The sequence below is a fragment of the Sebastes fasciatus genome, chromosome 1 (genome assembly GCF_043250625.1).
Source record: "Sebastes fasciatus isolate fSebFas1 chromosome 1, fSebFas1.pri, whole genome shotgun sequence".
Taxonomy (NCBI): Eukaryota; Metazoa; Chordata; class Actinopteri; order Perciformes; family Sebastidae; genus Sebastes; species Sebastes fasciatus.
The window spans coordinates 40059936-40122882 of record NC_133795.1 but is presented as its reverse complement, the minus strand read 5'-3'; the positions used below and the strand labels follow the sequence as shown (position 1 = coordinate 40122882).

Here is a 62947-nt window from a genome sequence, read left to right as displayed (position 1 = left end):
TTCACTTTTGTGCCCCTGATTCAGATCTGAGTCATTAAATATTGAGTATGTGCCAATACCGAGTCCCGATCGAATACCTGTATTTTCCTAGATAATACAGTTGCACAGTGGACACTTGAATGACATTAAAGTTATTAAAATCTATCCAATGTATATGCTTGACAATTGAATAGCTCTGCATTGCTTTAAGAAATAAATGCCTGAATCCAAGTTGTTCCTCAAAGTTTTTTTACTTTCTTTTTTATAAAATAACAAAGTAATTCTAAAACTATTTTATATGGCTCTGATCAAAATTCCACTACATTTCATTTGCTTTTACAAAAAGTAAACAAACAAAAATATGTATTTAAATATCTCTTATCAATCCCACTTAGTGGAATATTGTAATAAAACACTCAAAATTTGTATTATAATCACAATTGACCCTTTGCTAAGTCCCTCCCCTCGGACGCAGACTGGCCAATCATAGTGGCCAGCTCCGACTAGGGTCCGACAACTATCCGGCTCTGACCCGGTTGCACCGATGCTGAAGCTTTTAGAATAACTAACTACTACTCATATCAGCATGACAGCACACCTAGCCGCTGCCGTACTTGACACTAAATTTCCAGGGAAACATTGGACCAAAAGCCTACAATATTAAATTAAAACTAAATTAATTTTGTCATACATTTTAACTGTAACATCAATGTTATACATTATCTACTATGTTAATAACACTTCTGTTGTGCTTACAATTGAAAAGATATTTCTGATAAGTGTATAATAATAAGATAGTATTATCTTACCTGAATATGTGAATCAGACTTTGCGGCCTATTTTAGTGACTTCTGTGGTTATAAACAAGCACCTGAAATGAAAACATAAACATAATTGTCCTTGTTGCCGTGGTAACAACTTTAATCTACTAATTAACGATTAATTTTAGAAGCTCTAACTTTAATTGCTTGTGCAGTGTGAGTAATTGTGAGTAATCCCATGTGTTGTTGATTCTTTGAGCACAAGTTGGACATCAAAGTTTCAAAGTTAAATATAAATGCATTATTATTTATAAAAATAAATTACAACAAATTAGACTATTAGACCAATTGACGAACCTCAGTTCCAGCAAGAGAAATGCGGATTCCTTCCTGGCCATGGACAAGCTCTTCATCCTTGCAAGGCTGTTGGGGGGTCATGAGAGTTTGCCAATCCAGTCTACATGTGTTTTGTGGGATTTGAGAAGGCTCATAACCATGTGGCCTGGGGGGTCCTGTGGGTGGTACTGGTATGGGGTACCCTGGCCGTTGCTACGAGCCATCTGGTCCTTATATAACTTATATAAGTGAGAATTGTGTCCGTATTCTCGGTACAAAGTAAAACACGTTTTCGGTTGATGTTAGGCTCTTTGCAGATGATGTTGTTCTGTGTGCTTCATCACACCATGACATCCAGCACACACTGGGGAGGTTTACAGCTGAGTGTGAAGCGATCGGGATGAAAGCTGGTACATTCAAGTCTGAGGCCATGGTTCTCTGCTGGAAAACGGTGGATTGTACCCTCTGGGTTTGGAGTAAATTACTGCCCCAAGTGAAGGGCAAGAATCTCAAGAATCTGTTAAACTCCCTGTTGAGTCAGCCAGCCAACTTGAGCTAATGCTTTCTACAGATTGTGGGATTTCACAAACTGACTAAATAACAAATATAAACACAAAACTGCCTTGCTAGCTCACTCTTGTGAGCTAATGGCGGATGCCAGAGCGCCTTATAACATCAAAGCTGAACAGAGTTAAGCCATAGGTCTATTTGAATATATGGTATAATAATATACATTAGCCTATTATACATTATATATATATAATATATATATATATATGTTGTTGAAACGTATACTTATTTATATTGGCCAGTCTCCGTTCGAGGGGAGGGACTTAGCAAAGGGTCAATTGTCATTATATAACTCATCAATCATGTGCCGCTCCGTCCTCCGCTGCTCCTAATGGCATCTTCAAGATTTCACAGACCGGAGGAAAACAAGCAGTACAAGCTGATCTGAGGTCTGCTATCCATCTGCTGTCTATGAATGAGACAGTTTTATTGACGCCGCTGCCATTGTTAAATCTGGTGAAGGAACGCCAAGTTCCGGTCACATGACCGGAGCACAGCCAATAGATATGCTCTCTCAATATAATGACCTGTGATTGGTCAAAGTCTCTCGTCACAGGCTAGATTTTTTTAAAGCCTGAAAACAGAGCCATGACGAGGTGCAGACATCTAGTTATCTCTCAGAAAACTTGAATTACAATATGCTGAAAAGTTATTATGGATTTTTTGCCCAATGATGCCAAAAATATACTGGCTACTGTTACTTCAAAGCAAGACTGGTATCATATGAAACTAGTAAACCTAAGGAGTCCATTGGTACCAACCATGTCACACTAGCTTGTTGAGAAGGAGGCTAAATAATGCTCCAAACTTGCGCTAAATTTTGGCGAGGAAAAACTGTTATGGCAATGTTCAAAGGGGTCCCTTGACCCCCAACCTCAAGATATGTGAATGAACACTCCCATGTTGATAAGAGTAATAAATACTTGACAAATCTCCCTTTAAAGGGACTATTTGTAACTTTCAGAAATGCTCGTTAACAGCGACACCTGTGGCCGTTAAGTCAACGAAAGTCAGCGTCGAGCTTGCGCTTGCTCGCTCTAAATAGACATGAACGAGCATCGCTCAAAATAGTGAGGCGACACACGTCAGCTAAAACCACAATATCACTCTATACTGTATATCACCTGTTTAGCAGTAATGCTAGCTGACCAGACGGAGGTCTCTCCATGAATCAATGCTGATACTGTGTTGGCTTCTCCTGCTTCAGCCTCCAAGAAGTAGCGGGGTTCCGCAGCGAGTAACGTTATCGCCTCCCGACTGCAGCCGGAGGAAACAGGGGAGACACCGGCACCCGGTCGGAGACGGTAACATTTCTCGCTGCGGAGCCCCGTCAGTTCACAAGACACGGGAAACCTCTGTTGGTCTGGAGGAGCTGCAGCATTTATTTCTGCACAAACGTCCACTGAACATTCACTAGATATTCTCAGAGCTAAACTAACTCTTCTGCAGTGTGTAGTGAGCGTGCGTTCACGTCTAGAGGTGGAGCGAGACAGCAAGAATGCGCACGCTGTGTCAGTGAAGGCAAGCAGGCAGTGGAGGAGAGGCTTGACCCTGACACGGTACATTTATACGCTTAAAAAGTTACAAACAGTCCCTTTAAGGTACATTTTGAAAAGATAAAAAATGTGCGATTAATCATGATTAACTATTTTCATCGATTGATATCCCTAGTTATAAATAAGTATAAGTTTCAACAACGTATAATATATATATATATAAACTGGGGAAAAAAAGTTTGGAAACTTGTGTTTGGTGGATTATTTCTCTGTTCTTACAATGCTAATTGGCATTGCATTTTACATGGTTGGAAAGCCTGTTTATTTACCTTCACAATGATGTCCAACTTGTAAGGATCATGCATTTGTGGGATGAGCAGCACAGCTGATTATGTGGGTAGCGCCCAAGACAAATTTGCCAAAATGCTCTCCCAATGGTAAACAGTGTATTTTCATAAGGCTACCAGGAAGCCTGCAATGACTGCCCTTCACCGTCAGGCCCGTTTGCGCTGGTGTCGACAACACAGATAATGGAACCTGAACATGTGGGGGAATGTCATGTTCAGTGATGAGTCTAGGTTCTGTCTGCGAAAGTTGGATGGCAGGGTCAAAGTATGGAGACGAGGCAGAGAACACTATGCTGATTGTTGCACCGATGGAGAAACAGCTTTTGGTGGGGGCAGTGTCATGGTGTGGGGCGGCATCTCCCTCACTGGCAAAACAAGGCTTGTCATCATCGAAGGCCATCTCAATGCAGTGAGATATCGGGATAAGATTCTGCAGCCAGTGGTGATCCCATATCTCCACAATCTGGGACCTAACGTCATCCTCTAAGATGACAACGCTCGCCCCCAAAGAGCCAGGCTTATCACAGACTACCTCCACAATGTGGGAGTAGAGAGAATGGAACGGCCAGCCAAGAGTCCAGACCTCAACCCAATTCAACACTTGTGGGATCAGCTTGGGCGTGCTATATGTGTTAGAGTGACCAACACAACCACGCTGGCTGACCTGCAACGAATCCTGGTTGAGGAATGGAAAGCCATCCCACAGCAACGTGTGACCAGGTTGGTGACCAGCATGAGGAGGAGGTGCCAGGCTGTTGTGGCTGCGTATGGGTCTTCCACCGCTACTGAGGCTCCTGACGGTGTATTAAATGAATAAAGTGTAAAATAGCCAATATGTCTTGTTTGTTCCTTGTTACTGAAAGAGAGATCAATCATCCAATCCACCAAACAACTCAAAACAAAAGTCAATTCCAACAGGAGAATACACTGTTGGATATTGGCAGAGAATTTTGGCAAATTTTTCTTGGGCGCTACCCACATAATCAGCTGTGCTGCTCATCCCACAAATGCATGATCCTTACAAGTTGGACATCATTGTGAAGGTAAATAAACAGGCTTTCCAACGATTTAAAATACAATGGCAATTAGCATTGTAACGACAGAGAAATAATCAACCAAACACAAGTTTCCCAACTTTTTTTTCCCAGTATATAATATATAATAGTAGGCTAATATGCTAATATATATATTATCATACCATATATTCAAATAGGCCTATAGCTTAACTCTGTTCAGCTTTAATATTATTAGGCACTCTGGCATCCTCCATCAGCTGCGTCGGTGAGTCGATGACATGGTGCCACTTGCTTAAAAATAAATGTAAAATCTGTTGATGGAAAAATTATTTTTTCAGCAGATATATGTTAATTACAACAAGAGTGTGCTTGCAAGGCAGTTTTGTTTTTATATTTGTTATTTAGTCAGTTTGTGAAATCTGTAGAAAGCATTAGCTCAAGTTGGCTGGCTGAATCAACAGGGAGTTTAACAGATTCTTGAGATTCTTGCCCTTCACTTGGGGCAGTAATTTATTCCAAACCCAGAGGGTACAATCCACCGTTTTCCAGCAGAGAACCATGGCCTCAGACTTGAAGGTACCAGCTTTCATCCCGATCGCTTCACACTCTGCTGTAAACCTCCCCAGTGTGTGCTGGATGTCATGGTGTGATGAAGCATACAGAACAACATCATCTGCAAAGAGCCGAACATCAACCGAAAACGTGTTTTACTTTGTGCCGAGAATACGGACACAATTCTCACTTATATAAGTTATATAAGGACCAGATGGCTCGTAGCAACAGCCCGGGTACTCCATACCAGTACCACCCACAGGACCCCCCAGGCTACATGGTTATGAGCCTTCTCAAATCCCACAAAACACATGTAGACTGGATTGGCAAACTCTCATGACCCCCTACCAGCCTTGCAGGGGTGAAGAGCTTGTCCATGGCCAGGAAGGAATCCGCATTTCTCTTGCTGTTCTGCTGGAACTGAGGTTCGTCAATTGGTCTAATAATCTAATTTGTTGTAATTTATTTTTATACATAATAATGCATTTATATTTAACTTTGAAACTTTGATGTCCAACTTGTGCTCAAAGAATCAACAACACACGGGATTACTCACAATTACTCACACTGCACAAGCAATTAAAGTTAGAGCTTCTAAAATTAATCGTTAATTAGTAGATTAAAGTTGTTACCATGGCAACAAGGACAATTATGTTTATGTTTTCTTTTCAGGTGCTTGTTTATAACCACAGAAGTCACTAAAATAGGTCGCAAAGTCTGATTCACATATTCAGGTAAGATAATAATAATTTATTTATTAACCATGTGCAGGTATTTCTACTTTTAAAAAGACAAATCTGAGGAAGTGATCTATTGTTGTCTGCAGTTGTAGAGCTTTTTATGTTTTAACTTTGTATTTTGTGCTGTCAAATTGAGCTTGTGCACCGATGAAGTCACATACAGAGTATTCTTCACTTTGACAGTAAACTTGTCTACATCCACCCATCTATTCATCTGTCTGTCCGTCCGTCTGTCTGTCTGCTGAGGAGAGATGGAGCTTTTGCCGTTTGATATTTCACCTGAAAGCCCCAGAGGTCTGTGAGTGTTTCTCTGCTTATTATTATGTGTTGCTGGTTGAGTGGTATACTGTTCTGATGATGTTCAGTAATATCAAATTCCACACTGTCATATATTATACACTTATCAGAGATATCTTTTCAATTGTAAGCACAACAGAAATGTTATTAACATAGTAGATAATGTATAACATTGATGTTACAATTAAAATGTATGACAAAATTAATTTAGTTTTAATTCATCCCTTGAAAACTCTAATTTTTTGTCAGTGATTGAAGGCATTTAAACATTATTTTCACAACTTTATTAGAGAAAGCCTGCATTTATATCGGTGCTGAATTGTTTTTCACTTATTATATTTGCATACAGACTTAACGATAACTGCTCTTATCGTACAATGTTTTAGCTGTTAACCACATTTGTGTGGTTTGTTTGTATATCGAATACGGTAAATAAGTAATTCTTAAGTGGAAGCAGCATGTCTGAGGTGTTAGAGCTTGAAATATACTTGACTTGAGAGTGAAAGAAGCATCTACACCTTAATTTTGGGGCATTCACACAGATCTCCGACAGACCGTGAGCTTTGTCAAATACAGATCATTAATCCGTTGTGTTGACATTGATTTTACTTTTTAATTGGTTTTACACATACTGCTAAATGTGTCAAATAATAATTATTGCAAAATTAACCAATATTTGATGATATTTCTTAATTTTTTGTGACCATGTGTGTAAGTAATACAGTGCTAAACAGTGCTTTGATGAAGATAACAAAATACAGAAATCACCAAAAAGTGTTGTTATTGCACAAAGTAAGAAAATATAAAAAAAATGTATGATATATAGTATATGTGTGAATATAGGTAACACTTTATAGTAACCATCTTTTGTAAATGCTAAATTTGTAGTTAATTATACTCAATGACAATGAAATTAAACGATAATTAATGTCTACTAATTATAAGTAATGTTTTAATTTACGTATAATATGAAATAATTGGGTTATATAGGGTATCATAGTGGATAGGAGACAATAAAAATTACATTCTGATTACATAAGTAAAGTATTTAATAACAGTTTATTGTTGTACACATTATAACATTTTATATACCATATTAAGTATTTGTTAATGATTACCAAATGATTTGTAAACTTTTAAGAAACATCTTAAAACATTACATAGATAGATGGACCAGACACCAATTATTAACCATTGACAAAGCATTAACTATTTATCTAAATAATGTTCAAAGATGCTTTACAAAGTATTTATTAACCATTTAACAAGGTATTATAATAATCAGTTGCAACTTGATAGCCATCCAAATGATATTTATAAACGTTTACAAACCAGTTATTAACCTTTAACAAAGTGTTACGAATATCTATCTACGTGATGTTTATAGATGTTTTACAAACAATTTCTTAATGGTTTGCAAATAATATCTTATAAATAAATTATAGCATTACTAATAATTAGTTAACATTATTATAATTTTGTAAGATAACTTAACTAAATTTTAACAATCAATTTACCATTTATAAATGGCGGTTATGATATAGTGAATATATTTTCCTTCTTTATGAAAAAAGCCTCCCACAGATGTACTATATTTGTGGTCATTTAGACTATTAGAAGAGATTAATTTCATGTGTGCTTGTATACTGAGAGTTAGACCTCTTCTATGAACAAATTGTAAAAAAATAATGCGTCATTTTCTGTGTTTATAATCAATTCTCATAAAATCAGGAAATGTCATTAAGTAACAAGTTGATAAAACAATGTTAAATATGTTTTTTGAGCTGTTAAATAGGACCTGGACTATATTTGTTGCAACGCAATATATTTCTCTACATCTGTATGAATAATGGGGAAGAAAATATGAAAACACTGATGTAAAATGTATGAGTCTTCTGATGTTCTGTCTGTGAATAAGGGCCCAATCCCAATGCAAGGGCTTGAAATGGTATAAATACAAAATGGGACAGCATTTTACGGCGACATTTCACGTTATTTTGAAAACACCAAAAACATGTTATCTACAATTGTCGGTTTTTGTTTACGAACGTTTTTTACTGCCTGATTTAAAAGTCTTCCAGGCCAAATAATCAATTTACTTGTTTTTGTCTAAACAGCTTCATTAAGCAAAATGAAAATGGTTGATTAATAAACCAGGTGTGTGATATAGCCTATATATGCCTATGCTTTTTATGTACCATCTTAAATCCTTAATGTTGATGTAGTGTTAGTGTGTAAATTTAATATAACAGGCTGAGCACCATGTGCCATCCTCTTTGTTTACCTTTTTTACCCTTTCAGACTTCCCCTCATAACCCTGTGTTTAACATCACGACGCTATGAATTGTGGGTAATTCCCTCAGGCAAAATCTGCAGAAATGCAGACTTACAGAAAGTGTGCAAAAAGGGCTCAAAATGTCTCCCTCAAGGACGCCCCAAAGTCTGTGGCTGCATCCCAAAGCTCTTAATTGCATCCCTGTTTCCCTTACTTGCGTCTTTTCCTTGCGTCTTAGTCCCTCCCACCAGGGAAGCATGGAGAGACGCAAGGAAACCATGCGAGGAGAGAGGAAACGAGGAAATACGATTTAAGAGACATGAGACGGTCGTTTCCTCTGAAGCGTCACGTGAAGCGACGTCCGTTTCTGATGACAGCAGCAGCTGATCACAGCTGGATCAGCTGTCAGTCAACTTTAACAGCTGTTTGTGTCTGAACTGTACTAATACTAATAAAGACAAGTGCTCTTTATATTATTTATTAATTATTAGCGTCTGTAGTTATTGATATTCTGATTGTGAGCTCATTATTTCATAACCCAGAATATGACTACGGTGTTTTTTTTAACACTGGACATTATTTATTAGGCTAAAGGGAAAATGTAAATGATATAACTCATATCAAACCGACGTTCAGGAATGATCAGCCTCATGTGACTGAATGGAAATGAGGATAAATGATGTAAAAGGTGTTTGTTGCTGACAGACAGACTCTCCTTCTCTCTCTGACTTTAATAGTATCATTGATAAAAGTTAACGGGGGAAATAACAGATCATGAAAAGACAAATAATTCTAATAAATAAATAAAGTTATTTTAAGTCAGTTTGTCAGGTTTTATAAACCCCTCTCAGTGTCGAGCTCCTTCACTGGCGGTGTGTGAAGCAGAGCTACTGCAGGTCCTTCTGCTGCTGCTCAGAGCTTCAGTTAACACAGATTATAACTAGATGGTGAATCAGAAGACAACTGAAATATAAAACGTTAATATGTGATCTGTTTTCACTCACACTATAAAACTCAAGTGATGTTGAGAGGTAACGTTATCAGATCAGTCCGATCGGCAGCAGCGTCCAATCAGTGACTGATATCCAATAAGGGGGCGTGTCGGTCGGTAAAAGACTTCCGTGGAGGATATACTGGTGTATCCTCGCTCATAGCTCCTCCGGCAAGCCTCCTTCATCCTCGATCCTCGCTCCTCTTTGGGACGGTCTTCAAAATGGCGCACCAGAACAACTTCCGGTTCAAGCGAGGATCGAGGAGCGAGGAAACGAAAATTAAGAGCTTTGGGACGTACCCTCAGTGTGGACATTGGGATTGGGCCTAAACACTGACGCCTCTCTTACCTCACTCCTTCTCCAGACTCATACCTTTCCTTGTCGACCAATCACAGATCCAGCTCTCTTAACGGCACCTGGGGGCCTGAAGGCGTCACTTTCTTCATCATTCAGGGCCTCGCCAACCTTGGCCAGAAAAAGATGATTGTTTTTTTCATCCTGCTTCTTGGTTACATCATCATCCTGGGAGGAAACAGCATGATCATCTATGTGGTACAAAACAGAGCCGTCTATGTAGTTATGATTTAATTTCATTGCAGGGTAAACACAGGTTTAATTATTAACATTAATTATGGCCCTGTTCCATTTAGGTGGGTCAGGGCCCTGGTGTTGTGCATGCTGGCTCACTGGACCAGAATTTATTTTATCAATTACACCTGACATGTCAAAATGGCTGCTGTGAAAAGGGCATATTGCCTCGGTCTTACTGAAATGTAATTGCTGCCATTTTTTTTTCAGGCATTGACTGATTCGAAGCTCAACTCTCCCATGTATTTCTTTCTCTACAACCTCTCCTTCGTGGACATCCTCTTCACCACCACCGCCATCCCGAAAATGCTATCTGGCCTCCTGACAGATGTGAATACCATTTCCATCCCAGGCTGCTTCGTCCAGATGCATTTCTTCATTCAGCTAGGTGTTACTAACTATGCCATCCTGACTGTCATGGCGTATGACCGCTACGTGGCCATCTGCAATCCTCTGCACTACACTGCCGTCATGACCCGACAGTTCCGGCTGCTGCTCATCGCAGGAGCCTGGAGCTTCAGTATTTTCTGCACGCTGCCTGCCACCTCCATGACCTGGCAGCGGTCTTACTGCGGCCCAAATGTGGTGAGGAATGACTGGTGCGACCTGTCAGCTGTAAGGCGGCCGGTGTGCGGCAACACCAGATTAGATAACATTGTGTCCATTTCCTTCGCCATACTGGCACTTCTGACCACAGGAGTCCTCATCCTAACCTCCTACGTCCTTATTGGCGTTTCCATATCGAGGATGGGTGTTGCTCAGAGGCTGAAGGCCTTCGGGACGTGTGCCGCCCACCTGACTGTGGTCTCCATCTCATAGTTCAGCCTCGTGTGTTTACATCTCCTACCGGGTGGGAAACTTTTCACCAGAGGTACGAGACAAATCCACCAGCTTTAATATATACCTTTTTTTTAGTTTATGTCTCACAATGTCCACCAAAAATGACAATTAAAGTCCTGTATTCAGCACCAGTATTTTAAACAAGACTTATTGAAGGTTCATTCTTGACCTTGGGAGCAGCAGCTTGATCAAAACTCTTAACATTAGGCTTTATGTTTCCAAAACATTCAACCACATCCTGTGGCCTTGCTCAGCAGATGAAGTTGTTGAGTTGTCATGGAGATATTTAAGTTTATCTCATGTGGCCTAAGTTTTTAATTTCTGTTACATTCAACAACAGACAGTTTGTTGGATTGAAGGACTCTGAACCCACAGACCAAACCCACCACACAGATACCAGATGGCAAATTGCTAAAACGAGTGTAGGATTTGAAAACTCGCCACGCTAGCAGCGTGGCTCTATAGATGGAAATGTTGGACTTTCGGTCTGTCCGCCACTTTGGCCTGGACTAAAATATGTCAACAACTATTGAATGGATTGCCGGACATTCATGTCTTGTTCATGTCTTGTGTGTTCAATGAAATTTGTTCAATCTATATTTGTTTTTGTTCTAGGTTCGTATCATTGTGTCTGTGCTTTTCTCCGCTCTGACTCCTTTCCTAAACCCGATGATTTACAGTCTGAGGAACAAGGAGCTGCGAGAGTCCATCAGGAGGACTCTGAGCAGGTTCAGACCTGCTGCTGTTTTACCCACGAAAGACCTCAACCCAGTGTCCTGACTGGGACAGAAAACCTGCCAATCTACTACAGTAACTGGACGCCCACAAAATTGAGAGAGAAAAGGCAACTGAACATCCAGGTGTCTTGACGTCCATTTTAAATGAAAAACACTGTCTTACCCAAAAACTCATTTAGAAATTGTATGACTTTTCATGTTGCTTCAAATGTTGTGGTGTTTACCATGTTCACGAGAAGAGTCCATATGAACGCCCCCCTCATGTCATATTCACGACATCGTAAGTGAAAAGATTCTGAAAGCTCAGAGTTCACGAGTTGTGACGTGTTTGTTGATGTTGGCAGAAATGAGGCCATGGAAGTTATTTTTTCGGTGCAAAATAAGGTAATATATTGTCATTTTAGTCATGTATTGTTTTTCTTTATAATTTTATAATAAGTCTGAGGAAAATGTTGATATTCCCAACGACCTCATCTTTTTCCTCTGTCATTACGCTTTGCATTTACTACATTATTTTACCCACTTGCTCCCTTGCTAAATTGTTATTCTCTGTGGCTTCTAAATGCCAACAGTAACATTAATGTTGTTGTTGGTTAGCACCGGTGTTTTTTACGACTTAACCACTTGAACGCCAAGCATATCGTGTACACGTCTTGCCATGTTGTAAACACGAGTTCACGAGTTTCATTTGAAGGCACCAATAGCCTATATGGCAAACACTTAGTTAGCAATTCTGCTAACTGCGACCTGCTAAAGGCTAACCAACGCACTGTATAGATTTAACGTGATGAAGTCAACAGTCTTGGGACTAAAATCGACCTATGTGCTGATGTGCTGGAATGATTCATAATCGTCATGGATGTGAATATTAATGTATATGTTGTCTGAATTTGATGAATAAAACATCCTTTCAGTATCGTGCTATCTCAGATTTTTTTTTAAGGAATTAATTGTAAAGATAATAATGAAGTAATGAGGGATCTTCAATAACTATTTAGGATTATGTCTCACTTTACTTGGGTTTGACACAAAAAGGGTACGTAATCATACATCACCAAGAGAGTAGTAAAAATGTTATCGGTCTGTGTGCTCCAACATTACTATAAGATGGCAAAAACACAGTATGTTAATAATGAATTTCCACATAACAACCTTGTTGACAGCTTTAATTAATTCCATGAAGATTACATAATGATTTCTTAGGTAATGATCAAGGTTTTCCCAGAGGAAATTATTGCTTTTTTAACCCTGAGGACTGTTGTGCTGGACAGAAAGGTTCTTATTGTTGGTTTTCTGACTCAGCTGATTTCTTCATGCAACTCAGTACAGCTGGTAACAGTAGGAATGTTACCTGTGACATTTCGTAGAAATAGAAGCTGTTTATTGAAAGAATGAAATGTAAAAAGAAGACACTACATGTGCACTTTGTTGTGTCACTTTGTGATGGATGTGAGATTTCCCTTCTACTGTCCTCTAGTTTTTTGTTTATGTGATTAAATGAAAGAAAAGAGAAAAGACCTTATGTTGTTTTACTGTTGAGTTTGATCTTTATTCCATAATGAGGGATGTCCTGATCGTGTCATTTAATATTGAGTATGTGCCAATACCGGGTCCCAATCCAATACATGTATTTTCCTAGATAATCCTAGACACTTGAATTACATTAAAGTTATTAAAATCAATCCAATTTATATGTTTGACAATTGAATAGCTCTGCATTGCATTAAGAAATAAATGCCTGAATCCAAGTTGTTCCTCAATGTTTTTTTTATTTTCTTTTTTTATAAAATAACAAAGTAAACAAACTAAAACACACACTGGCCACTCATAGTGTAGTATCATAGTAGCCAGCTCCGACCAGGGTCCAACAACTATTTACTAACTTTTACTGTCTTTCAGAGGCTCTAGCAGGTTCAGTTTTAGGGCTTGAGTGAAGACACAGATATCATAAGAAACGATATATTCTAAAAATGGTGTATTTGAATATTTCTGCATACTGGGGTCTCTAAACAGTTAAATCTTCCTCACAGACTTGTCCCATGTAATGCTGAGAAAACTCTCCACGTCCGCATTTTTGTTTTCTATTAAAAAGCAGGGATTTCTGTCTGTACGATGTATCTGGGAACTAGCCTAGAAAAAGTGTAGTATTATTATTATATAATATGTGACCTTTAATGTTGTCAGACACTTATATTAACAATCTGAGCCTGTCAAACACTGTGACAAACACAAGATCATGAAATACAGTACTGAAGTCTATGTTCAAGTTTTATATTATTTGTGTTGATACGTTTACAAATAAACATTGGAATTTGTCTTTATTACGATGGCAAAACTTTCTTGGGTTCAGACAACTTAGACAAGAATTTTCGTATCTCTTTGTACTGCACACCATAAACAATGGGATTGAGGCAGCCGGGGACGATATGAAATAAAATTCTACTGAGTTTTCTGTAGTCTGTGAACTGAGGGAAGCGATGCAGGGTTACGTTTGAAATTGCACTAATCACCATGATCAGATACACAACCAGATGAGTGCTGCAGGTCTTCAAGGCTTTACTGTTCAAAGACTTGTTATTACTGGTCAGACAGACTACTGCAAAGTTAGTATAAATGAGAATCATGCTGCCTATAGAACCTGTGAACAGGACTACTGTGAAAGTGAGGCCATAGACATTATTAATAAACACACTGTCACAGGAGAGTTTAAACAACCCGGCATTGTCACAATAAGGGTTTGTGATCAGAGTCCTGCATCGGTTCAGTCGTATAGTCAGTGGAATTTCACAAACTGACTAAATAACACATATAACCACAAAACTGCCTTGCTAGCTCACTCTTGTTGTAATTAATATATCTGCTAAACAAATATTTTTTCCATCAACAGATTTTACATGTATTTTTAAGCTAGTGGCACCATATCATCAACTCACCGGCGCAGCTGATGGAGGATGCCAGAGCGCCTTATAACATCAAAGCTGAGCAGAGTTAAGCCTTAGGCCTATTTGAATATATGGTATAATAATATATATTAGCCTATTATATGTTATATATATTATTTGTTGTTGAAACTTATACTTATTTATAACTAGGGCTGTGAATTGATGAAAATAGTTAATCATGATTAATCGCAAATGAATCGCACATTTTTTATCTTTTCAAAATGTACCTTAAAGGGAGATTTGTCAAGCATTTATTATTCTTATCAACATGGGACTGTTCATTCACATATCTTGAAGTCAGAGGTCAAGGGACTCCTTTGAACATGGCCATGACAGTTTTTCCTCGCCAAAATTTAGCGCAAGTTTGGAGCGTTATTTAGCCTCCTTCTCGACAAGCTAGTGTGACATGGTTGATACCAATAGATTCCTTAGGTTTACTAGTTTCATATGTTATCAGTCTTGCTTTAAAGCCCGCTACAACCTCCAAAAGATCGATTGCGTTAATGTGTTAGAGAAATTAGTGGCGTTAAAACAAATTTGGGTTAACGCCTTATCGCGTTAAATTTGAAAGCTCTACTTATAACTTATAATGTACTTATTAAAAGTAAAAGACCACCACAGCATTTTAGGAACTTTTTACTGGCAGTTATTAAAGGAACCATTATACTGTACCTGGCACCGAGTCCGTCGTGCTTGACAGAGAGAGAGAAATTAGTTTTCCGCTTGGTGTTTTCAGATTGTTCTGTAAACATTTGCCCAAGAAGTTGACCAGGACATACTGACTTAATTCCTTACTTCCTCTTCCAACCATTCATTAAAACCAAGTCCACAAAACAAAATAATCCACTTTGCATCAATATTGTAGGGTTTTGCTCCAATGTTTTCCTGGAAATTTAGTGTCAAGTACGGCAGCGGCTAGGTGTGCTGTCATGCTGATATGTTTAGTAGTTAGTTTTTCTTAATGCTTCAGCATCAGTGCAACCGGGTCAGAGCCGGATAGTTGTCGGACCCTGGTCGGAGCTGGCCACTATGATTGGCCAGTCTGCGTTTGAGGGGAGGGACTTAGCAAAGGGTCAATTGTGATTATAATACTCATTTTGAGTGTTTTATTACAATATTCCACTAAGTGGGATTGATAAGAGATATTTAAATACATATTTTTGTTTGTTTACTTTTTGTAAAAACAAATAAAATGTAGTGGAATTGTGATCAGAGCCATATAAAATAGTTTTAGAATTACTTTGTTATTTTATAAAAAAGAAAGTAAAAAAACTTTGAGGAACAACTTGGATTCAGGCATTTATTTCTTAATGCAATGCAGAGCTATTCAATTGTCAAGCATATACATTGGATAGATTTTAATAACTTTAATGTCATTCAAGTGTCCACTGTGCAACTGTATTATCTAGGAAAATACAGGTATCGGATCGGGACTCGGTATTGGCACATACTCAATATTTAATGACTCAGATTTGAATCGGGGGCACAAAAACTTGATCAGGACATCCCTAGTTATGTTACTCTGGAATAAAGATCAAACTCAAAAGTAAAACAACATAAGGTCTTCCATTTAATCACATAAACACAAAACTAGAGACACTAGAAGTATGTGAAATCTCACATCCATCGCCAAGTGACACAACAAAGTGCACATGTAGTGTCTTCTTTTTAAAATTTAATTCTTTCAATAAAAAACTTCTATTTCTACCAAATGTCACAGGTAACATTCCTACTTTTTCCTACAATTTTAATGGTTGATGTTCAGGTGTGATGAGCCAAACAGAACCACATCATCTGCGAAGAGCCGAACATCAACCAAAAAATGTGTTTGACTTTGTGCTGAGAATACGGACACAACTCTCACTTTTATTAGTTATATAAGGACCAGATGGCTCATAGCTCGGCCTGGGTACCCCATACTCTCGCAGTATCCCCAACAGGATTTCCAAGGGCACACGGTTATGTGCCTTCTCAAAGTCCACGAATCACATGTAGAATGGATTGGCAAACTCTCATGATACCCCCCACCCCACCACCCCCCTCCATGGCAAGGAAGGAATCCGCATTGCTCCTGCTTGATCTGAGGTTCATCAATTGGTCTAATTTGTTGTCATTTATTTTTGTACGTATAAATGCAATTATATTTAACTGTGAAACTTTGATGAATCTCAAAGTTCAGACTAACTGATACTGTCCAACTTGTGCTCAAAGAATCAACAACACATACGACTACACACAATTACACACACTGCACAAGCAATTAAAGTTAGAACTTCTATAATTAATCGTTAATTAGTAGATTCAAGTTGTTACCATGGCAACAAGGACAATTATGTTTATGTTTTCTTTTCAGGTGCTTGTTTATAACCACAGAAGTCACTAAAATAGGTCCCTTTGGTATTCTTTTGCCATCCTGTGTACAATTTATGTTTTTAATGAATGGGATCTGATGTCATTTTGTGTAATTAACGTTGTTTGGTCTCACCATAATCTCCATTATAACCAGAAAAAAGGTCAGTTGCTCTTGAAAAGGCAAAATGTGGACGTGGATAAAGTTCTGCTTACATCTGACTAAACCTGAGCAGCGCAAAGTCTGATTCACATATTCAGGTAAGATAATACTATCTTATTTATTAACTATTTCCAGTTATTTGCACTTTTAAAAAGATAAATCTGAAGAAGTGTTTTGTTGTCTGCAGTTGTAGAGCTTTTTATGTTTTAACTTTGTATTTTGTGCTGTCAAATTGAGCTTGTGCACCGATGAAGTCACATACAGACTTTTTCATTTTTGCTGTGTAATTATTCTTCACTTGTTGTCTATTGACAGTAACCTTGTCTACATCCACGCATCTATTCAACTGTCTGTCCGTCCGTCTGTCTGTCTGCTGAGGAGAGATGGAGCTTTTGCCGTTTAATATTTCACCTGAAAGCTCCAGAGGTCTGTGTGTTTTTCTCTGCTTATTATTATGTGTTGCTGGTTGAGTGGCATACTGTTCTGATGATGTTCAGTAATATCAAATTTCACACTGTCATATAATGTACACCTATCAGAAATATCTTTTCAATTGTAAGCACAACAGAAATGTTATTAACATAGTAGATAATGTATAACATTGATGTTACAGTTAAAATGTATGACAACATTCATATGGTCTTAATTCATCCCTTGAAAACTGTATTTTTTCAGTGCTTCATTGTAGTTTTTGTCAATGATTGAAGGCATTTACATAATATTTTCACAACTTTATTAGAGAAAGTCTGCATTTATATCGGTGCTGAATTGTTTTTCACTTATTATATTTGCATACAAACTTAATTGTAACTGCTCTTATGGTACAATGTTTTAGCTCCTAACCACATTTGTGTGGTTTGTTGTATATCGAATACGGTAAATAAGTGATTTTGAAGTGGAAGCAGCATGTTTGAGGTGTTAGAGCTTAAAATATACTTGACTTGAGGGTAAAAGAAGCATCTACACCTTAATTTTGTGGCATTTACACAGATCTCAGACAGACCGTGAGCTTTGTCAAATACAGATCATTAATCCGCTGTGTTGACATTGATTTTACTTTTTAATTGGTTTTTACACATACTGCTAAATGTGTCAAAAAATTATAATTATTGCAAAATGAACCAATACTTGATGATATTTCTTCATTTTTTGTGACCATATAGAAAAGTACTGCAGTGCTAAATTTTCCCTTTCATAAAGGTAACAAAATACAGAAATTACCATAATATATGTTATATAGTATATGTATAAATATAGGTAACACTTTATGGTAATCATCTTTTATAAATGCTAAATTTGTAGTTAATTAAACTCAATTAATTGTTATTTTACTGTTAAACAATGAAATGATAATGAATAATGTTTACTTATTATTAGTAATGTTATAATTAATGTGTAATGTGAAATAACTGCATTATATATTGTATCATAACGGAATGGAGACAATACAAATTACAGTCTGATTACATTAGTAAAATATTTAATAACAGTTTATTGTTGTACACATTATAACATTTTATATACCATATTAAGTATTTGTTAATGATTACCAAATGATTTGTAAACTTTTAAGAAATTGTTTGTAAAACATTTCTAAACATTACATAGAGATAGATGGACCAGAAACCAATTATTAACAATTGACAAAGCATTAACTATTTATATAAATAATATTTATAGATGCTTTACAAAGAATCTATTAACCATTTAACAAGGTAGTATAATCATCAGTTTTAACTTCATAGCCATCCAAATGATATTTATAGACGTTTACAAACCAGTTATTAACCTTTAACAAAGTGTTACGAATATCTATCTACGTGATGTTTATAGATGTTTTACAAACAATTTCTTAATGGGTTACAAATAATATCTTAATCATTAACACATTTTTGTAAATATAGTATATGAAATGGTATAATGTGTTAAACAATAAACTGTTAAAATAACATAAATTATAGCATTACTAATAATTAGTTAACATTATTATAATTTCGTAAAATAACTATTAACTAAATTTTAACTATCAATTTACCATTTATAAATGACGGTTATCATAAAGTGAATATAATTTCCTTCTGTACGAAAAAAGCTTCTCACAGATCTACTTACATTTGTGGTCAGTTAGACTATCAGAAGAGATTGGTTTCAAGTGTGCATGTATACTGGGAGTTAGATATCTTCTATGAACAAACTGTTATAAAATGAATGCGTCATTTTCTGTGTTTATAATCAATTCTCATAAAATCAGGAAATGTCACCAACTTGAAGCTGTTAAATAGGACCTGGACTATATTTAGTACAACACAATGTATTTCTCTACATCTGTATGAATAATGGGGATGGAAATATGTATGTATGGTATACATACAAAATGGGACAGCACTTTGCGTCGACATATCACGTCACCTTGAAAATACCCAAAACATGTAATATACAATTGTCAGTTTTTATTTACGAATGTTTTTTTACTGTCTGATTTTAACGTCTTCCAGGCTCTTGCCTTACGAGACGAGAGGTAATGCCTATGCTTTTTATGTACCATCTTAAATCCTTAAAGCTGAAGTGGGTGAGATTGAAGCAAATATGTTATTATGTATTTTTCGCTATCACAGTCGCTATATCCTGAAAGTAGTGCATGAAACAGGTAACCTGAAAAAATCATGTGCCTCTGTGTCCTCCTGTGCTCCTAATGGCATCTGCAAGATTTCACAGACCGGAAAAAAACAAGCAGTATGAGCTGATCTGAGGTCTGCTGTCAATCACTCGCCAACTCCGACCAAACGGTCAAACTAGGCCAGCTGATCAAATATGAATCAATATTATGTTACGTTAATGCCTATTTCTCTCCTCAAATGTTTTCAGAATCATTTTGTAGTGCACGGTTTAGCTGTAAAATGAGAAAGTTTGTGACACGGCTGCCATTGTGAAATCTCCGGGAAATCTCTTGAAGGAACGCCAAGTTCCTATCCAACATTCCTATTGATGCCAAAATATACTGCCTACTGCCACTTTAATGTTGATGTAGTGTTACTGTGTAAATTTAATATAATTTAACACTCTGATGTGCCGTCCTCTTTGTTTACCTTTTTTATCCCACCAGGTTTCCCCTCGTAACCCTGTGTTTAACGTCACAACACTATGAATTGTGGGAAATTCCCTCAGGCAAAATCTGCAGAAATGCAGACGTACAGAAAGTGTGCAAAAAGGGCTCAAAATGTCTCCCTCAAGCACTTAAGGATTTAACAGTGGGACGGCCCTAAACCGTCATGGACGCCTCAAAGTCTGTGAGTCTGAGTGTGGACATTGGGATTGGGCCTAAACACTGACGCTTCTCTTACCTCACTCTTTCTTCAGACTCATACCTTTCCTTGTCGACCAATCACAGATCCAGCTCTCTTAACGGCACCTGGGGGCCTGAAGGCGTCACTTTCTTCATCATTCAGGGCCTCGCCAACCTTGGCCAGAAAAAGATGATTGTTTTTGTCATCCTGCTTCTTGGTTACATCATCATCCTGGGAGGAAACAGCATGATCATCTATGTGGTACAAAACAGAGCCGTCTATATAGTTATGATTTAATTTCTTTGCAGGGTAAACACAGGTGTAATTAATAACATTAATTATGGCCCTGTTCCATTTAGGTGGGTCAGGGCCCTGGTGTTGTGCATGCTGGCTCACTGGACCAGAATTTATTTTATCAATTACACCTGACATGTCAAAATGGCTGCTGTGAAAAGGGCATATTGCCTCGGTCTTACTGAAATGTAATTGCTGCCATTTTTTTTTCAGGCATTGACTGATTCGAAGCTCAACTCTCCCATGTATTTCTTTCTCTACAACCTCTCCTTCGTGGACATCCTCTTCACCACCACCGCCATCCCGAAAATGCTATCTGGCCTCCTGACAGATCTGAATACCATTTCCGTCCCAGGCTGCTTCATCCAGATGCATTTCTTCATTCAGCTAGGTGTTACTAACTATGCCATTCTGACTGTCATGGCGTACGACCGCTATGTGGCCATCTGCAATCCTCTGCGCTACACTGCCGTCATGACCCGACAGATCCGGCTGCTGCTCATCGCAGGAGCCTGGAGCTTCAGTATATTCTGCACGCTGCCTGCCACCTCCATGACCTGGCAGCGGTCTTACTGCGGCCCAAATGTGGTGAGGAATGGCTGGTGCGACCTGTCAGCTGTAAGGCGGCTGGTGTGCGGCAACACCAGAGTAGATAACATTGTGTCCATTTCCTTCGCCATACTGGCACTTCTGACCACAGGAGTCCTCATCCTCACCTCCTACATCCTGATTGGCGTTTCCATATCGAGGATGGGTGTTGCTCAGAGGCTGAAGGCCTTCGGGACGTGTGCCGCCCACCTGACTGTGGTGTCCATCTCTTATAGTTCGTCCTCGTGTGTTTACATCTCCTACCGTGTGGGAAATTTTTCCCCAGAGGTACGAGACAAATCAACCAGCTTTAATATTTACCTTTTTTTTTAGTACATGTCTTACATATGTCCATCAAAAATGACAGTTAAAGTCCTGTATTCAGCACCAGTATTTAAAACGAGACTGATTGAAGGCTCATTCTTGACCTTTGGAGCAGCAGCTTGATCAGAAATCTTAACATTAGGTCCACTTACTTTATGTTTCCAAAGCTTTCAACCACATCCCGTGGCCTTGCTCAGCAGATGAAGTTGTTGAGTTGTCATGGAGATATTTAAGTTTATATCATTTGGCCTAAGTTTGTAATTTCTGTTACATTCAACAACAGACAGTTTGTTGGATCGAAGGACTCTGAACAAACAGATCAAACCCACTGCACAGATATCAGATGGGAAATTGCTAAAATGAGTGTGGGATTTGAATACTCGCCACGCTAGCAGTGTGGCTCTATAGATGGAAATGTTGGACTTTCAGTCTGTCCACTACTTTGGCCTGTACTAAAATATGTCAACAACTACTGAATGGATTGCCGGACATTCATGTCTTGTGTGTTCAATGAAATTTGTTCAATCTATATTTGTTTTTGTTCTAGGTTCGTATCATTGTGTCTGTGCTGTTCTCCGCTCTGACTCCTTTCCTAAACCCGATGATTTACAGTCTGAGGAACAAGGAGCTGCGAGAGTCCATCAGGAGGACTCTGAGCAGGTTAAGACCTGCTGCTGTTTTACCCACGAAAGACCTCAACCCAGTGTCCTGACTGGGACAGAAAACCTGCCAATCTGCTAACTGGACGCCCACAAAATTGAGAGAGAAAAGGCAACTGAACATCCAGGTGTCTTGACGTCCATTTTAGATTAAAAACACTGTCTTTCCCAAAAACTCATTTAGAAATTGTATGATTTTTCATATTGCCTTCAAATGTTGTGGTGTTTACTGTGTTTACGAGAAGAGTCCATATGAACGCCCCCCCTCATGTCGTATTCACGACGTGAAAAGTTTCTGAAAGCTCAGAGTTCACGAGTTGTGACGTGTTTGTTGATGTTGTCAGAAATGGCGGAGGCCATATAAGTTATTTTTTCGGTGCATAATAAGTTAACATATTGTAATTTTAAGTGTATATTGTTTTTCTTTATCATTTTATAAAAATTCCCAACGACCACATCTTTTTCTTCTGTCATTACGCCTTTACATTTACTACATTATGTTACCCACTTGCTAGCTTGCTAAATTGTTATTCTCTGTGCCTTTTAGATGCCAACAGTAACGTTAATGTTGTTGTTGCTTAGCAGCGGCGTTCTTTACGACTTAACCACTTGAACGCCAAGCATATCGTGTACACGACTTCCCATGTTATAAACATGAGTTCAAGAGTTTAATTTGAAGGCACCAATACCCTATATGGCAAACAAGTAGTTAGCAATTATGCTAACTGCAACATGCTAAAGGCTAACCAACGCACTGTATAGTGATGAAGACAACAGTCTTGGGACTAAAAGCGACCTATGTGCTGTTGTGCTGGAATGATTCATGATCGTCATGGATGTGAATATTAATGTATATGTTATCTGAATATGATGAATAAAACACCCGTTAAGTATCCTGCTATCTCAGTTTTTTTTTTGAGGAATTAATTGTGAAGATAATAATGAAATAATTCAGTATCATGTCTCACTTTACTTGGGGTGACACAAAAAGGGTACGTATTCATACATCACCAAGAGAGCAGTAAAAATGTTATCGTCTGTGCTCCAACATAACTATAAGATGGCAAAAACACAGTATGTTTATAATGAGTTTCCACATAACAAGCTTGTTGACAGCTTTCATTAATCCCATGAAGATTACATAATGTATTTAGGTAATGATCAAGGTTTTCCCAGAGGAAATTATTGCTTTTTTAACCCTGAAGACTGTTGTGCTAGACAGAAAGTTTCTTATTGTTGTTTTTCTGACTCAGTGATTTTTTCATGCACCTCAGTACAGCTGGTAACAGTAAGAATGTTACCTGTGACATTTTGTAGAAATAGAAGCTGTTAATTGAAATAATGAAATGTAAAAAGAAGACACTACATGTGCACTTTGTTGTGTCACTTTGTGATGGATGTGAGATTTCACTTCTGCTGTCCTCTAGTTTTGTGTTTATGTGGTTAAATGGAAGACCTTATGTTGTTTTACTGTTGAGTTTGATCTCTATTCCAGAGTAAAGTAACTAGGGATGTCCTGATCAGGTTTTTCTGCCCCCCGATTCCGATTGGAGTCATTTAATATTGAGTATGTGCCAATACCAAGTCCCAATCCAATACATGTATTTTCCTAGATAATCCTAGACACTTGAATTACATAAAATTATTAAAATCAATCCAATTTATATGCTTCACAATTGAATAGCTATGCATTGCATTAAGAAATAAATGCCTGAATCCAAGTTTTTCTACAATGTTTTCTTTCTTTTCTTTTCTATAAAATAACAAAGTACACAAACTAAAACACAGACTGGCCAATCATAGTGTAGCATCATAGTAGCCAGTTCCGACCAGAGTGCGACAACTATTTACTAACACAGTTATCATATGAAACTAGATATTCTAAAAATGGTGTATTTGAATATTTCTTTATACTGGGGTCCTTCAACAGTCTTGAATTACATAAATTGGGTATCACTGTAAAGCTGAGACTCTTGTGGATCCAATGAGCCCTACTGTATACATGTGTGATGATGTTAGTCCACAGGGCGTATGGACAGACTGTCCGATGTTATCAGGCTATAAGTAAATAAAAAATACCACAAATCTATCTTCTTATCTTGTTGGTTTCTCATTCTGTCAATAAGAAGACACAACAAGGTCGATATTATTCATCATTATAATAAATTATGAATTCGGCGTTATTATAAAAAACATAATATGCATTTTTAAGGTTTCAGTGAGCCCCCTGAACCAACGCAAACTGCGCCTGTGGTAAGAAAAAGGTTTAATTTTTCTGTAAGGTCCTTTCCTTATAGTAACAATCTGAGCCTGTCAAATACTGGGACAAACACAAGATCATGAAATACAGTACGGAAGACTACGTTCAACTTTTATATTAATTGTGTTGATACATTTACAAATAAACATTGGAACTTGTCTTTATTATGATGGCAACATTTTCTTGGGTTCAAACAACTTAGACAAGAATTTCCGTATCTCTTTGGACTGCACACCATAAACGATGGGATTGAGGCAGCCAGGGACGATATGAAACAAAATTCTACTGAGTTTTCTGTAGTCTGTGAACTGAGAAAAGCGATGCAGAGTTACATTTGAAATTGCACATAACAACATGATCAGATACACAACCAGATGAGTGCTGCAGGTCTTCAAGGCTTTACTGTTCAAAGACTTGTTCTTACTGGTCAGGCAGACTACTGCAATGTTAGTATAAGTGACAATCATGCTGCCTATAGAACCTGTGAACAGGACTACAGTGAAAGTGAGGCCATAGGCATTATTGATAAACACATTGTCACAGGAGAGTTTAAACAACCCGGCATTGTCACAATAAGGGTTTGTGATCAGAGTCCTGCATCGGTTCAGTCGTATAGTCAGACCGAGCAGAATCCCGATCAAAACGAAGGCCACTCCCCAGGCAGAAACAATTAACTTGATCACCATTTTGTTGGTCATTATGGTTGCATAGCGCAGGGGATTACAGATGGCCACATATCTGTCAAAGGCCATAATCATGAGCACTGTAACACTAGCGGTACCAGACATGTGTATGGTGAAAGCTTGCACCACACACTCGTGATAACTGATGAGACGTTCGGAGGGAGGCCTCAACATGTCCATAAGCAGACGAGGCACCAAGATAGAATTTCCAAGTATATCATTGATGGGCAGGTTGCAAAAAAGGAGATACATGGGCTGGTGAAGGTTTTTGTCAATGAAAACCAGAACAGCGATGCCTACATTTACAACCATTAAGAACATGTAGGAGAAAAAGAAGAGGAGAAACATAGGGTACATAGAATCTTTTGAAAGATTAAACCCCTCGAGCTGGAGTTTGAAGCTGTTGTTGGTGTAGTTTTCCATCAACCTGAAAGAACAAAACAACGCTCTTATTGTCACATGATATATCTAGAAAATAGAAAATCTTCAAGGGTTGTCTCTAGCTCAGTTAGTAGAGCGGGTCGTCCTTTAATTACAAGGTTTGTGCTTCGATCCCTGGCTCCTATTGTCCGCATGTCGAAGTGTCCTTGAGCGAGACACTGAACCCCAAAGTTGCTCCCCACTGCTCCTAAATCCTGAGGATGTGTTAAATGCAGAGGTCAGCTTTCATGTACATATCTGTATGTATATGACAAATGTTATAAAGTTTAACCTATCACCATATAAATCAACAAATTATGTGGTTTAAACTAATGTATGGCATAATGCAATTGCTTCTTCTTTAATCAGAAATTATGAAGAAACAGTTGTTTGTAGATCAATAATACCTTCCTCGAATGCCTCTAGTTTCTCCCAGTTCACTCCTGGTAATACCCTTCAGCACTAAAAAGGATGTTCTCTGTTGCAATGTTTTGTAGACTTTATTTTAACTTCAGGGAATTAAATATCATCCCTTTAAATAAGGTCTGATGCAACATTATGTATCGCAACTGTCACATTGAATGTACATACTTGACTTTGGATTCTTTTTGTTATCCTATTTACGTTGTTATTGATCTGGTTTGTTATTATCTATGTTTTACTTGATCATATTTCATTGTTATAATAAAACTACTCCACTTGGAGTCAAAATTATACAATTTACTTGTTTTTTATTGATTTTATACCGTGCACAATGGTAGAATGTGATGATACACACGGTAAATGTCATGGCCAAAGGCTCCATTGTGTGCGCATAGCCTCCTGAAGTGGATATCAGGAGTATTTTGTAGCCAGATTCCCTTTCAAGAGGTAGAAAACCCATTTGGCACACTTTGGCTATCCATAGTAGCCAAATGGAGAGTCCACCTGGTCCTATCCTTACTAAAACCTTTGTAGAATCTATGTGCTTTGTGTTATTTATATCTGTTTTGGCACAGTTGTAGTCAAGGAGTTGCTGAATGAATTCAGTGGCATCTCTGTGCATGGCATCATTGCTATAATGGTGTTATCCACTGTCTAATCTATACAACATTATAGGCGAGGATACAAATGTGACACTGACACTGGGGATGAATTCTCCCCCTCAAGATATGTGAATGAAAATGGGTTCTATGGATACCCACAAGTCTCCCCTTTACAGACATGCCCACTTTATGATAATCACATGCAATGTTTTTCATGCAGTATAAATGTGTTATTGTCTCCTATTTTAAAATGGTGTATTTGAATATTTCTGCATGCTAGGGTCCCTAAACAGTCTTGAATTACATAAATTGAGTTTCACTGTAAAGCTGAGACTCTTGTGGATCCAATGAGCCCAACTGTATTCATGTGTGATGAAGTTAATCCCCATGGTAGCCATTTCATCGTGACCATTTTTTAAAATTTGACCTCACTGTATAAAATGACCTGTGGTGACCTCTAGGATAATCACAGCCTCATGAAACTTTACAGCCACAAACTACAGACCTAGAGCATTCAGAGGATGGATGGCTTTCCCAACTAGATTAGCTAGAGGGGGTTTATGAGCAGTTTACACATCAGAAGTGCTCGAAATCCAATCATTGAAAAATGCAATTCTTGCAGAAATCTCAAAATGTCAAATGTTTTTGAAACCAAATCACAGCATGGCTTTTTCTACGGTGTTCCTCAAGGTCTTGGTGTCTTAATGTGGTATTATGGAGGGATTATTGATCATTTTTATCAATTCTCCAGTGGTAAAAAATGCCTATTTTAAATTTAGCACCAAATCTGTGTAACAAATGGTATCAACCCAAAAATTGCTGCAACAACTTATGAGACATAATAGAGCATGGGAATGGCCATCATATACTTCTATCATAATGTTCTAAACCCTTATACACTTTTAATTAATTAGATAATTCATATTTATTTCTGATTTATGATGAGAACTTGACACATAGTGCTGAGCTGCATCTCAAATTAATCTTCCAGCTTTCAGATGATGTACACCACTTCTATGTGACATCTACTGTTGACCTGCTATCTCCCTATGGTGACCAGACGTCCCGTTTTTTTCGGGACCGTCCCGTGTGGCAGCGCACTCGACCCCAGCGGTTCCTCCCGCAGGTGGTGAGCCCACAGGATGGAGAGGAGGGGGGTGCCACGGTGCTTCTTCGGGGTGTCCCCGGCCGGGATCTGTGGCAAGCCTGGCCACCAGGCGCTCGCTGATGGGCCCTCCATCCGGGCCGGGTAACTCCTCCTCTGCCTCGTTTAATCATAGAGGTTTTATGAACCATTCTTAGTCTGGCCCCTCGCCTGAGACCAATTGCCATGGGAGACCCTACCAGGAGCAACAGGTTCCAGACAACACAGCCCTCAGGATCATAGGGACACACAAACCTCTCCACTACGTTAAGATGATGGTTCCCAAAGAGGAAACAAGAAATTTAAAAAATATATACAATAAAATAGAATTAGAATAGAAAAACAAATTAATTGCACATTTTTTATTTGTTCAAAATGTACCTTAAAGAGAGGTTTGTCAAGTATTTAATACTCTTAAAAAGAGGTATACAAATTACACAAAAAGGCTAAAATGCATTATCATGATGCGTGGAATATTCTTGTAATGTTCTGTTATTGAAACGCCTTCCCATGAGATCGTGTTGAAGTAAGAGTAGAGACAACTCATGTCATTCACTCTTTACATTACAGCTTAATAATAACAAGGCAAGACTACAACTTATATGGCTGCACCATTAGACCTTTTAATAGCTGATTTCACAGTCCTATTCTCATATACTTCGGGTTTGTCCTACATGTGTCAACATCCAGCCGCTGGGAGTTTATACCATTAATTTCCCTCCATCATCAGCAGTCTCTCTCTTTTATTTCATGTCACTAGCTCCGAGGGTTGCATATTAACACAGATGCTTTTACATTGCAGTCAGTACAGACTACATGGCGTACAAATGACACGCCAAAAGCAATAAAGACGCTCTTATTGTATGCAAAATGACTTGCGAATTACCGTGTCATTAATACGCCATTTAGTGCAACCGGGCTGCTTTCGTAGAAGGGACCACAAGATCATTAAATACAGTAGGGAACCCTATGTTCAAATTTTATATAATTTGTGTTAATACATTTACAAATAAACATTGGAAATTGTCTTTATTATGATGGCAAAATTTTCTTTGGCCCGGACAACTTAGACAAGAATTTTCGTATCTCTTTGGACTGCACACCATAAATAATGGGATTGAGACAGCCAGGGATGATGTGAAAAAAAATTCTACTGAGTTTTCTGTAGTCTGTGAACTGAGGGAAGCGATGCAGGGTTACGTTTGAAATTGCACTAATCACCATGATCAGATACATAACCAGATGAGTGCTGCAGGTCTTCAAGGCTTTACTGTTCAAAGACTTGTTATTACTGGTCAGACAGACTACTGCGATCTTTGTGTAGGTGATAACCATGCTGCCTATTGAAGCTGTGAACAGGACTACAGTGAAAGTGAGGCCATAGGCATTATTAATAAACACACTGTCACAGGAGAGTTTAAACAGTGAGGCATTGTCACAATAAGGGCTGTCGATCAGAGTCCTGCATCGGTTCAGTCGTATGGTCAGACCGAGCAGAATCCCGATCAAAACTAAGGCCACTCCCCAGGCAGAAACAATCAAGTTGATCACCATTTTGTTGGTCATTATGGTTGCATAGCGCAGGGGATTACAGATCGCCACATATCTGTCAAAGGCCATAATCATAAGCACTGTAACACTAGCGGTACCAGACAGGTGTATGGTGAAAGCTTGGACCACACACTCGTGATAACTGATGAGGCGTTCGGAGGGAGGCCTCAACATGTCTATAAGCAAACGAGGCACCAAGATAGAATTTCCAAGTATATCATTGATGGGCAGGTTGCAAAAAAGGAGATACATGGGCTGGTGAAGGTTTTTGTCAATGAAAACCAGAACAGCAATGCCTACATTTACGACCATTAAGAACAGGTAGGAGAAAAAGAAGAGGAGAAACACAGGGTACAAAGAATCTTTTGAAGCATTTAACCCCTCCAGCTGGATTGTGAAGCTGTTGTTGGTGTAGTTTTCCATCAGCCTGAAAGAACAAAACAATGTTCTGTCACATGTAATAGAAAACATTAAGTTCCCAGTTCTCAGTTAGTAGAGCAGGTCGTCCTGTAATTACAAGGTTGGTGGTTCGATCCCTGGCTCGTATTGTCCGCATGTCGTCCTTAAGTGAGACACTGAACCCAAAGTTGCTCCCCACTGCTTCTAAATCCTTACAATGGGTTAAATGCAGGGATCAACTTTCATGTACATATCTGTATGTATATGACAACTGTATTCATTCTAGGTATCAGACATAATTTCCCACTGGTTGTACAACTAAACCCAACAGAAACAGGTTCTTCTAAAATTACCAGATAAACTGGTTTATACTATTGTATTTCACTATGCATAGTTTTTTAGAACAGTATGTCAATGTCTATTCCTTTTCTTTTTAATCTGTTTTTTCTGCCTCAGAGTCATTTTCTCCTATAAGCAAGTCCCACAAATCATTACCGTTGCAACAATAAAAGCTGAAGAAATTAATGTTATTTACGTTTGCTTTTTTTTTTTTATCAGAAATTATGAGAAAAGTTGTGAAAATTGTGAAGAAATAGTTGTTTGCCGATCAGTAATACCTTCCTTGAGTGTCTCTTCTTTTTTCTCTGCAGTTCACTGCTGGTAATACCCACCAGCACTGAAAAAAGATGTTGCAATGTTTTGTAGACTTAATTTTAACTTCAGGGAATTCATTATCATTACCTTGAGTAATGTCTGATGCAACATAATTAATATGGGCATCGCAACTGTCATCAAGCTGAAATATATAATTTGTAACTTGTAAAGACAAGTTAAAGTAATGTTTGTGTCACCCTGTTCTATTTCCAACAAAGTAGTTGTTAGCTCAAAAGTCCGAACCATACAAAAAAAATGTTCACACTAGAAACGAACCAAACCATGGTTCAGTTTGATCCGGAACGAGACCACCTCTCTTTGACAGTGGTATGGGGCAGGTTTCACACCTGTAATTTTGGTTAGGATAAAATTGAAAAGTCCAGACTAAATGAGGTAAGCGTGAAAGGGCCTTTACTTCCTTGTTTAATTCCTCTGCTTCCCCTAGTTCTTGGTACTTTTTGGTCAAAAAGGGCTTTTGTTGTACACCAAATTGTTAGAAATAAGTTTCATCTACAAGATTTATTGGTGTTTTACTTGTTTTAAATCATTTTGTTTGCAGTGAGATTACAAAATCAATTGTTACTATCAATAAAATTTATAGTTTGGTGCATCACAAATGTTCTTTAACTTTTTACAACAGCCTATTTTACCCCTTTTCTCTATATCAGAATCTGTAGGCATTGCAATAGCGGTAAAATGTTATTATGAAACAAAGGATCATTCCATTGCTGTTGTATATGAGGGTACTGAATCCTTGATTTTACATAGAATTGCTTGGTTTCTCCCAATAAATCATGATCTAAATATCAGCCTATTAATAAAACAGTAAGTAAACATTTGAAAATAACTCATCTGCTATCAATCGATCTCCTAGTGTGTGTGTGAATAAATCACTATCGAAATTTGCAGGACCATCAGAGCAGCATCTTGGCGACAACCTCAGATAGACTAAATAGCAACAATATAACACAAGCAGTAGCCTTATATTGTTGCTATTTAGTCAAAATCAAAGAATACGTTTATTAATCAGAGCTCTCACATAAGAATGTAGCACTATCAGAATGCTATTATGGCTGTCAATCGATTAAAATATTCTATTGCGGTTAATCGCATGATTTTCCATGATTAATCACGATTAATCACAAATTAATCGTACATTTTTCATCTTAAAGGGAGATTTGTTAAGTATTTAAAGGTGTAAAAAGTGTGATTTTCAAGTCTTTTAAATTATAAAGCAGGTTTAAGTGCTATATAAATACTGTTAATATTGAATAGGTATTCATGGAGGACTGTATAGGTGTTGGTTGCAGGTAGGGATGTAGCCTTGGTGTGTTGGTAAGAACACTCAGGACGCTCTTATAGGGTTGATTCCTCCTTTTACTGAATAGTCTTTCACATAACAGTACAGTATTTCTCACACAGGCTTACAGGTTTCCATTTGAACAAGGTGTGATCTTGAATGTGTGTGGTTTATAACAAGAACATAAGAAAATGCCATATTATAATTGTTATATTCAACTTCAATGGCTTATCATTATTACTACATTAAATCAGGTAGATATATAAAGGAAGAAATTATACTTACTGCTGCTTTAAGTTGCAGTACAAACAGGCTTCCATGTCATTTAAACATATATAACAGAATGCCAACATTATTTACATCTAACAGTATACCAGAAAAGAGTAGCTAACGGCATTAGCATGAACAAACGTTAGCATGAACAGATTAGCTCAGCATCTGTAAAACAGCCCCAATCACATAAACCAAACGTCTCAATCAAAGTCCTGTTCAGTGGGAGATAGTGGCGTTTACTCACTTTTCATCAGAGACGCACACAAATCACACCACAGATGCAGTAAAGTCCACTTTTTACACTCTCTGTTCAACGTGCTTCTTGCTCTGCCTCTCGCTCTCTCTCTTAATTACTGAGTGCGCAACTCCATGTGCTCAATAGCGCAGCTTGCTCATTCTGCCAGGCGAGGGCGCTGTTACAACAGTCAATAGCCTTTCCAACAGTTAAACTATCAAAACGCGTAATATACCGAGAAATACACACAGCCCGTATTCAGAAATTGCGCGTTTGAAACAAGCCGTTATGAGGTAAATAAAGTGTTTTTTGAACATTGCAGCATGTAAACATGTTCTAGTAAGACAACAAAATACAAGTATGAACCTGAAAATGAGCATGATATGGGACCTTTAATAATCTTATCAACATGGCAGTGGGTAAATATGCTGCTTTGTGCAAATTTATGTATATATTTATCATTGGAAATCAATTAACAACTCAAAACAATGACAGATATTGTCCAGAAACCCTCACAGGTACTGCATTTAGCATAAACAATATTCTCAAATCATATCATGGCAAACTGCAGCCCAACAGGCAACAACAGCTGTCAGTGTGTCAGTGTGCTGACTTGACTATGACTTGCCCCAAACTGCATGTGATTATCATAAAGTGGGTGACCATCAGACCGTACAGTGTGAGCACATAAATCCCGAGCTTTGGCTTTACATCGCAAGCGATCTACTCTTACAGTCGGAGTAAGAATTACACAACGACATTTCTAAAATGGTACAGCGTATGCAGCTTTCGGTTTTCTAGTTTAATATAATAGCAGTCACTCTAGCTTTAAAATTGAGCCCGTTACGACTTCCAAAAGATGAATTGCGTTAATGCGTTAAAAAAATTAGTTTGCGCTAACCCGTTATTAGCGCATTAAGTTTGACAGCCCTACTACATATATTTTGAATTCATGAACGATTCTCTATCAAAATCAGCAGGCAGAGGCGCGTAGAAACAGCTGTTACTAATGTAGCTCATTGTTAGCTTTGTGATGGACAGTTAGAACCACATTTTTCTGATTTATGTTTTGCATGCCAAAGGAGAAAACAGTGGGTTACATAACCAAAACAGGTGGTTTAGCCTTTTTTTTAGCCCTTATTCATGGTTATTGCACATAAACTATATTTCCAGGTGGGAATCACTGGCGTTCAATTATTACCTCGGCCAAGGCCGAGGGCCTAGGAAGGAGGTTATGTTTTATGTTTTGTTTGTCCGTTTGGAGGATTACTCCAAAAGTCTGTGATGGATTTGAATGACATTATTTAGAGGGGTGGGGTGTGGCACAATGAACAATCCATTAGATTTTGATGGCGATCCGGATCATGATCCGGCTTCGGGAATTTTTTGTAATAACTCATAACGCTCAGCCTGTGCATTAACACTATAGGCTTTAAGACATGCGCAGTGTAACTGATGACGCGTCCCTGCCTCTTTCCTTCTGCATGCAGAGAGAGGGACAGAGAGAGAGCGGGGGGTGGGGGTGGGTAACATCTGTAGATTCTGCGTTTTTTCACATTAAACTCTGTGAAATTACAGTTGAGTTGGACCAAAGCACACTTGGTGATTGTTGGAAAGAATAACGACAGCGGTTTAGGTGAGTTTTACTTTGTTTCTGTCCAGTTTGAATGAAGTGTTTTAAGATGCTCCACTACGTACAGCTGATCTCAACATAAACAAAAATACACGAGGATGATGGCGCAAACTGCACGGAGAGGGGGAGGGGATCGTACTCAGGCAGCTTGGCGGAGGTCTGCGCTCTCCGAGTGCCATTCTAGTTTGAAGTTACAGTATACTTTTATGGTCTAACCTTATTAATGGGGACCTATTATGCTTTTGTGCTTTTTCTCTTTACTTTAGTATGTTTATAGTTTTTAGTACACGTAAAAAGTGTCCAATGCTACAAAGTCCAGGCCTAAATGAGTTACTGTCCTCCACAGGAAAACTTCTCCTGCACTGCCTGAAACACCTCACTTGAAGTTCCTCCTTTTTTTCCGTAACTTGGTGATGTCACCAAGTAACACATTTGCATAACGGCTAGTTTGGCACGCCCTCAAACAAAGCTAGTTAGAACTGAGCAGGAGCAGAGTCCGAAGAATTTGGTTAGGTTAATCAATCAACAGTGGGCCAGCTGACCAATCAGAGCAGACTTGGATTTTCAGGAAGGGGTGGAGCAGGAGCTCAAACAGAGCATTTCAGACAGAGGGTGAAAAGAGGTGCTGCAGCACAGCCGGTATGATAAAAGTAAAGTGTTTTTTGAACATTAAAGCATGTAGACAGGTTCTAGTATAAGGCTAAAATTCAAATACGCACCTGAAAATAAGCACAATACGACCTCTTTCAAAGGAGGAAATGCTTCGGTGAAAGCAATTTCCACATTTTCTTTTAATTTTTACCTTTAGGTAGGTAATGGTATAATTCTGGTGCCTTTTCTTGGTATAGTCTTAGTAATTTTAGTGGTGCAACTACAGATACATCCATCTAGAATTTCCCCTCCCTCTGTGATGGGGCCCAGGCCTATCCGTGTCGGGTCCATGCTGGGGCCTTGCCGGGTCCTTGGCTGAAAGGAGATCACCCCGTGATGATGTAATGTAACATGAAACTGACTTGTAATGCCCCAATGGCGCCATATGTGAAAACCAGTTGCAATGGTTTATCTATCCACCAGGTAGAGCAGTGATTATCAAAGCTGAAGCAGTTGTACTGCACCTGAAAGCAGCTGCTCTTATCATATTTGTTGGTATGAGGCAGTGTGCTTCACACACAGAGCATACCTTTTAATGATTATTTTCATATCATATTCATATCACGACGATCAGATCATGAAAATATGCTTTTTGTAAAACGCTGATACAGATTGTTGTCTTTTTACTGAAGATACTTTAGAATTCATCGAGGGACATTTTATTGTAGCAGAATAAGTTACTTAGTTATAAGTTTTAGTTATAAGTTTTTATCTTTATTAACTTATTTGTTTATTTAATTTATTATTATTACTTTATTTTCTTTTTATTAATATTATTATTATTTCATTTGTTCTATTATTCTATTTTATTATTATTATTATTATTATTTATTTTTCTTTTCTTAATTTTATTTCAATTTTAAATGCTGAAGTTGTTTTCCCTAGCGTACTTATTGTTTTCGTCTCTAAGCTTGACTACTTAAAAAATTGGTTTATAAACTATTGTAATTTCGAACTGTAAATTGCATATATGAAAACAACCTTGAAAAAAGGGAAAAAATAAAGTATGAAAAAAAAGAAAAGAATAAGTTACGATAGAGATGCTATACTGCCACCTTATGAGCTAAATTAATATTTTCAAATGAATAGGTTCATCATCAGCCAGCTAATTGGAAATCATTAACTGGACTTTCCTTTTCTAACAGAAGTCCGGCTTGATGGTAGTAGTACAATAGTAGAATGCACGCTTCAGAACTAGTAGGTGTGTCCGTAGCAAGCTGTTATTTTCATCACTACATTTCACCATGTGAAATATTTATTATATGCGGCATGGGTTGATGAAAAACAAAAAGAACATATGTTTTGCAATGATGACAATTATAGTAATTATGATTTTATTACCACAGTATTGGTATATTTAACCCCTAACTGCCTTTTTATTAACAAGCTGTAATGTAAATAGTGACTGTCATGAGTTGCCTGTACTCTCACGTCAACACAATCTCATGGGAAGGCGTATAAATTACAGAACATTACAAAGATTCCGCGTGTCATTATACTGCATTTTAGCCTTTTTTGTGTCATTTGTACACCTCTTTCTGTGTGTAATTTTTACGCCACTCAACAAAACTATGGTAACAGCTGCAGTTAGGTTTAGGAAACATACCACTCACTTAAGGTTAAGGCAACAAAACTACGTATTTTGGTTTAGGAAAAACATCAAGGTTGGGCTTAAGATAAGTACATAATCTCAGTAAAATATGTACAGAAACGACGTAACAAAAGGATGGAAAACACGTCACTAACAAACACGTCACTAACGTAACTTCAAAATAACTCAAAAACACCTGGTTGAAAATCCTGTTTGCTAGACCCATCCACCTCAGATCCCACCCACCATCAGCAGTCTTTCTCTCTTTTTATTCTACGTTACTAGCTCTGAGAGTAGCATATTAAAGCGGATGTGTTTACATTGCTGTCAGTACAGACTCCATGGCGTACAAATGACACGCCAAAAGCAAGAAAGGCGTTCTTATTGTATGCAAATTAACTTCTCATTCACATGCCATTTAGTGCGACTGGGCTGCTTGCGTAGAAGGTACAAACACAAAATCATGAAAATACAGTCGGAACATTTTGTTCAAATTTTATATAATTTGTGTTGATACATTTACAAATAAACATGGGAAATTGTCTTTATTATGATGGCAAAATTTTCTTGGGTTCAAACAACTTAGACAAGAATTTTCGTATCTCTTTGGACTGCACACCATAAATAATGGGATTGAGGCAGCCAGGGACAATATGAAACAAAATGCTAGTGAGTTTCCTGTAGTCTGTGTACTGAGGGAAGCGATGCAGGACAATGTTTGCCACTCCAGTTAACACCATGATCAGATACACAACCAGATGAGTGCTGCAGGTCTTGAAGGCTTTACTGTTCAAAGACTTGCTATTACTGGTCAGACAGACTACTGCAATGTTAGTATAAGTGATAACCATGCTGCCAATTGAAGCTGTGAACAGGACTACGGTGAAAGTGAGGCCATAGACATTATTAATAAACACACTGTCACATGAGAGTTTAAACAGTGAGGCATTTTCGCAATAAGGGCTTTTAATCAGAGTCCTGCATCGGTTCAGTCGTATAGTCAGACCGAGCAGAATACCAACCAAAACTAAGGCCGCTCCCCAGGCAGAAACTGTCAGCTTGATCACCATTTTGTTGGTCATTATGGTCGCATAGCGCAGGGGATTACAGATCGCCACATATCTGTCAAAGGCCATAATCATGAGCACTGTAACACTAGTGGTGCCAAACATGTGCGAGGTAAAAGCTTGGGCCACACATTCATAATAACTGATGAGGCGTTCGGAGGGAGGCCTCAACATGTCTATGAGCAAACGAGGCACCAAGATCGAATTTCCAAGTACGTCATTAAAGGGCAGGTTGCAAAAAAGGAGATACATGGGCTGGTGAAGGTTTTTGTCAATGAAAACCAGAACAGTAATGCCTACATTTACGACCATTATGAACAGGTAGGAGAAAAAGAAGAGGAGAAACATAGGGTACAGAGAATCTTTTGAAACATTTAACCCCTCCAGCTGGAGTGTGAAGCTGTTGTAGGTGTAGTTTTCCATCAGCCTGAAAGAACAAAACAACGCTCTTATTGTCACAACTCTTAAGCGAGACACTGAACCCAAAGTTTTTCCCCACTGCTCCTAAATCTTTAGGATGGGTTAAATGCAGGGATCAACTTTCATGTATGCACCTGTATGTACAGTATATGATGAATATAATAAAGTTTAATCTAGGTATTAGATATACTTTTCCAGAGTCGGTACTTATACAACTAATCTCAACAGAAATTTTCAGCTTTTTCTAAAATGACCAAATTATCTGGCTTAAACAATTGCATGGCACAATGCACAGGTTAGAACAGTATGTCAATGTCTGTTTTTTTCATTTTTTAATCTGTTTCTTCTGCTGCTGAGTCATCTTCTCCTATAAGCAAGTCCCACAAATCAATATTTTTGCCACAATGAAAGCTGAAAAAGTGAACGTTATTTACATTTGCATTTGTTATGAAAATTGTGAAGAAACAGTTGTTTGACGATCAGTAATACCTTCCTTGAGTGTCTCTGGTTTCAATCTGTCTTCTCTTTCTTGTTTCTCCCAGTTCACTGCTGGTAATACCCACCAGCACTGAAAAACAATGTTCTCTGTTGCGATGTTTTGTAGACTTGATTTTAACTTCAGGGAATTCATTATCATTACTTTGAATAATGTCTGATGCAACATTACGTGTAATAAGGATGGCTATCGCAACTGTCATCAAGCTGAAATGTATAATATGCAACTCTGATGGTACGTGTCCACAGGTGCATTTTTTTATCGCTAGGGGACGCGCCGCTTCCCAGCATTGGACGCTTGGTGGGCTGTCACTAGAAACAAGGCACTAGGCTCCTGATGGACGAATGCTTTCCCTCCGTGGGCGGCTGCTCCCAGCTTTCAAACCGGAAACAGTATGGAGGCTCGTTCGGAAACTTTCTGCTCTTATTTCCATAAAATAGTTCACCGAAATGTGATTCTGAGAACTGAGAAATAATCCATGCAGTTGCTGAATCTGTCTTTATTTTGGATCGACGTTTATTTAAAAAAATTCTCGGGAGTTTCGAGAGGCTGCGAGTTGCGGCGGACGCCCGTGATTTGCATGAAGTAGACTAGCCCTCAACTTTATGCAAATGAGGAGCGGGCGTCGTGACGCTCCATTTCTCGAATCGCGCTGCCACACTACCAGAATGCATTGCACGGCTGCTTACGTATACAATGAATGGGAAGCGTGGAAAGGACGGAGCCTATATGGACACGTACCATAAGAGAAGTGGTTGTTTGCTCAAAAGTCCGAACCATCCAAAAAAAACTTTCACACGAGAAACGAACCAAACCATGGTTCAGTTTGACCCGGAAAGTGGTCTGGGGATGGTTTCACACCTGCAATTTTGGTTCAGATAAAACTGAAAGGTCTGAAAGTCCGGACCAAATGAGGTAGGTGTGAAAGGGCCCTTACTTCTTCGTTTAATTCCTTTAGTTCCATAGTTCCTGTCACATTTTGGTCAAAAAGAGATTTTGTTTTAAACCAAATTGTTGATTTATTGGTGTTTTACTAGTTTGAAATCATTTTGATTGCAGTAAGATTTCAAAATCAATTGGTACTATAAAATGTGTAGCTTGGTGCATCACAAATGTTTGTTTTACCCTTCTCTTTATATGCAGAATCTGTAGGCAACAGGGCAAGATTTTGGTATCGGATGCATTCTAGTTTCTTTTTGTAGTCCGAGTAGTATTAACCAATCACGTTTGAGCAGGCCTTGGTTGAATGCAGGTGAACAGTCCATGTGGACAGCAAAAGAGGCGGAACGCATTGGCCATAATGCAATCTGGGAGCCCACCAGCTATCGTCTGATAAGGATTTAACTTTTTATTGGTTTGAAATTAGCTTGTAAACTGGCTACTTGTGAAACAATCCGGTCATACACGTCGTCTCTCAACTCCAACTCCGGTCTACATCTCAAATTGCTAATCGGACTGTAAAAGATGAGCACGTTGTCTCTCAACTCCAGCTCCAGTGTCACATCTTAAAGGTCCCATATTATGCTCATTTTCAGGTTCATACTTGTATTTTGTGTTTCTACTAGAACATGTTTACATGCTGTAATGTTCATAAAACACTTTATTTTCCTCATACTGTCAGCCTGAATATGCCTGGATTTACCCTCTGTCTTAAACGCTCTGTTTAAGCGCATTCCAACGGAATTGTGACAAAATTGTGACAAAATTGCAACATAATTGCATTACTAGGCAACAGTTTGGGTCCATGTGTACTTCCTGTCAGCTGATGACAATCACATACACTGCAACCAGGAATAAACTGGGACACATTTAGAATGTTTATATTTAAATCTGTGTAAAGGGTCTAAATATTGTGTATTTGTGACATCACAAATGGATAGAAATCCAGACAGCTTGTTTCAAATGCAGAGTTTCTGAATACGGACTGTGTGTATTTCCATGTGGATTGAGCGTTTCAATACTTTCGCAGTAATTATATAGGACTTAAGCCTGCTTTATAATAAAAAAAACATGAAAATCTCACATTTTTATAATATGGGTCCTTTAAGTTGCTATCGTCAGACCGATAGCCGATTGGTTCCCAAATTGATTTTACACACTAATGTAAATATATTGCAATAATATTGTTTTGGGCTTATTAAGCCTTATTAAGATATTTTCTTTACACAAAAGATTTGAATGACTACATGTAGTAGTCAGATTAAACACTAAGCCCTGCACCTCTGTGATCTAAAAATTCTGTATAGAGGTATTCATGACATTTATAGATTTCTTCCACACATACAACCAGACGTGTAAATGTTTAGCATCTACCAAGATTAAGAACAACTCTATCAGAAAAAGTGGATCATAGCTTTAGAAGAATTAGCATAATAATGCAAAACAATCTTCCTCTCTCGCAAATTTTAAATGTATGCTTAAAGCTTATTTGATGAGCCAAACTACTTCAAGTTTGTACATTGTGGGTTTCTTACTCCTTGTATCTTTTTTGTAATTCTATACAATGACATGTATGCCGTTGTGTTTATTTTATTGTCTGCATACATAATTATTTGGCCTGTCAAAATAAACGCATTAAAACAAATGCATTTTTATGCCACTTAATTTCTTTAATGCAACTTACGATTTTTAGGTTTCAGCGAGCTCATTTTCAAAGCTAGAGTTCAAAGCTTAGAGATCGTGCTCTCATATGAAACTGGAAAAAACTGAGAAGTCCATCGGTGTCAACCATGTCATACTAGCTTGTTGTAAACAAGGCAAAATATTGCAAAAACTTGTGCAAAATTTTGGCTAGGAAAAACTGTCATGGCTATTTTCAAAGGGGTCCCTTCACCTCTGACCTCAATATATGTAAATGAAAATGGGTTCTCTAGGTACCCACGAGTCTCCCTTTTACAGACATGCCCACTTTATGATAATCACATGCAGTTTGGGGCAAGTCATAGTCAAGTCAGCACACTGACACACTGACAGCTGTTGCTGCCTGTTGGGCTGCAGTTTGCCATGTTATGATTTGAGCATATTTGTCATTGTTTTGTGTTGTTAATTGATTTCAAATAATAAATATTTATATACGTTAGCATAAAGCAGCATATTTGCCCCCTCCCATGTTGATAAGAATATTTAAACTTGACAAATCTCTCTATGTACATGTTGAAAGTTAAAAACATGTGTGATTAATTTGAAATGAATCGTGATTAACTATGTACAATCATGCGATTAATCATAATTAAATACTTTAATCGATTAGCAGTCCTAATAATTATTGATTGTCAGTTTTTTTATTTGGTTATGTATGTTGTGCTTCAGGGTTATTTCATAGTTGTTTATCTTTCTTCATTGACAAACCCTTAATTTTGGATGCTATTGTTTTATTTCATTCTTTAGTGAGATGTCCTTATGAGCTCATTTGGGTTATTTCAAGCAGATGCTATTAGCACCCAGGTGTCGGTAGTAGTACACTGGGCTCAAGCAAAATACAAGCAGGTACAGATAATGGGTGGATGGATTATTTATAGGTAAATTGGCATATATCTCAAAACACAAACACAATTACCAAATCTTTGAAATAAAATTAGGCAGTTTAGTAGACATTTGGTGATTTTTTTCTCATTCTGTAAATATTTCGTCTTCCAAGTTTAAATACTAACGTTAAAATTCTTTACTCAGAATAATGGCATAACTGGTTTGGATCGTAATAATTTCGACAAGGATTTGCAGATTTCTGCAGACTGCACACCATAAATAATGGGGTTGAGGCTGGCGGGGATGATGTGAAACAGAATGGCAGAAAGTTTCCTGTATTCTGAGTACTGAGGGAAGCGATGCAGAATAATGACAATAAATCCACTGATCAGCATGATCAGATACACAACCAGGTGAGTGCTGCAGGTCTTCAAGGCTTTACTGTTCAAAGACTTGTTATTACTGGTCAGACAGATTACTGTAATCTTAGTATAAGTGATAACCATGCTGCCTATTGAAGCTGTGAACAGCACTACGGTGAAAGTGAGGCCATAGACATTATTAATAAACACACTATCACAGGAGAGTTTAAACAGCGAGGCATTGTCACAGTAAGGATTTGTGATCAGAGTCCTGCATCGGTTCAGGCGTATAGTCAGACCAAGCAGAATCCCGACCAAAACAAATGCCACTCCCCAGGCAGAAACTGTCAGCTTGATCACCATTTTGTTGGTCATTATAGCAGCATAGCGCAGGGGATTACAGATGGCCACATATCTGTCAAAGGCCATAATCATAAGCACCGTGTGAGTGGTGGTACCAAACATGTGTGTGGTGAAAGCTTGGACCACACATTCGTAATAACTGATGAGGAGCTCAGACGGAGGCAACAACATATCTGAAAGCAAACGGGGCACCATGATAGAATTTCCAAGGATGTCATTAACTGGCAGGTTGCAGAAAAGGAGATACATGGGCTGGTGAAGGTTTTTGTCAATGAAAACCAGAACAGCAATGCCTACATTCATAAGCATTATACAAATATAGGAGAACAAGAAAAAGAGAAAGACAGGGCAGAGAGAATCCTTCGAGACATTCAACCCCTCCAGCTGGAGTGTGAAGCTGTTGAATGTGTAGTTTTCCATAAACCTGCAATAACAAATATCATGAGTCACTGATATGCTCAAAGACAGTAGTGACTTTACAAAAACAATACAAACGTCATGATAATGCGGTTCAACAAAATATAAGATAAGATAATTGCACATGATTTGAATGTGTTTAGGAGATTTGTTGTTCAGTAATACCTGTTTGGTAGTCGATATCCAGTAAGGAAGATCTTTTCCTTGATCACATTTTATATAGTCACTGTTTTATTCTCAGGGGAACTTTTGGTTACAAGTGAGGATTCACAAACAACATTCTCTTGGCCATCTTATTAGCCAGGGGAAGTTGCCTGTAAATAAACTCTCTTTTACTTTGCTGGTTAATGAGGAGCACTTGGATGTAACATTAGTTTGGGTATCTGAAGGCTTGATCCTCTTATTGGGAGGAGGCTCAGATTCAGCCTGGCCTAGCCTGCTTTTTGCAGTGCGGTGCGCCTTGTGTTTTCCACCTGCAAAACACGCTCTGTCTGATCAGGCCTAAAGAGAATATCCTAAAGTGTGACTTTGTGGATTATATCGTTGGAATATCATTCTATTCAGGGTTGCGTTATATATATTTGAGAAATAACTTTTGTGGGGAGAAATAAACTGAAAACGGGCATTGAGGGTTTTTTCATGGAGTGGAGAATTGCTTTCTGAAAAAGATTCTCAAACTATCTACTTTTTTAGTTTTGTTTAAAGGGACTGTTTGTAACTTCTTACACGTATAAATCATTGTGGGTCGTTGTCCCATGCACGCTCCCATGTGGCTACGCTGTTCAGACTCACAAACACAAACTACACGGAAGCACCAAAATCACAAAGTTCTATCTAGTTAAGCCCGTCTTGCAAAACAGTGTTAGCCGGCTTGCCTTAGCTCACACACCGCGCTCGTTCTCGTGCTTTCGCTTTTCACACTACACACTGCAGAAGAGTTAGTTTAGCTCTGAGAATATCTAGTGAATGTACAGTGGACATTTGTGCATAAATAAATGCTGCAGCTCCTCCAGACCAACAGAGGTTTCCCGTGTCTTGTGAAGTGACGGGGCTCCGCAGCGAGAAACGTTATCGTCTCCGACTAAAACTCCGGTGTCTCCCCTGTCCCTCCGGCCGCGGTCGGGAGGCTGAAGCAGGAAAAGCCAACACGAGGATCAGCATTGATTCATGGAGAAATAGAGAGTGATATTGTCGTTTTAGCTGACTTGTGTCGCCTCACTGTTTTGAGCGATGCTCATTCATGTCTATGTAGAGCGAGCACATGCGCGAGCGCCAGCAAAGGGACGCTGACTTTCGTTGACTTAACGGCCACAGATGTCGCTGTTAACAGGCAATTTCTGATTCTTACAAATAGTCCCTTTAATTGACAATTAATTTTAAAAAGACACTTACTTGGTTACTACACCAATCTACATGCACAGTTAAACAAGGAAATCAAGGATAACAAAAAAAATGTAACAGGACCATTGCGGTCTTTGTTGTAATTCGATATCGTAGAGGTGAGTGCATGTGCCTGTGAGCCTCTCTGACCTGTGGAAAAAAGATTAATAAGTAGTCTGGGGCTACACCATTTACAATTCTGTGAACCTGACTATTAGCTTAGTTAGCTTAGCTTAGTTTAGCTGCATGAACTGGTTTCCTCCTTAGTTGCTCTCATGGACCAAGACTTAAGCTTGGGCCACACCAGGAACGTCAGGAGCGTGTGGCGGCTGCGTTACCTGTTGTTTCTTTCGGCGTTTGTGTTAACAGGTTAGAGCAGCCACACTGCCCGCGATTTGGCTGCGTGTCAGCTGCGTCTCTTCTAGAGATTCGAGGTCTTGCCTATTTTGACCCGAGCCGCACGCAGTTCGAGGCAGCAACAGTGGAGGTGATCTATTGACTGTATATTGACATCATATCAGCTACATTACCGCAGTTTCGATGTCTATATCTGTAGAAAATGTTAGAGATGAAAAAAAGTAAAGACTTATTTTTAAATCAACACTTCCTACTTTCATTTCAAAATAAAAGCCCTCAAGCGTTTTTTCTCTGGACCATCCATCCATCTTCAACCGCTTATCCGGGATCGGGTCACGGGGGCAACAGCTCCAGCAGGGGACCCCAAACTTCCCTTTCCTGGGCCACATTAACCAGCTCTGACTGGGGGATCCCGAGGCGTTCCCAGGCCAGAGTAGAGATATAATCTCTCCACCTAGTCCTGGGTCTTCCCCGTGGTCTCCTCCCAGCTGGTCGTGCCTGGAACACCTACCAAGGGAGGCGCCCAGGAGGCATCCGTGCTAGATGCCCGAACCACCTCAACTGGCTCCTTTCGACGCAAAGGAGCAAGGACTCTACTCCGAGTCCCTCACGGATGACTGAGCTTCTTACCCTATCTCTAAGGGAGACGCCAGCCACCCTCCTGAGGAAACCCATTTCGGCCGCTTGCACCCGCGACCTCGTTCTTTCGGTCATGACCCAACCCTCATGACCATAGGTGAGAGTAGGAACGAAGATTGAACGGTAGATCGAGAGCTTTGCCTTCCGGCTCAGCTCTCTTTTCGTCACAACGGTGCGGTAAAGCGAATGCAATACCGCCCGTGCTGCTCCGATTCTCCGACCAATCTCACGTTCCATCGTCCCCTCACTCGCGAACAAGACCCCGAGATACTTGAACTCCTTCACTTGGGGTAAGGACTCATTCCCTACCCGGAGTAGGCAATCCATCGGTTTCCTGCTGAGAACCATGGCCTCAGATTTAGAGGTGCTGATTCTCATCCCGACTGCGTCACACTCGGCTGCGAACCGATCCAGTGAGTGCTGGAGGTCGCAGACCGATGATGCCAACAGGACCACATCATCTGCAAAAAGCAGCGATGAGATCATCAGCACACCGAACTGCAAACCCTCCTCCCCCCGACTACGCCTCGATATCCTGTCCATGAATATCACGAACAGGATTGGTGACAAAGCGCAGCCCTGGCGGAGGCCAACCCCCACCGGAAACGAGTCCGACTTACTGCCGAGGATCCGAACACAGCTCTCGCTTTGGCGTACAGGGATTGGATGGCCCTGAGAAGTGCCCCCCTCACCCCATACTCCCGCAGCACCCCCCACAGTATCTCCCGGGGGACCCGGTCATATGCCTTCTCCAAGTCCACAAAACACATGTAGACTGGATGGGCATACTCCCAGGCCCCCTCCAGGATCCTTGCGAGAGTGAAGAGCTGGTCCGTTGTTCCACGGCCAGGACGGAATCCGCATTGTTCCTCTTCGATCCGAGGTTCGACTATCGGCCGAACCCTCCTTTCCAGCACCTTGGAGTAGACTTTACCAGGGAGGCTGAGCAGTGTGATACCCCTGTAATTGGCACACACTCTCTGGTCCCCCTTTTTGAAAAGGGGAACCACCACCCCGGTCTGCCACTCCTTAGGCACTGTCACCGACTTCCACGCGGTGTTGAAGAGACATGTCATCCAAGACAGCCCTTCCCCACCCAGAGCCTTCAGCATTTCTGGGCGGATCTCATCAATCCCCGGGGCTTTGCCACTGTGGAGTTGTTTGACTACCTCAGTGACTTCCACCAGGGAAATTGATGATGGTCCCCCATCAGCTTCCAGCTCTGCCTCTACCATAGAGGGCGTATTGGTCGGATTCAGAAGTTCCTCAAAGTGCTCCTTCCACCGCCCGATTACCTCCTCAGTTGAGGTCAACAGTGTCCCATCCTTACTGTACACAGCTTGGATGGTTCCCCGTTTCCCCCTCCTGAGGTGCCGGATGGTTTTCCAGAAGCACTTTGGTGCCGACCGAAAGTCCTTCTCCATGGCTGCTCCGAACTCCTCCCACACCCGCTGCTTTGCCTCCGTCACGGCAGTGGCTGCTGCTCTTCGGGCCCGTCGGTACCCTGCAACTGCCTCCGGAGACCTCCTTCTTCAGTCAGACGGCTTCCCTGACCACCGGTGTCCACCACGGTGTTCGAGGGTTGCCGCCCCTTGAGGCACCTAAGACCTTAAAACCACAGCTCACCGCCGCAGCTTCAGCAATGGAAGCTTTGAACATTGCCCACTCGGGTTCAATGCCCCCAACCTCCACAGGGATGCCAGAAAAGCTCCGCCGGAGGTGTGAGTTGAAGATCTCTCGGACAGGGGCCTCCTCCAGACGTTCCCAGTTCACCCGCACGACCCATTTGGGCTTACCAGGTCTGTCCAGAGTCTTCCTCCACCCTCTGACCCAACTCACCACCAGATGGTGATCAGTTGACAGCTCCGCCCCTCTCTTCACCCGAGTGTCCAAAACATGCGGCCTCAGATCAGACGATACGATTACAAAATCGATCATCGACCTTCGGCCTAGGGTGCTCTGGTACCACGTACACTTATGAGCATCCTTATGTTCGAACATGGTGTTCGTTATGGACAGTCCATGACTAGCACAGAAGTCCAATAACAAACGACCACTCGGGTTTAGATCAGGGAGGCCGTTCCTCCCAATCACGCCACTCCAGGTGTCTCCATCGTTGCCCACGTGCGCGTTGAAGTCTCCCAGCAGAACTATGGAGTCCCATACTGGAGCCCCATACAGGACTCCATTCAGGGTCTCCAAGAAGGCCGAATACTCCGAACTGCTGTTTGGTGCATACGCACAAACAACAGTCAGAGTTTTCCCCCCCATAACCCGAAGGCGTAGGGAGGCGACCCTCTCGTCCACCGGGGTAAACTCCAACATAGCGGCACTCAGCCGGGGATTTGTGAGTATCCCCACACCCGCCCGGCGCCTCACACCATGGGCAACTCCAGAGAAGAATAGAGTCCAACCCCTATCCAAGAGTACGGTTCCAGAACCGAGGCTGTGCGTAGAGGTAAGCCCTACCAGATCCAACTGATAGCGCTCCACCTCCCGCACAAGCTCTGGCTCCTTCCCCCACAGAGAGGTGACGTTCCACGTCCCCAGAGCCAGCCTCTGCCGCCCGGGTCCAGTCCGTCGAGGTCCCTGGCCTTTACTGCCACCCGTGTGACAGCGCACCCGACCCAAGCGGTTCTTCCCGCAGGTGGTGAGCCCACAGGATGGAGAGGAGGAGGGGGGTGCCACGTTACTTCTTCGGGGTATCCCCGGCCGGGCTCCGTGGCAAGCCCGGCCACCAGGCGCTCGCTGACGGGCCCTCTGTCTGGGCCTGGCTCCAGACGTGGGCTCCGGGCCGGGTAACTCCTCCTCTGCCTCGTGTCGTCATTGGGGTTTTGTGAACCATTCTTAGTCCGGCCCCTCACCTGAGACCAATTTGCCATGGGAGACCCTACCAGGAGCACGAGGCTCCAGACAACACAGCCCTCAGGGTCATAGGGACACGCAAACCTCTCCACCACGTTAAGGTGATGGTTCCCGGAGAGGTACCTCTCTTCTCTGGACAGAATTCCTTAATTTGTTAACATGAGGCTTTTATTCTGAAATATGTGCAGGCCAGTGCTGTGGAACATGCAGTGACTTGCAGAGCTCCATGAATGATTAAAGCACAGGGTTTAAATAAACACTTCCTGCTTTCATTTCAAAATAAAAGCCCTCAAGCGTATTTTCTGTAGACAGAATTCCTTCACGTGTTAACACAAGGCTTTTATTCTGAAATGTTTGCAGGACAGTGTTGTAGAACATGCAGTGATTTGCACAGCTCCATAAATGAATATAGTACGGGGTTTTAATTGTGGATTATTTCTATTATTTACAAATTACCAAACGCTTCTTAACCTTTCTCTGTCTAAAATAAATATACATGACATTTATAATGAAATGAAATGAAATGGCCATTATTAAAGGCAAACTATGTAGAAAGAAATGGCTTACAGCAGCAGAAACGCAGCTGGTCTAAACACCCGACGCATGATTCAGGCAGCCACCACGCGACGCGGCCGCCACGCACTGTTCGCCCGTGTTATCTGTCCGTGGCGTAAGATATAGTTTGGTCGCAGTAAACACATTCTTAATGTTGTGAATTAAACAAATTCATTTGCTTAGGTTTGGGCAACAAAACCTTTCTCTCTTTAAACTACGTCACCACAGCACTTTCCCTGAGCATTTATTGCTGTTGCCGTGGAGGGTTTTACACTGTATTTAATGGAAAGCCTGGTGCATCTCATTCCGCCACTAAAGGGTGCCTTGCATATGTATATACAAGGTAGATATATTATGGTTGCTGCTTTCATATTGTAGGCAATTGTAGGCTTATTACTGCGTGAATGGCGCTCATCATATGAGCAGCTGATTTATCTGCAGTGGTACCGTACCAGGCCGGGACAAACTGACAGTGTTTTCACACAATGGGGTTGGCCATTGGGAAGCTATGGAATTTTTCAGGGTTTAAAGTTTATAATCAATCAGCTAATTGAACAGTAATGGCACAATTGTAGAATGCACACTTCAGAACTAGGAGGTGTGTCTGTGGCAAATGGTTATTTACATCACTACATTTCACCACATGAAATATTTATTGTATGTGGCATGGGTTGATGAAAAACAAAAAGAACACATGTTTGCAATGATTACAATTATAGAAAAGGGATGCCTTTGTAATTAACATTGTATTACCACAGTATTGGTATCTTTTAAAAATGCTTTTTTATAAAAAGGCTTTTTTTTTACTCTGTAAGGCAACAGCTCCTTTTTCCACACAGCTGGATCACCATTTTGCTGGCCATTATGGCTGCATAGCGCAGGGGATTACAGATGGCCACATATCTGTCAAAGGCCATAATCATGAGCATTGTGTGAGTGGTGGTACCAAACATGTGTATGGTTTCCAAGTACATCATTAATGGGCAGGTTGCAAAAAAGGAGATACATGGGCTGGTGAAGGTTTTTGTCAATGAAAACCAGAACAGCAACGCTTACATTTGCGACCATTATAAAGAGGTAGGAGAAAAAGAAGAGGAGAAACACAGGGTACATAAAATCTTTGTGTGTGAGAAAGAGAGACAGAGAGAAGTTGGACTTCATGCACTGTTTCTGTAGTTTATTGATAATGATTTAAATTTCAACGTTATAAATGAAGCGTCAGACTATTCGATAAAGCCCTAATTATACAGTATATGAGTATAGTGCACACGTGACACAACTGTTATAGATTGAGAAAAAGTGTGATTGTTTTCGCTTTCATTTCTGATATTTTACACTTGAGAAATGATCAATACTGTGGGCCTACATACCTTAGTGTGATTATAAGTGCATGTGAGTGGATATTAGCGTGCAAATTAGTTTCTATGTCCCATTCAATGCATCTCTACGGCCATTATGAAAATCACTTCGGAAAAACTCCTGTGAGCTTGTGAAATTGTTTTTATTAAGATGGTAAAACCTTCTTGGACTCAAACAACTTAGAAAAACATTTACGCATCTCTTTGGACTGCAAGCCATAAATGATAGGGTTGAGGATGCCGGGAACGATATGATACAAAATAGCAACAAGTTTTCTGGAGTCTGAGTACTGTGGGAAGCGATGCAGTGTAATAATAGACATTCCACTGAACAACATAATCATATACACGACCAAGTGAGTGCTGCAGGTCTTCAAGGCTTTACTGTTCAAAGACTTGTTATTACTGCACAGACAGACAACTGTAATCTTAGTGTAGGTGACAATCATGCTGCCTATAGAACCTGTGAACAGGACTACAGTGAAAGTGAGGCCGTAGACGTTATTAATAAACACACTGTCACAGGAGAGTTTAAACAACCCAGCATTGTTACAGTAAATGCTTCTTATCAGAGTCCTGCATCGGTTCAGTCGTATGGTCAGGCCGAGAAGAATCCCAACCAAAACAATGGCCACTCCCCAGGCAGCAGCAGTAAGCTTCATCAACATGTTGGTTGTCATTATGGTTGCATAGCGCAGGGGATTACAGATGGCCACGTATCTGTCGAAGGCCATTATCATAAGCACAGTATGTGCGGTGGTACTGAACATGTGTGTGGTGAAAGCTTGGAACACACATTCATAATAACTGATGAGGCGCTCGGAGGGAGGTTTCAACATGTCTAGAAGCAAACGAGGCACCAAGATCGAATTTCCAAGTATATCATTGACCGACAGGTTACAAAGAAGGAGATACATGGGCTGGTGAAGGTTTTTGTCCATGAAAACCAGAACAGCAATGCCTGCATTTGCGACCAGTATAATCAAGTAGGAGAAAAAGAAAAAAAGAAACACAGGGTACATAGAATCCTTTGAGACATTTAACCCCTCCAGCTGGACTGTGAAGCTGTTGTAGGTATAGTTTTCCATCAACCCTGAAAGAACAAGATAAAGCTCTTATTGTCACATGTAATGTCTAAAAAATGTCAGTATCAGAGATCATTTTACAGAGACGGTGCTTGCTGTCAAACTAAACTCAACAGAAACTTTCATTTTTTTTTAGAACAGTACGTCAATGTTTGTCCTTTCCTTTGTAATCTGTTTCTTCTGCTTCTGAGTCATCTTCCCCTATAAGCAAGTCCCACAAATCATTATTGTTGCAACAATGAAAGCTGCAGAATTGAATGTTATTTACTTTTGCTATTTTGTTTGATCAGAAATTATGAGAAAAGTTCTGAAAATTGTGAAGAAACCGTTGCTCGTAGATCAGTAATACCTGAATTGAGTGTCTCTTGTTTCAATCTGTCTTCTCTTTCTTAATTTCTCACAATACACTGCTGGTAATACCCACCAGCACTGAGCACCGAATGTTTTCTAGACTTGATTTTAACTCCAGAGAATTCAATCATCATTACCTTGAATAAATGTCTGATGCAACATTAAGAATTACTTGGATAGTAACGCTCTCCCTGACAGGAAGTGCGAGGGAACCTATTGTTTTTGTAAAGACTATTATTAGGGCCTGAACACCAACAGTCCCTGGCACACTGAGTCATACTCATAGCGCCACCTACTGGCAACAGGAAGTCAGCCTTAATGTGACAAAGATCATTGCACAATTTGAATTTTTGAGGGGCTTGGGATGCTCGAAAAGTCACAAAAATTGGCATATAAAGTGACATTCCGACATTCACGAAATTTGGTACCCTCGTTGCTCTCATCAGTTCGGACATATTTCATATTCATTAGCTCTCCTATTTTTTAATTTTGTTTGTAAAATTTGTATTTTATGCTAACTTTCTTGAACTAATCCTAGATCGTGTTTAGCTCAGTTCAGACAGCTTAATTTATCCCAGAAGGGCAATTCCATTTTTACAATCTACCCAGACCATACACAAACTCACAGACAGCAGCAATCACCAGTATGTCAGAGGCAACATTTAAAGCTGAAGTAGACGAGATTGGAGCAAATATGATTAAAAAAAGTTATTTTTATAAAACAGTCACTATATCGTGACAGTGGAACATGAAACAGGTAACCTGAAAAAGATCATGTGCCTCTGTGTCCTCCTGTGTCCTCCGGTGCTCCTTACGGCATCTGCAATATTTCAAAGACCGGAGGAAAACAAGCAGTACGAGCTGATCTGAGGTCTGCTGTCCAGCTGCCATCTATGAGAGCCGGCTTTCAATCACTCGCGAACTCTGACCAAATGGTCAAACCAGGCAGCGCTGATCAAATATGAATCAATATTATGTTACGTTAATGCCTATTTCTCTCCTCAAATGTTTTCAGAATCATCTTGTAGTGCACGGTTTAGCTGTAAAATGAGAAAATTTGTGACTCCGCCGCCATTGTGAAATCTGGTGAAGGAAAGGCAAGTTCTGGTCACATGCCCAGAGCATCTTTTATTGAAAGATAATAAAGGTTTAAAACACAATATTAATCCAACTAAATAACTAAACTAAACTAAACAAACCAAACACCGTGTGTGAGCATGTGTGTGTGTGCCAGCAGCCTTCCTTATGTTTCTTTTTTTAAATAAGGCTGTGACACATCCTTGAGCTATCACAGTATTATTCTGAGATAGAAAGGAGTCCCTCAACCTGGAATCATTATGAGTAAAATCCGACCATTCAAAGTGAGAGAAAAAAATAATTAAAAGTATTCCCTATTTTTCATTTTGGCTTTAGCTATTTTCACTTCTCGGATCAGTTTCATTGAATTTAGGAAGCAAGCGGAGATTATTAACTAGGTCAAACTGAGGAGCTCTGACATCTGAAACTTCGTGACTATCTGCTCTGGACAAATCTGGCAGCTTGCCCTCCTTTACCAGCTCTAACTAATACTGCTGCACATCTAATTTTGCACGCTTGGTCTTGTCTTTGATAGTTTCAATTTTTTACCTCCTTTTCAGTCCTCAACCTCTCCAACTCTAGCTGCTGTTTCAATTGAGGCTGTAACAATTCTCTCTGTTGCTCAAAGGTTAACGTGCCTGGACGAACCTCTATACTGGGCAATGAGCTGCTAGTAGGCTGCACACACAAAACTCCAGCCTCAATCAAACAACGTTTTAAGCAAGCTTTCACTGTCTCTTTTAACTTCCTATCTGGAATGTCAACCTCATAATGCTCTGAAATCTTCAGAAACTGTTCTTTGGTACACTGCTCTAGTATAGACTCTGTAGGATTCTGAATGAAACTATCTACAAGAGAAGCTATCATCACAAACTAGAAGCCACCACAACTCAATACAAACCTTGAATGGGACACGTGGAAAAACCAGACCTGGGGTAACAAATGGACAGGAGACCCACCCCTATACCTATACTAACCCACAGCCGAAGCTAACTAGCCAACTCAACCCTAGTCTTCGTGCAGTTAGTGGGGGGGTGGGGTGGGGGGGGGTACTTATGCACACTAAACCAGCGGGGTTAGAAAGCAACCAGGCAACCAGGCAACCAGGCAACTGGCGACCCTCTCACAGCCACGGAGGTGCTCCCGAGCTCCCAAGGGAGCTCTACCCACCTTCGCCGCCTCCTAAACCAGTCACCACGAGTCCCCTAGGGGAACCCGCTGCCAATCCTAACAGGGGAAAAAGTACTCCTGTCTAAACTTTTGCTAAAACACCCAAGATAAGGCCCACCACAAAGCCCCAATCAAGTACATCACTGACAGCAAACAAAACCGACAAAATGCTACTCTCTCCTACCAACTTCCCTCACCGGAAGCAACTGGCACAATAAAAGTACCTGACAATTCCCCTCCATACAAAGGTTGGTGAACAACTGCAAAATAGCTACTGTATGCTGGCAGCTATATACAAAAAAATCAAATCAGCAGCCACTAGTCTGACACTGAAGGGAACAATAAACCAAAAAATACCAGCTCATCCTACAACAAAGTCAAAATTTAGACTAAAGCTAATTTACAATGTAGTGCATAAATCCCGGACGAGCCCCCACTTATCACAAACCAGCTCAATGCATGTGACAAGGAGGGGAGACTAGTCAGGTTAAAGTGCCAATTAAGTATTTTATTGTAAATGAACAAACATAACTATTTACAAAAGCACATGGGGTGTGGAGAGTAAATGCATCAGTGGTGAGTGGAATGCATGGTTGAGTGAGAAATGTGTTGTAGGCAACAAAATGGTCAAAGAAACCCAAGGCTCCATTTTGGGCCCTATTCTCTTTTCATTGTATATGCTGCCATTGGGGTCCATTTTTAAGAAACATAATATTCATTAGGGGCTGAGCATTAAGAACGTCAGGCAGCCCTATTGAACCTGTAGCAATTATTATTATTATTTTTTTTTAAATGAATCACATTTTTGAGAGCCTTAAGGTGTTCAAAAAGTTGTTAAACTTTGCATATTCATCAGAAGTGGTGAAAAAATAGTTATTTTAAGGGTCTTGTGCTCGTTGAGGTTTCACCTACATGTATGAAATTTGTTATACAGATGTAACATGTGGAGACACACAAAAAAGCCTCTTGGAGATATACCCAAAACTCAACAGGAAGTCAGCCATTTTGAATTCAATGTGCCATTTTCACCTACTTTTAGCGTTTTACAGGCTGTAATTGTACTTTAACACACTCCTCCTAACTAAGATCCACTTTCATTAGTTACGGTGTTCCCTAACCCACTATTCTTAAGTCCCGCAACCTTCCAGAACTCATGAACAGTTTGTCGCAGACTCTTGTGGGAGGCATCATTGCACTCAGCAGAGTTCCAGTTTCACTGTGCCTGGCCACGTCCACCGGCGTTTTGCCAGTACCCCTGACACACGGGAAGGTGCCACGACCCATTCATTGCTGCTTATTTATTTCACCAAACTTATATATTTCTGTGTGGCAAATTTTTTTTTTAAATATTATTTTTGCTACATTTAATGACATTTATTCATGTATCGAGTCATTTTTGAAACACAGGACCGCAGTCACCAGAGGAGCGCTTTATCCTCTCGGTAAGTAGGCAGCACGGACTTGTGTCATTAAAGCAGCACAATCCCTCTGGCCTTATTCAGACCTGGTATTAACATGCCTCCTCAGTGATCGGATTACAAGTGGACAGCTTCAAGTACAGGTGTGAACGCACTCAAGATGCATTGAGGACGCATTGAGATCGGATCACTCAGACCACATTCAGAGGTAGTCTGGGCGACATATGGTCACATTCTTTTAGCAGTGTGTAGTGAATGTGTCCTGGGCCACATTAATTGGCCACAATTAAGGACCACCTACTCAACTGATGTCCCGCTGGGATCTGCGGTTCCTCAGGTGAATAGACAGGCCGACACTTGCGATTGTCAGCACGGAAACGGCCTCTGTGCTCTACTGCATTCTGTCAGTACAATTGTATTTTATTAAAATATATCTTGCTTATAGGCTACATATCTCCAGACTATCAGACTAGGCACACAAAGTGCATTATTATCATATTGTCGGAGATGTGTCATTGTTTTTGTTCCGCTGCTTTGCACGGAGCTGACACCCGTCCGTCCATCCATCTGCCCGCCCGCCTGTTCTCTGGCAAAACCAGCGGTGCCAGCAGCGCGTGCGGAGGTCCTCAAGGACCGCCGGTACAATAACCTTTTATTTTGATGTTAATAAAATGTAGCCGAATTCACGAATATGTAGGATATTACTACTGACATTCATGTAATATTGTCACACAACGTCTGCTGTGTTAGCCGTGTGTTTACTGCGTGTTTATTTGCATATAGAGCTGGGAAGGGAGATCGGATCACAAGTGGCCACTCGAGATGCATGTAGAGTGGCCACTCTAATGCCAGGTCTGAATAGACGTACTGATAGGTGTCCACTTGATCACCGAGGAAGCATGTTAACACCAGGTCTGACCAGGGCCTCTGTCACACAGAGGCTTCCCCCACACATGATTTTTCAAAAACAAAATGTCATGATGAGTCTGCACACTCCTCTGTCCATGCTCAGTGTCTTGCGGGCCCTCTCCCCCCTAAACAGCAGCGCTTTGAGGCTGCTGTCCGCCGATCCCGGCAATGCCCGGCTGCAAGCCCGTAAGTAATGCAGCCTGCGGAGGCTTCCTCTCAGCCCCTTCAATCTGAGCCTCGCATGGGTTTCGCTTTGACGTAAACAATGGCAACAAGGGCTCTTTAATCATCTCCATGACATGACCTAGTAAGGACTTAGCCACACATTTCTCCATTCTCGGCCGAGATGGACGGCATAGTGCTGCAACACCTGTTTTTTTGTTTCAATTAAAGGCATTCATTTTAAGTTATTCTGTTATTTTACAGTATTGTTGTTTGTATTGTTATTTGTTTCTGAATAAGAAGCATTTTCCCAAACATTTTGTGTGTTTTATGCATGTTTGAAATCCTGAGGTGTAAAAGCAACAACGAATATCCGAATACCAAAATTGAAAATCAATATAGGACGTATATTCGGGTCCATCCCTAAAAGCAACACAATCCAAATTACAGCTTCATTTATTTTGCTGTGAAACATTGACAACACCTAACCTAGGTTTTGGAGGGCAACTGATTAGGCAGTATATTTTATTTTTTGACAGTTGAAAGTAGCTACAGACAGGAGAAATGGGGAAAGAGCTTGACCACCAGGCCATGAGTATGCCTAAATCCTAAATAATATGTGATACTGAGATGTGCTAGGTTATTAAAAATGTATCAAACAGGTAAAACAGGCTTAAAAACTATTTTAAAGTTTCAGAAATGATCCGGAATACAATAACCTGAAGAAGTTAAGCCCCTCTCATTTTTTGGTGGAAAACTTGTAAATTGTTAAAATGCTTGATGATGCTATCACGTAACTCTTTACTGACCAGTCCGTAGATAATGGGGTTGATGGCTGGTGGCATGATGATGAACAGGAGGCTAAAGAACTTCTTGATATTCTGTGAGAGTGAAGGGAACCTGTGACTCACAATTATGACCACTGAAGCTATTTCGTAGAGCACATACACAACAAGGTGCGGTGCACACGTCTGAAAGGCCTTGCTGCGGACAGCGTTGTCGGCTCTGCCTCGTTTTACAGAAGCATGCAGGATTCTGAAGTAGGAAAAAGCGATGATGAGGAAGATACTTGTAGACACAGACCAGGTCATGGACAAACCTAGAAAAAAAGAAAGAAAAATACAATTATTCCATCAGTTTCATGTAAACCTTCCACCTCATTCTATCATCCATTGGCCTCATTTTGCCCTCCAGAAAAAGCACAAAATACAGAATTTGCTGAACACCTGCTGATGAGGGCTGTGGATAAGACATAATGTTCAACAACATACTGTTTTTATGTCTTGTTGCTTTATTCTAAATGAATGCACTGACCATAGATGTTATTTAAGGGGGTGGGACTGCAGGCCAACATCAGGATAGCACGGTTGCTGCAGTAGACGTGTTTGATGGTGTTGCCACACAGCGGAGTATTCATGTGGAAGGCGAAGAGCACAGCAATACACAGCAGAGCGACAACCCAGGCCAGGGCGCAGCAGCAGTACAGCCGCGCCGATGTCATGATGGCGTGATACCGGAGCGGTTCACACACCACCATTACGAACATGGGTCTGTGCAGACTCTTGTCCATGACAATGACGCACAGCACCACGCCGTTTGCTAACAGCATTACCATGTAGTGAAACAGAGCCAGAAAGAACAAGAAGGCGCCGTAGCCTCGTGGTACGTAGAAGCCCTCCAGCTCGAACACGATGGGCTGTTTGAGAGGAGTAACCATTGTTACGTTCTCCATCCAAAAACAGTGCGGTTCTGTAAAAGACAAGTTTATCAATAACCCTCCCAACAGATGACAACTTTTTCAGGCATCAGGGATAGTGATAATCATTTTAGACTTATAATCACACGTCACAATAAACTCCAGAAAAGGTTTTAAAACAATAGTGTGAACAAAAGAGTTCTTCTGACATTGGTCTTTCTTTGTAATTCATAACTAAATGAAATAGATCACACAGTATTACCTTCAGTAACACAGACAATTGACACCTGATGAATATATGTCTGAGAGCAATTCAATATTTCATCAAGTACATAAATTAAAGAACTAAAGATAATGTGTAATGATCACAACAGCATAAAGGTTCTTGTGAAAAGCCTAAAGCGTCTTATTGTCTTTTTGTCAGAGCGTTGATGATGCTCTGACTGGTCGAGGAGAGTGTGTCATCTTTTAATGACTCTACTCTGTGTCCTGAGTGTCCATCAGTGATGCCGATCCCCGTCACGCTACTATTGAAACACTAACCCTGCCCTCTGCAGCTCACGTCTGAAGCTGGCACTAAAACTGAACGTTTGGCTGTAACTTTAGAATGATTACTTCCTGCGAATATGTCATTTATTTCCAGAGAAAACAGAGCATGTTCCTCTTTTCTAACCAAGTTTGAAAATCGGCAAATTGTCCCCGTTAACTTTAAAGGTCCCATATTATGCTCATTTTCAGGTTCATACTTGTATTTTGTGTTTCTACTAGAACATGTTTACATGCTGTAATGTTTAAAAAAAACTTTATTTTCCTCATACTGTCTGCCTGTATTTACCCTCTCTCTGAAATGCTCCGTTTTAGTGCATTTAAACGGAATTGCAACAGAATTGCGTTGCTGGGCAACAGTTTGGGTCCATGTTTACTTCCTGTCAGATGATGTCATTTACATACACTGCAACAGGAATAAACTGGGACACATTTAGAATGTTTACATTTAAAACTGTGAAAAGGTCTAAATATTGTAGACTTGTGACATCACAAATGGACAGAAATCCTAACGGCTTGTTTCAAAAGCACAATTTCTGAATACGTGTTGTGTGTATTTCTCTTTATATTAAGCGCTTCGATACTTTCACAGTATTTATATAGGACTTAAACCTGCTTTATAATATAAAAGACATGAAAATCTCACTTTTTACAATATGGGACCTGTAACTGTTTCCACTTGCACTGCCATATTTAACTTAAATAACAACATTAATATGTTTACTTGTATTGTATCTTCTATGATGCTTTGAGCAACACAAACCACATTCTAGCTTCATTGATTCTTCTGTGAAACATTGACAACATATTATAGGTTGTAGAGGGCCAGTAATTAGGCTGAGAAATAAAAACAAAGATATACAGCGTAATTTTATTTTTGGATATTTGAAGGTAGCTACAGACAGGAGAAATGGGGAAAGAGCTTGACCACCTGGCCAGGAGTATGCCTAAATCTTAAATAATATGTGATACTGAGATGTGCTAGGTTAATAAAAACGTTACAAGCAGGTAAAACAGGTTTTAAAGGTCCCATATTGTGCTCATTTTCAGGTTCATACTAGTATTTTCTGTTTGTACTAGAACATGTTTACATGCTGTAATGTTCAAAAAACCCTCATAGTGTCTGCCTGAATATACCTGTATTTACCCTCTGTCTGATACGCTCCGTTTTAGCGCATTTAAATGGAATTGCAACAGAATTGCGTTTGCTGGACAACAGTTCGGGTCTATGTTTTTTATGTTTAAAAACATATAATGGTCTAAATATTGTATATTTGTGACATCACAAATGGACAGAAATCCTAACGGCTTGTTTCAAACGCACAATTTCTGAATACGGGCTGTGTGTGTTTCTCCGTATATTGAGTGTTTTGATAGTTTAACAGTATTTATCTAGAACTTAAACCTGCTTTAAAAAGTTAACGACCTGAAAATCTCACTTTTTACAACACGGGACCTTTAAAACCATTTTACAGTTTAGGAAATGATCAGGAATACAATGACCGAAAGAAGGTAAACACCTCTCATTTTTTGTGACGTACTTGTAACTTGGTAAAATGCTTGATGATGCTAGCACGTAACTCTTTACTGACCAGTCCGTAGATAATGGGGTTGATGGCTGTTGGAATTATGATAAGCAGGATGCTGAAGAACTTCTTGATATTCTGTGAGAGCGAGGTGAACCTGTGACTCACAATTATGACCACTGAAGCTATTCCGTAGAGCACGTACACGACAAGGTGCGGTGCGCACGTCTGGAAGGCCTTACTGCGGACAGCATTGTCGGCTCTGCCTTGTTTTACAGAAGCATGCAGGATTCTGATGTAGGAAAAAGCAATGATGAGGAAGATGCTTGCATTCAAAAACCAGGTCATGGACAGACCTAGAAAAATATAAAGAAAAATCACATAAGTATCATGTAAACCTTCCACCTCATTCTATCATCCATTTGCCTCATTTTTCTCTCAGGTAACAGCGCAAAACACTGAATTTGCAGAGCACCTGCTGACGAGGGCTGTGGATAAGTGTTAATGATTGATTGAATTTATTTGATGTTTAAAGGAGCATTGTGTGACATTTTGGGGGATCTATTAGCAGAAATGGAATAAAAAATATTCATAACTATGTTTTCATGAGTGTACAATCACCTGAAACTAAGAATCGTTGTATTTCCGTTAGCTTAGATTGAGCCGCGGAGTACAAAACCATGGTACTTCCAGCCGCCGCCTGACTTCCGTTGCTCCTATAAAGTGGTGTTATTATGGTAGTGATGGCCTCTGAGCGAGGTGAACGGCATTACCACGTATTTGCACTCGGCGGCTCATTTTACCGCAGTCTTGGAAAGGGAGGAGTGACTGGAGGGGTTGTTTAGTTGGTTGCAATCTGCAACCACACCCCCTAGATGCCACCAAATCCTACACACTGTACCTTTAAAAAAACACACACACAGTCAACACTGCATTGTGGTCATTACATGCGTTAAAAAGCACAGGATGAAACCACAATGAAGCCTGAAGGCTTATTTCCATTGTGGTCCTGCATTTGAAACAAGCCGTTTGGATTTTTGTCCATTTGTGATGTCACAAATAAAAAATATTTAGACCATTACACTGTTTTAAACATAAACAATCTAAATGTGTCCCAGTTTATTCCTGGTTGCAGTGTATGTGAATGTAATCTACTGACAAGAAGTACACATGGACCAAAGCTGTTGCCTAGCAACACAATTATGTTGCAATTCCATCGCAGTTCTGTCAAAATGTGCTTAAACGGAGCGTTTAAGACAGAGGTTAAATACAGGCATATTCAGGCCAACAGTATGAGGAACATAAAGTGTATTTTGAACATTACAACATGTAAACATGTTCTAGTAGAAACACAAAATAAAAGTATGAACCTGAAAATGAGCACAATATCGGTCCTTTAACACACCACGAGATATAGATCACACAACAAAACAGCAAGTGCATACAACATAATCAGCATATTAAGCAGGTGGCAGGGTAGCTATGTCAGCATGCTCTTAACTTGGTCATAAAAAGTTAAATATTTAAAATTGAACTTAAACATTTTACATGGTACTTTATAACCATTTCTTTAAAGGTTCCATATCATGCTCATTTTCAGGTTAATAATTGTATTTTGTGTTTCTAATAGAACATGTTTACATTCTGTAATGTTCTAAAATCACATTATTTTCATGTACTGTCTGCCTGAATATACCTGCATTGACCATCTGTCTGAAATGCTCCGTTTTAGTGCAATTCAACGGAATTGCAATGAAATTGTGTTGCTAGGCAACAGTCTGGGTCCATGTTTACTTCCTGTCAGCTGATGTAATTTACATACACTGCAACAGGAAATAAACTGGGACACATTTAGAATGTTTACATTTAAAACTGTGAAATGGTCTAAATATTGTAGACTTGTGACATCACAAATGGACAGAAATCCTAACGGCTTGTCTCAAACACAAAATTTCTGAATACGGGCTGTGTGTGTTTCTCTGTATATTGAGCATTTTGATAGTTTAATAGTATTTATATAGCACTTAAACCTGCTTTATAATATAAAAGACATGAAAATCTCACTTTTTACAATATGGTACCTTTAAGGCCACCTTCAACAGGCTCTGTGTAGTACTCAGTTTCAGATTTGTGGGCAGATTATTCGAAAGTACTGCTGCACAGTAGAGAAATGGGTTTTACCCATTAGGCATACTGTCTGTACATACTGTCTGTATGTCTGTTGCTTTATTCTAAATGAATGCACTGACCATAGATGTTATTTATTGGGGTGGGACTGCAGGCCAGCCTCAGGATAGAACGGTTGCTGCAGTAGACGTGTTTGATGGTGTTGCCACACAGTGGAGCATTCATGTGGAAGGCGAAGAGCACAGCAATACACAGCACAGCGACAAACCAGGCCAGGGCGCAGCAGCAGTACAGCCGCGCCGATGTCATGATGGCGTTATACCTGAGTGGTTCACACACAGCAATGTACCTGCAGAGGGAGAGCACTGTTAAAGACATAAAAAACATCCTCACCTTTTTCCAATTAAAGATATATTCTTACAGGATCTTAGCATCTAAAACTGTTAGTACATTAAAAAATATCCTGATGTTGCTCTAGGCTTTGCTCACATACAAACACATTAACACAAAAACACTTTATGGCTGTAAAGTCTGGTCCACGAAGAAGGTGGCTGGCTGGTTGAGGATCCAAGCCATTCATGGCAAATATACCATTTTTTGGGGGGAATTTTGTACAAAGGTTAATGAACATTAAAGGTCCCATATTATAAAAATGTTCATACTTGTATTTTGTGTTTTTACTAGAACATGCTGTAATGTTAAAAAAAAAAATTATTTTCGTCATACTGTCGACCTGAATATGCCTGTATTTACCCTCTGCTCCGTTTTAGCACATTTCGACAGAATTGTGACGAAATTGCAACAGAATTGCGTTGCTAGGCAACAGCTTGGGTCTGTGTGTACTTCTTGTCAGCTGATGACATTCACATACACTGCAACCAGGAATAAACTGGGACACATTTAGAATGTTTATGTTTAAGTCTGTGTATAGGGTCTAAATATTGTATATTTGTGACATCACAAATGTACCTTTGTTATAGCATGTAATAATTGCTGCTATCTTTCTGTATCATTTCAGTTTTACAAAACCAAAAATCCTTTCATGAGAATGACGACAACAGTAAAGAGCATTCAACTTTACTCCAGCCTCTGACTTTCTCTTGAAGCCTGTTCGCTATCTGTTTATTTATGTACAGACACACACACTGAGAACAGAATACGGGCTGTGTTTATTTCTCTGTGGATTGA

The 62947-nt window shown here is 39.8% G+C and overlaps 7 protein-coding genes across 7 annotated transcripts; 2 read left to right on the top strand and 5 right to left on the bottom strand.

The window, feature by feature from the left end:
• The first annotated feature begins 5393 nt into the window (after positions 1-5393).
• On the top strand, positions 5394-12358 carry LOC141778436 (olfactory receptor 10A2-like). Its single transcript, XM_074652707.1, is given in 5 exon segments — positions 5394-5482; positions 9757-9913; positions 10160-10764; positions 10766-10820; positions 11405-12358. Coding segments are annotated over 5 exon segments (1071 nt in total). The 3' UTR covers positions 11570-12358.
• A 7891-nt stretch (positions 12359-20249) lies between these two features.
• On the top strand, positions 20250-22203 carry LOC141778428 (olfactory receptor 10J4-like). The gene is made up of 4 exons (XM_074652697.1): positions 20250-20263; positions 20369-20525; positions 20772-21434; positions 22018-22203. The coding sequence occupies exons 1-4, from the start codon at positions 20250-20252 to the stop codon at positions 22180-22182; spliced, it is 999 nt and encodes a 332-aa protein (XP_074508798.1). The 3' UTR covers positions 22183-22203.
• Positions 22204-24553: 2350 nt separating this feature from the next.
• LOC141777943 (olfactory receptor 8G17-like) lies at positions 24554-25495 on the bottom strand. Its single transcript, XM_074652409.1, has one exon. The coding sequence runs from the start codon at positions 25493-25495 to the stop codon at positions 24554-24556; it is 942 nt and encodes a 313-aa protein (XP_074508510.1).
• A 3198-nt stretch (positions 25496-28693) lies between these two features.
• On the bottom strand, positions 28694-29638 carry LOC141777927 (olfactory receptor 8G17-like). Its single transcript, XM_074652408.1, has one exon. It carries the CDS (start codon positions 29633-29635, stop codon positions 28694-28696), a length of 942 nt encoding a protein of 313 aa, XP_074508509.1. The 5' UTR covers positions 29636-29638.
• Positions 29639-36184: 6546 nt separating this feature from the next.
• On the bottom strand, positions 36185-37917 carry LOC141777911 (olfactory receptor 8G17-like). The gene has a single exon (XM_074652407.1). The coding sequence runs from the start codon at positions 37436-37438 to the stop codon at positions 36497-36499; it is 942 nt and encodes a 313-aa protein (XP_074508508.1). The 5' UTR covers positions 37439-37917; the 3' UTR covers positions 36185-36496.
• Positions 37918-41596: 3679 nt separating this feature from the next.
• On the bottom strand, positions 41597-42541 carry LOC141777895 (olfactory receptor 8G17-like). Its single transcript, XM_074652406.1, has one exon. The coding sequence runs from the start codon at positions 42539-42541 to the stop codon at positions 41597-41599; it is 945 nt and encodes a 314-aa protein (XP_074508507.1).
• Positions 42542-49838: 7297 nt separating this feature from the next.
• On the bottom strand, positions 49839-50780 carry LOC141777879 (olfactory receptor 8G17-like). Its single transcript, XM_074652404.1, has one exon. It carries the CDS (start codon positions 50778-50780, stop codon positions 49839-49841), a length of 942 nt encoding a protein of 313 aa, XP_074508505.1.
• Between the last annotated feature and the right edge of the window lie 12167 nt (positions 50781-62947).

What these genes read in the sequence shown, in the direction of transcription:
- LOC141778428 (XM_074652697.1), top strand. An exon ending in ACAGCATGATCATCTATGTG is followed by an intron (nt 20,526 to 20,771) that starts GTACAAAACAGA and finishes TTTTTTTTTCAG; the next exon opens with GCATTGACTGATTCGAAGCT. An exon ending in TGGGAAATTTTTCCCCAGAG is followed by an intron (nt 21,435 to 22,017) that starts GTACGAGACAAA and finishes TTTTTGTTCTAG; the next exon opens with GTTCGTATCATTGTGTCTGT.
- LOC141777943 (XM_074652409.1), bottom strand. Translation starts at nt 25,495, where the DNA reads ATGGAAAACTACACCAACAACAGCTTCAAACTCCAGCTCGAGGGGTTT.
- LOC141777927 (XM_074652408.1), bottom strand. Translation starts at nt 29,635, where the DNA reads ATGGAAAACTACACCAACAACAGCTTCACAATCCAGCTGGAGGGGTTA.
- LOC141777911 (XM_074652407.1), bottom strand. Translation starts at nt 37,438, where the DNA reads ATGGAAAACTACACCTACAACAGCTTCACACTCCAGCTGGAGGGGTTA.
- LOC141777895 (XM_074652406.1), bottom strand. Translation starts at nt 42,541, where the DNA reads ATGGAAAACTACACATTCAACAGCTTCACACTCCAGCTGGAGGGGTTG.
- LOC141777879 (XM_074652404.1), bottom strand. Translation starts at nt 50,780, where the DNA reads ATGGAAAACTATACCTACAACAGCTTCACAGTCCAGCTGGAGGGGTTA.